Raw genomic sequence first — 72,089 nt, forward strand, 5'->3', positions numbered from 1 at the left:
TCCATTGTTTCAAGATAAAGTGGAAAGATTGCAATCTAGGATGGATTTGTTATGGTCTACATTTGAGCACTTTCAGGAGTATGTTCGTCCGGACCATTCTTTTTTTGTCCACTATCAGTTGCAGAAGTTGGCCTTCTATATGAAGCTTTCAATGATGGATCTCCCTCTTCTAGAGGATGGTTGGAGTGGGGCTTGGTCTCCTGATTTGCTGACAGAAGTGGTCCGTATGGTTTTTGAAGATTCCTTAACGACGGATAGCATGCTGCTGTCTTACATGTATCTACAAGGTGATCTGTTGATTTCAGATGATGTAGATCTGGCCTAGTATGTGGGGGATGTGGTTTTGGAAGCTGTCTTATATGTCAACTATTTGGAGTTGAGGATAGATGACATGTTCCAGTGTTATTCTTCAAAAGTGGCTACTTACCTTGACACTTCATGGCATTCAATGATTGATTCTGTGGTCTTGAATCAATGTCAGAATATAGCTTCTACTTATGTACAGAGCACCAACCAACTGAGGGTGGATCTCCTAGCTTATCTTTCCAAGAGCCATCCATTTGATTCATCCTTCTTTGATGCCTATCAGAGACAATCTGTCTTAGGTCCCTCTGTTCCTAGCCTATTGTACTACCAACAAATGGCCCATCGCTATGATACTTATCTTTCCCTTTATAAAACCAACTCAGTAGCTATCTTACCTCTTCTTTTCCAACCTCAGGGTTTTCATCAAATTCCTATATTTACCTATTGTTCTTTCATCCAAGATCGAGTCTTTTCCCCTTCTCCACCATGCCCTTCTCCATCTATCCATATGCCTTCTACTTTTCCTGCTTATCAATTGACACCTTTTCTAACTGATTCACTTAAATTTTCAGCCACTCCTTCTTTAGCTTATTACTCCTTTTATGATTTTGCCTACCCATCTCTTCATTCTCTTTTACTTATTCCACTTCCATCTCCTGCCACTTCTATTTCTCAATCCCCTCAGTTGGTTAGTGGGTACGATGGATTTGATCAGCAGATTCCAAGAAGAAGAGGATGGAGCTCAACTGATTCTCTCACGGGACCATAGATTAACTGGCCATTAATTCCAAGGGATTGGACCACTGTTAGTCAAGCATACCAGAATTACCTTAATTTTGCTCACCAATATTCATAATCTCTAGATCCTTCAGTGAGATTGACAGCTCATATTGCTTGGTATCTAGCATATAAGCATAGGCATTCCCATAACGATCAAAAGGCCATTCCAAATCTTTGTATGAATGTTGATGTGAACATTATTTCCCAATAGTTGGATGTCCTATATTTTCATTCCCTATGTCTACCTAGCAGATACCTTGTTTTGCTAGAAAGGATGTGATGTCTTCAATCCTTTCAAAATCCTCCCAAGACATTTGTGAACGAGTCCTTCTCCATGGATCATTTTTGAAATCATCAAGCCTTCAAAAGGGATCACCTTCATTGATGCCTTTGCAATGTATTTTGGATGATTCTCAATGATATATATCTCTCTTTTTGGAGGTGTCATTCAGATGGTTGTGTTAGTGTTTGTGTGTGTGTTGTAATAATTGTATGTGATGAGTTCGTGTTGGTTGAATAATTTGTTCCAGAGATCTTTTCAAACTGTTGATGATTGATGGAAAGCCTATGGTGGAAAGCTAATGGAGGACCTCTTATATCCTTTACAAATTTGTTATGACTTTTTATTGATTAATCAGATGTGTTAATGAATAACGACGTTTTCCTTTAGAAGTATTCTTTTCTAGAGATACAGGTGATAAGTTGGGGTCGTGGTGGAGTGATTACTGAAGATTCTAAATACGATCAAAATTGAGCTCTTTAGTGAACTTATATTCTTCTTTTCCTTAGCTCGTAAGGACACTTCCTTTCTAAGTGTGGGGATATGTTAAGAGTGGAAAAAGACTAAATTTTTGACTAATTTTTGTTGTTTTTGAGGACTGAATGATTGATTTTTGATGGATTTAGAGTGATGCATGGTTGTTAATGGAAGTGTTTGAGAGTGTTTTGGATGATCTTGATTATGTTTTGGAAGCTCATGATGATTCTCAGTAGAGATATGAAGCTTTGTGATGTTCTGTTGAGGTTCTGTGATTGGTTCTGTAAAGCTTCTGTTTTGTTCAGATTTTCTTCTATATATATGAAGCATGGATTGATGATTGATGAAGGTTGGAATCTTTTGGAAGCTTATTGAATAGTTTTTGATAGTTTGGAATGGTTTTGGTATGAGTTATGAGGTTCTGATGACCTTCTGTACCCTCTGTAAACTTTCTGTAGAGCCTCTTTCTCTGCTCTGTATCTGTTTTGTATCTGCTTTGGTCATGTACTGTACTATTTTGTAGATCTTCTGTAAGTGTTCTATAGAAATTATGTGTGAAATTTGGAAAAGTTTTTTAACTTTTGGAAAGGATGAATTTAAGTTCAAAAGAGCTAAAACAAATGGAAGAAGCAACTGTTGAAGACTGAAGAGAATACTAGAGTGACAGTGATAGTAGTGAGCTATGAAGAGACACTGTAGTGGCTCTGGTACCTCTTCACATCAAACATACCTCTTGGGATGTGTATCCACGACCTAAGAAGGATTATTGAGAGTCATTATGAGAGTATTGTAGTGAGGAGATGATGTACTATTGAGAGAGAAAGAGAGAGAGCCAAAGATAGTCAATTCTATCAAAAACAATGTAACTGTATATGAGAGATTGAGAGAGAAAACTAGGAAGACATTGAAGATGAATACTATGTGATTGATTTCCATTCAAAAATGGTGTATTCTTTTGTGTTCCTTGTTCTATTGATGGATTTTATGAAGATGTTGAAGATTATGGTTGATTTTATCAAATCCGTGGGAGATATCTACTATGATGCTGCGTGAAGATTTGCTGTTTTCTTTGTTTTGGTCATCAAAAGAATGAAATAAAAGCTTGTTGCTGTTACAAGATAGATTTTCTTGCAGTAGAATCCTCTTTTCCTTGGTGTCTCTCTTGGGGCTCCAGGTTAGTTAAACTCAAGCTTTAGCACATAACAAACAATTCAGAAATTAGATACTTTATTTCACCATCACTCCGCAGAGTGGTACAAAACCGTCTTTCTGTAGAAAGACACTGTCCAGCCTAGGATCTTCCAATCCCTTAGGATTGGGCTATATGTGATCGCACTCCATTTGTGGTCAAAATGGAATTTACTGGCTCAGAGGCCCTCTAAGCTTTCTTGAGCCTCCGGAGCCGTCCTACATAATAGGGGCACTTACCACTCGGCCCTTTGCCCTCTCAGGTGCTCGAGTGATCAAAAACCAAAACACCTACCTCCCTCGGGAGTATAGGACCCCCGCGCACATGTGAGCTTTTCCACACTTTGCAGAGTGTTAAGGAGCATTGGATTGGGGATCCCAACGTTTTCACATTTTGTCTGTCTGTGCTGCAAGCATGAAATCATAAGAGCCATGATTCATCATTCACAAATCCAAAAGCAGTCATAACCACCATAAGACATTTTTAACACACTTTTCAACGTATGCGATGCATGGAATCTATCCCCTCCATGAATTCCTGTGTTTCTTTTGAAAAAGCAATTGATAATACTAACATGTTTTTATAAGTTTAAGTACGCTCTAATTGATCGTAATCTATATAATGGACTAGCTCATCCCTCATTAGGAAATTGTAGAGTTAATAGCTTAAAAAATAATCATTTTCTTATATACTAAACCTGATTATCTCCGTTCGGCCATTCATCATATTATGTGTTATGGCTGCAACCAACCTCGATTTGTTTTGCGATGGCTGGTTCTTCAGTTTAAAAGGGTTCAGGGTACTTCCGCTTGTGCTCAACATCATATTGAGTTCCCTTATTAGCACAGTGACCACTTCCTTGTGTGTTGGAGAGCTCTCTGAGCATGACCTCTCTCAACATCTCGACATCTCGCCATGGAAGAAGCTGATGGATTCGAGCATCGCTTCTGTGTAGATGTAGAGAGAGAGGGAGAGATTCGGCTTATTACAACAGAGAGACTTTTGCATGGGTCATTGTTGTTTTTTATCTGACGCTCTACCCTTGTTTATATAGTAATGGGAAGGGAGGGGGTAAATAGAGGATGCTTGCTTTTTAGTGTTTTCCATGATGTCATTGATGATAAAGAGAGAACGCTTTCTTTGAGCACTTTTGATGAGCTTCGTCTGGTGTACGACTAAGACGGCGACCAAGCTGTAGACCTTGGCATACTTGGCAATGGGCTACGAAGGCTTCGTTGGCACCATTGGCTGTGTATGAGAAGCTCCCACTAGCTTGTAGGGAAAATCTTCCTAGGAGGTCACCCATCCCGGCAGTGTTGTCACGCAAGTGCACTTAATTACCAAGTGACTATCCACTAGGCTAGTTCTTTTTGTTGTTCTATACTACAAACATAGTTTTAATAAGCTAGTCTTAGGAGGATTTCCCAAGTCTTTCTTCCATGAACTAGCATATAATACGTCATTAATAACAACAATTATCTTCATAAGTAGAGCCAGTTTCATAAATTAGGACTAGTTTTTAAAAATGTGCAACATAAATCAAATTTCTTTGGAATGTATATGCACATTGTTTATCAAAATAAACTAAGTAATGGGGATATTACAAAGAGAGACATCCACAAGGTTGCACCACCATACAAGGTAAGAATATATCTTGTGGTTGACTTTCTATAGTAAATATTTCCTACATTGTATTTTTTTGTGCATAGTCTATGTGTGTATATCTAAGTACATCACTACTACTTCTCCCAAAGCATATTCATGTATCTTTTGTATACCTCAAGATACCTTTCATTGTTTCCCAATGCTTCTTGCTAGGATTTGACATATACTTGCTCACTGCTCCCACTGCAAAGGCTATGTCCAAGTGAGAGCAATTATAGCATACATGAGACTATCCACATATGATGAGTATGGAACCTTACCCATTTCAACTCTCTCCTAATTAGATTTGGGATAATCATCAGTACTAAGCTTCACATATGGAGGCAATGGAGTACTAAATTGCTTCCTTCCCTCCATATTAAAATGCTACACCACTTTGTCAACATAATCCTTTTGGAAGGATAGATAAAGCAATCTCTTTGCCCTACCCTTGATTATGCATATGTCAAGAATTTAATTTTCTTGTCCCAAAGATTTAATTTCAAAGGTTTCCATTAACCTTGTCTTTATAGCTTCAATCTCATACTTGTTTTTCCTAGCTATCAAGGATCAACACTATCAAGCTACCATCTTTAGCCTTTCTAGTGTATAAGTAGTGGTTTGTCTCACTTCTCTTATAGCCATGAGATTGCATAAAGGCATAAAAAATATTGTATCATTCTTGTGGGGGACTATTTTACTCCATAGAGACTCTTTTTTAGCTTGTAAAAGAGATTCTCTTTGCCATGTCAAGAATCACATGGTGGGGGGACTTGCTCAAGATGCTGCGTCGAACACACATAGAATGCACAAGGAGAAGCCCACTCAAGAGACAAGAAGAGAGATGGAGGCCAAAACGTTTTCTTGCTGATTTCTTCTTCTTGTTTCACACTCTTTACAATGTACACAAAGTATAGATAAGATACAACATAAAGGAAAGTGACTTACTAGGTCAAACAATGCATAACCGACTACACTAGTCGACTGGCGTTATAACTATGCCAGCTGTAAATAGGTGTAACAACCTGAATATAATAAGTAATGAGTCAGTGGCTATGTGAGAGTCATAATGACCACTGACGTGCTAAGTGTAGACGTGTGGACCCATCTAATCAGGCGGTCCATCATCAATGTCCGCATGTGTTGAGCTTGTCATCTCAACACTCCCCCTCAAGCTCAACTGCATCTCTGCAACTCCAAGTAAGCTTTGAAACTTTTGAAGCTCCTCTGTACCCAATGCCTTCGTGAAGATGTCGGCTATCTAATCCTATGTGCTGACATGCACCAAGTCAATCTCACCTGCTAGTACCTTCTCTCTCACAAAGTGGTAGTGTACTTCAATATGTTTTGTCCTGGCATGGAACACAGGGTTCCTAGCCAACTGTATACTGCTCATGTTGTCACAATAAATGACAACTGGACCTTCCACCTGCACATCCAAATTAGCCAATAACTTTTGTAGCCATACTACCTCACATGCTGTAATAGCAGCACCTCTATACTCAGCCTCTGTACTCAACAAAGCAACTGTAGATTGCTTTTTGCTACTCCAAGCAACTACTGCACTACCAAGAGAGAACATGTATCCGGTGGTAGATCTTCTATTAGATATACTACCAGCCCAATCTGCATCCGTGTATCCAAACACTTGTACATCTGTACCTACCTCATAGAGAAGTCCATAATGTAATGTGGACTTAACATATCTCAATATGCGTTTGACTGCATCCAAATGTGTCTTTCTAGGTACTTGCATAAACTGACTCACAAGACCAACAACGTAGCTCAAGTCTGGCCTTGTAATGGTCATGTAGATCAAACTCCCCACTATTCTCCTAAACATAGTAGGGTCTTCTATCTCATCCCCAACATCAGCACTCAACTTTATATTTTTCTCCAATGGGACTGAAAGTGGTTTGCATGCTGTCATACCATACTTGGACAACATATCCAAGCCATACTATCTTTGGGACAGCCATATACCATCATCAAATCTGATCACCCCAATGCCAAGGAAGTATCTTAGCTCACCTAAATCCTTCATCTCAAACTTCTTCTTCAAAGAGTCCTTGACTTCAGCAATCCCACTATCACTATCATATGTAATAATCAAGTCATCCACATAGATGACTATGATGACCAAACCTGCATCTCCCTTTCTCACATAAAGTGAGTGATCAGCATCAGAAATATAAAAGCCAATATTGACAAGATACTCTTTGATCTTGTCAGACCATGCTCTAGGTGCTTGCTTGAGTCCATAGAGTGCCTTCTTCAACCTGCACACATACGTGGGATGCTCTAAATCTTCATAGCCTGCTGGCTGATCCATATACACTTCTTCTTGCAAATCACCATGCAAGAAGGCATTCTTCACATCCATTTGCTGCAACCTCCAACCTTTGGCTGCTGCCAAAGCAATCACACATCTAACAGTTTCCATCCTAGCAACTGGACTGAAGGTTTCATCATAATCTATGCCATATGTCTAGGCATAGCCTTTTGCAACCAGCCTAGCTTTGTACCTACTAATAGAACCATCTGCATTGTGCTTAATCTTATAAACCCACTTACATCCAATAGATTTCTTGCCTTTCAACAATGATACTAGATCCCAAGTCTTATTGGCCTCTAATGCAGCCATCTCCTCATCCATTGCTGCATCCCAATGAGTATGACCAACAACATCCTCAAAAAAAGTGAGCTCAACATCCTCAACTAGTTTCACCATATAAACATAATGGTGAGCTGCATAACCTTCAAAACCAAATCTTTTAATAGGGTATTTGACCCTACTAGATCTGCGTACCACCGGATCACTCAATGGAGCCTTTACATTACTATGAGCTCTTTGTATACATGGTGTCCTCACTGAAGGAATGCCAAGCTCATCATCCAAGCTCTCTGAGCCACTAGAGTCTCCATCAAGAACTGCATCAATGCCTTCTGACACTTTACTCTTTCCTTTGTCTTTACTTGTAGTGCTACTAGATGCACCTGAAGATATAGAGCTACTCCTTAGTCTCCCAGACCAAGGACTACCAGATGATGTCTCTGGTCCACTAAGAGTCTGTGATTCTTGCTTTTTAGCCTGCACATGAATGTCATGATCATCATCGTCATCTAATGCATCACCACTAGATGCATACCAACTGCTCATTTCATCAAAGATGACATCCCTGCTCACTCTGAACTTACATGTGACAGGGTTATAACAGCAATACCCTTTCTGCTCTAAAGAGTATTCAATAAAGACACACTTTTCAACCTTTGGATCCAGTTTCTTTCGCAACTCATCTGGCACATGAACATACACAATGCATCCAAACACTTTCAAGTGTGATACATCAGGCTTCTTGCTAGTAAAGCATTCTTCAGGAGTCATACCATGAACTGCAGCTGTGGGAGTTCTATTCATAATATAAACAACAGTATGAACAGCCTCAGACAAAAAATGCTTAGGCATATTCTTTTCAGCCATCAAGGTGCGTGCAACTTCTGCAATAAGCCTGTTTTTCCTTTCTGCAACTCCATTTTGCTGTGGGGTATATCTACATGTGAATTGTCTCTTTATCCCATGAGACCTCAGAAAATCACTGAACTCATTCGAGAGGTACTCTCCCCCTCCATCTGACCTCAAGCACTTTACTTTCAAGCCTGTCTCTCTTTCAACTCCAGCCTGAATAGTGACTATTTGGCACTATTTTTGATATTGTTTGAGTGGTTGATATTGTGAATGATTGGGTTTGAGTGTGATTGATTATATATTGAATGATTTTTTATGAGTGTGAATGGTTTTGATTAAAGCTATGAGGTTTTATGGTATATTGTTGACCATCTACAGTATTTTGCTAAGTTTCTATACATCTCTGTAATCCTTTGTATGTGATCTGTTTGTTGGATGTGTTTTTAGCTTATTATGTGCTCTTATCTTTATAAGGGAATATTATAAGCTTGAAATTAGCTAGCTCCAATGAAGAAATAGTTGATGAAGATTGGAGTAAAGAGTTGCAAAGTGAAGTGACAGTGTTGAGCTCTCAAGAGTCTTTGTAGTGGCTTTGGTGCCTTTTCGGATCAGGCATGCCTTTTGAAGCGAAAATTCACAATCAAGATAGGATCTTAGTGTTTCATTCTAATATATTTTAAGTGACTAGTGATTGAGAGAGAAAGATAGCCATTTTAGAGGTTAAAACTATATATTTATGAGAGGAAGTGTGAGAGATTGAAAGATGAAGACAATGAGTCATAAATAATGAAATCTATGTAATTGATTCTATTAAATATTGAGTATATCTTTGTGCTCTTATGATTTTTGATATATAATAGTGAAGATATATTGAAGATTTGATGAACATAAATCCGTGGGAGGAAATGTTTATGATGTCACGTAGAGTTATTCTTGTTGTTTGTATTGTTTCTCTTGTTTGGTAATATGAAGTGATGAAGATGTTGTTTGTTGATGCTATAAGATATACTTTCTCACAATATTTTTTCTGTTTCCTTAGTATTCTTCAATGAGCTCCATTTTTTATTGCATAACCAGGGAATGAATGATCAACAAGCACCCAATAGAGGAGGTTGAAAATGAAAGAAATGACATTGTTAAAGAGAAAGAGAAGCAAGGAATATTGTAAAATTCCAAGAACTACAAAGGAATTAAAAGAATTCATAGGAAAATCCACTTTCTTCAAGAGATTGATTCCCCAATGGCGGAAGCACAATAGTATCTTGATGCATGCCTTGTATGATGGACTGTTCCCCCTATTTGTAGAAGCAACACAGACTTGTATTTTGGTGTTAACTTATTTTGGAGAAAACTAAAAAGCAAAGCAAAAATAGAGAGAATGATCATCAATGGAAGACTTGCCTTTCATCAGATAGTTTCTAGACATTATCAAGTGGGAGATTGTGAAGAAGCTACAATAATCATGGTCAGTTGAGAGGTTCACAAGAATAAGAAGGAAAAGAGTTGGCACCTATTCATGGATGAACATTAGCAAGACACATGGGATGCCTAGTGCACTGACAAAATTCTCTTTATTCAATTGACAATCCATTGGAAGCTAGTAGATAGAGTGTTCTTCACAATCTATGCCATTGAAACCTTTCAAAGTTGGTACTATCAAAATGATGGCATTATGGCAATTCCCAAAAGAATGAATCTTGATACCTTCAAAACAAAATATCTTCTATAGTGGCATGAAAGCTAAATTCAAAGGCCGTGAGAAGAAAGAAGAAGAAGCAACGTTGGCAAGAGATTCTTTTAAAGACTAAAGCCCCTCTATATCCCTTCTATCAGAGCACCAATAAACTGTGTAGAACCAACTCCATGATAAATGATGCGATAAAGAGGCAAGCATTAGAATGAATCAAGAGGTATGTGAGAAGCTCTATCAGCAAATAAGCCATATGTAACTAAGTTGGGTTAAAAGGAACAATTAAATGCCAAATCATAACAATAGGATAAAATAAGCTTCTCCTTGAATTCATGCGCATGCCAAAGCGATATAACCTATGTCTCAATGAATAGAGAAGATGGAAATTAGTACATGGATATTTGGAGATGAATTATCCATATCCAACATTGTATTCGCATTAAAGGTAATGACTTGACCAGTGCCTCCATTGTTGGACGTGGGATTACCATTGGTGCGTGTCTCCCTTCGTTTTGGGGCCATACTTTCAGCTTATAAATCTCTCTCTTTCTCTCTCGTCGCAGAGATAGCGTGTGGGGCTGATTCTCTTCTATTGAGAAGGGGGGTTAAGCTTGCGGATAAGAAGGGAAGGGAAGAGTGCATGTGGACACCCTTTCAGGTAGGGAAAAGAGGAAAACCTTTTGGAAGGTTCTCTCTCTCTCTCTCTCTCTCTCTCTCTCTCTCTCTCTCTCTCTCTCTCTCTCTCTCTCTCTCTCTCTCTCTCTCTCTCTCTTTGTGTGCCATGTAGCATCCTAGCCTCCCTCTTTTCCTTACGATGGGGGGGTGCGGGGGGTTTATAGTGGTGGGAGGTGGAGCGGTGGTGTCCATCACCTGTCGCCATCCACATGGTGGCGAGGCTTCTTAGCCCCTCCAAGTGGTTGTGGGACTAGATATGCCCAAGGGGGAGTGGTAGGCCACATGGCCTCCCCTCGTCATCATCATTATCGGCATCTTCTCCTTCATCAACGTCATTATCTTCGTCAGCTCCGCCTCATCAACTTCTACTTCTTCCTCCTCCCTTTGCCACCTATTCGGCAACGACATTTACAAGCACAAACCATGGTGCAGGCAAGTGCTTGGGACATCTGCTAAGGTGGAGTCCCTATTTTTGATGCTTAGCATTTGTCCTTCTTACCTTGGCGGCAATTCCCATATCCTTTGAGGGATAGGGAATACCTTTTTTCCGACCCCATTCCTATGAGCAATTATGCAATTGGATCTATATCTGATTGTTCTTGGATAGTAGCTGTCCTAGCTTGCTAGCGTTTAGTCCAAGGTTCTTCTCTTGGAAAAATGACACTCGAGTTTTCTTGTATTAACATTGAGTTGTGTCATGGTTAAAGGTGATATCTTCAAGGTTGTTCTAGTTTATGTAGGATAGAGACTAATGAGTGTTTTACTTGTCTCAAGGTCCTCCTATGAATGTAACAATAGTTTGACTCATTTACTTTTAAACCCTAAATAAGTCAAGTTAAGCCCTATTCTTACATATATAGGATTCATCTTATTGAACTGCCTGGAGGAATAAAGTTTAGGACCTTATATGCGCATCTTATAATTATCTTTAAGATGAATCCCTAGTAGTGCAACTGAAACTGACCATAATGCCATGCAATCTAGATGTGAATCTTTCCTAAGACGATGATGCAATGTGGAGCTTCCACTTTTGGGAATTTATTTCAGTGCACCTATGCAAAACATAAATAGTCCTTCCACTGGATGAGGTACTCCTTGAGGATTCTACTCCTCAATCTCTTTTCTTGAGTGTCAAGGATTCTATCTGGCTAGAGCTCAAGGACTCCTTGGCTTGGCATCACAACTTGTTGATCGTTGAGTACATGGCTAGGATTGGATACATATTTCTTTAGTAGGTTAACATGAAATACATTGTGAATCTTTAGGTTCTCAGGGAGTTGGAGTTTGTAGGCATTGGGCCCTAGGAGCTTGAGGATCTTGTAGGGTCGGCAATACCTTGGACTCAATTTTTTAAAATCTCCCAATGATAAGGAACTCTTCTTGGATCGTATACACGAATAAAAACCATGTCTCCCTCATTGAAGAGTCACTCTTGTCTATTTAGATTTGCATAGGCTTTCTGCCTATCCTTGGCAGCTCTAATGTCTTATCTGATGCCCTTAACCTGCTCATCCATTTTCTCTAGCATTTCCTTAGAAGCTTCTACCCTTAAATTAGAATTTGAAAAGTTCAATGGAGTACGGCAATCATGCCCATACAATGCTTGAAAAGGTGTCATTTGAATGCTTTGTTGGTAGGAAGCATTGTAGGAAAACTCTACCAATGGTAGATATTGGATCCATTTCTTAGGTTCATGACAACAATAAGCTCTAAGGATATCTTCAATGACTTGGTTGACCCTCTCCATTTGGCCATCAGCTTGAGGGTGATAGGCTATATTGAAATAGAGTTGAGTCCCAATGGCTTTGAATATCCCTCTCTAGAAGTGAGATGTGAAGAGGGAGTTGTGGTCATTAATGATCCTTCTAGGCAACCCATGGAGTTTGAATATTTCTTTGATGAATAATTTGGCAATATCTGAAGATTTATAGTTTTTGTCTTGACTGGAATGAGGTGTGCAACCTTGGTGAGCATGTCTACTATAACCATGATTGAATTGTAGCCTCCTTGCACTGAAGGTAACCCAACAACAAATTCCATGCTGATGAATTCCCACTTCATTTGGGGGATGTCAAGAGGTTGTAGCTTCCCAGGCATCTTGACATGTTTTGCCTTAATGTGCTGGCAAGACAAACATTTTGTGATATATTTGAGCACGTCTCCCTTAAGCCTTCCACAATGGTAGCTCTTTCTGACCGTGTTGAGGGTCTTTACATATCCAAGATGGCTTGAAAAGGGGGAGTCATGTGCTTCCCAAAGTATTATTTGTTTGAGTTTCTTGGTTGAGGGTATGCATAATCTTGTTCTAAAATAGACAAGCCCCTCATTGATAGAGAATTCTTGATATTTGACCTTAAGTTTGGGGTTTGGTCCTTTTCCAAAATTTCCTTTATCTTCTCTAGATATTTAGGGTCATGGCTAGCTTCTTCCTTAGCTAGTTCAAGGGTAGGGTTGCTAGGCATTGACACCATAGTTGCCAATGATTCCACCATTGAGGGTTCCTCCATGATAAGAGAGTTGAGGAATGCCTTGCGACTTAGGGTGTCAGCGACCACATTCTCTTTGCCGGGTTGATACCTGATCTCCAAATAATACTCCTACAGAACTTCTATCCAATGACCTTGCCTCATGTTGAGGTCGGTCTGGGTGAAGATCCATTTAAGGCTCTTATGGTCCGTGTGACCAAAGAAAACTTGTTACCAAGAAAGTAATGTTGCCAAAGTTTGAGGGCATGAATCATTGCTAGTAGGTCATGGGTGGCATAATTCCTTTCATGGGTTTTAGCTTCCACAAGGAATAAGCTATAGGATGACCTTCTTGCATTAGAACACAGCCCAGTGCAAGTGAGCTAGCATCCGTGACAACTTCAAATTGCTTGCTTAAGTCAGCGAGCTTCAAAATTGGTGCAGTCACCAAGCTATGCTTGAGTTGATCAAAACTTGCTTGTTCAGAGGGCATCCACTCTATGGCAACTTGCTTTTTTAGAAAATTTGTGAGGGATGCTGCGATTAAAGCATAATCCTTAATGAAGATCATGTACCAACTTGTTAATCCAAGAAAGCTACACACTTCTTTAATAGTAGCCAGTGGAGACCATTATTGGACATCCTTAACCTTTGTAGGGTCTACAAAGATTCCTTCATTTGACACAATAAATCCATGATATTCAACGTGCATTTTGAGGAAGGCGCACTTTTTCTTCTTAGCATAGAGCTTATGAGTCCTCATGGTCTCAAGGACGATGCGAACTTGGGATTCATGATCCTCCTCTTCCTTAGAATAAACCAAGGTGTCATCAAAGAAGACGAGTACAAAATCATCAAGATATGGCCTAAAAATGTATTGTATTAGCCTGTTAAAGGTGGTAGGGGCATTAGTCAATCCAAAAGACATTACTGTGAATTCAAAATGACCATATTTGGTATTGAATGCAATCTTCAGAATATCCTCATCCTTGATGTGGATCTGATAATACCCTGATCTCAAATCAATCTTGGAGAAGATTTTTTCTCCTTGTAGTCGATCGAGTAACTCATCTATCCTCCGAATGGGATATTTATTTTTTATGGTTACTTGGTTCAGGCCTCTATAATTGATGCAAAGGCAAAGTATAACATCCTTCTTCTTTTGGAACAAGACCAGAGCCCCCGAAGGAGAACTGTTGGGATGTATGTATCCTTGGTCCAATAGTTATTTGAGTTGTTCCTTTAACTTAATAGCTTTAGGAATGGACATCTTGTAGGGACTTTTTGCAACAACTGGTGCAGCTCCTGGCATTAGCTTAATCTCATGATCGACTTCCCTAGGCGGTGGTAGTTCAATCAATTCTTATGGGAACACATCCACACATTCTTTTAACCATGATGGTCTTCATTGGTGTCCTCTACCTGATCTGGTTTTTTAGCTTGATTAGGTAGACAGGCAATCCTTTCCTTATTCCTTGAACTAATCGCGTTGCCTTAGCTAGTTGGAACTTTGGTTGACCTACTTCTCCTTGTGTTATAACTAGCTCACCCTTAGGATTCCAAAAGGAGACTTGACCCTTTCCACAGTGAATGTGAGCATCATTGGGGATTAGCCAATCCATCCCGTGTAGGCATTCATGGACTCCTAGATTCATTACCTTGAATTTCCACCAACCATTCTAAGAGTTAGGTCTATTATATTCAATCAACCTTCAAATCTCTTACGCTTCCATTTCAATATATGCAAGACTACAAGCCTAGTTGTATGGCATAGTATCACTCTTGAAAAAAATCCAGGGAGAGAGAGAGAGAGAGAGAGAGAGAGAGAGAGAGAGAGAGAGAGAGAGAGAGAGAGAGAGAGAGAGAGAGAGAGAGAGAGAGAGAGAGAGAGAGAGAGAGAGAGAGAGAGAGAGAGAGAGAGAGAGAGAGAGAGAGAGAGAGAGAATGAAACTGAAAGAAAAAAACAAAGGAGAAAAAATATATACTCATGCATACTAAACTCCACACCTAGAGGTCCTCAAGTTAGGTATGTTCGATGACCTTGGTCAACCACCTATGTCTCTAACTTCCTAGCCCTCTTTACATTTTTTCCCACATTCATTGAGATGGTAAGCTCAAGATGTTTGAAAATTAATGGTGGACCATCTTATTACATGGGTATGCATATCTACACTTAGCATATTACGATCATCATGACCCTCACACATAGCCCCACTAACTCATTATCTATTATATCTATTAAATGCATCTACCCATAGATAGTATAATTCTAGTGATAGCCAATTTTTATAGTTTGTTATACACTATTTGACTTTGTAGACCACTTTTCTTTATGTTGTATCTTATCTATACTTATCATACTTTGTATTAGGTAGAGTAGAAGAAAGAAAAATCAAAAAGAAAATATTTTTTACCTCCATTTTACTTCTTTTATGTTTGTGTGAGCTTCTCCTTGTATTTATTGTGTGTTTGATGCAATAGTTCAAGTCCCTGCACTAGTACAAGTTTTGTCATCATACTAGAGCTACACCATTATTAGAATTTATTTTGGAGGCTAAAGTAAAGATGAAGGATAGAGGATTCAAGCAAGCAAGGGGAATAGGTAATCAATTTTCCCATTCACTCATTATTTACCTTTTGTATTGCCTATAAAGGCTCTAAGGAGGATAGAGCAAAAATCACATACTAATGTGAGATTTGATGAACAAGTAATATGATCTATATACTATAGAAATGCCCTATTTTCTTGGCCGTTTGAGGCTATTTTAGGGCCCATTTTAGCTCTACAAGTTTGAAAACAACAATTGTTGGGTATACTACAATATCTATTATGTTGGCTAGTTTTGGATGCACATGTTATAGATTTCAAATCTATCAATTTTGAGGTGTTTCTTAGGAAAAAAGATAAGATTTATCTACAAACATGTTGCATATTGTATGTATTGTTGAGAAAGCAATGAAAAAGGTTGCATGGATTATGACTATGCACATCTTGTACAAGATTACAAAAGACTTATTGTTTGATAAATTTATAATCATTTCTAAGAATAATGGAAACCACCTTATTGAGAAGTAGACAACAACACATATTCTTTGTGGAAGTTGCATGTGTATAGCCTTCCTCATTAGAAAGGGCATATACGGGTTTGTTATAGATGAAGAAAAGGAGCCAAAGCTGCGACTCCAAAAGAATGAAAGATGTGGAAAGAATGAAATGCAAAGAATAAAAGACTAATGTATTGATTTTCTATAATCATTGATAATAATATACCAAGGCATATTAGAAATTAGAGAGTTTACATATAGCTTAGACCACCTTTAGAAATATGCTTTCAGCAAATATAAAGGTATGCAAGATTTGGCTAAAATAAGATTTGAATACTTTGAAGAAAGGGAAGACTCTACAAATGAGTATGTATGGAAAGTGAGGAGCATTGTACATGCTTTAGTAGCTATTTGTTGATACAATGTATGATGATGATGACTTGGGTTTATCTACTTTGGATGAACTTAACAACGAAAAGGATTGGAAATCCTTTGTTACTTCAATGTATGGGTAGAATTCATTTTCTAACTTTGATGAATTGTGTTGTCTAATGCAAGATGAATCTTCAAAAGAAGAAGTGAACTGGTCTAGATACTTTATTCAAGTTTAGAAAGGTAATAAGTCAAATTCTCTTTAAGAGCTTGTAGTATGGGACGTGCTTGTGGTAACCACCAAAACAATTAAGTCACCAATTTGGTTATTTGCATATTTCAAAAGGCCATGATAACATTAGAATAAGTGGCAGTTCCAAAGGAAGAGTTGGATGGAAAAATAGACATTTTAGTAGTTTTGTCATTTTTTCCATTATTATGAAAGAGCAGGTCATATTATAGCTAAATCTTTTGATAAGAAAGATGGCATTGGAAGTGATAGATTATAGTAAGGAATTATGGATCATCATCAAGGTACAATAATTATGTGTCTATTTTTCATTAAATATAATAAATGCTATTGTGGGAAAATGCACTTCTAATAATCTATGGTATGTTGATTTATTGCAACTAATCATATGGATAATCACGCTTAATGGGTTAGAGAGATGGATGATTTACAAAGCTAGGTTATGCAAAGACAAGTAAATGATTCATACCACCCAATTTTATAAATTGAAAAAGTTCCCTTGTCATTACATGATGGTAAAAAAAAAATGTTTATCTAATGTGTTACATGTATCATCCATTACAAAGAAGTTAGTATATGTTGGTCAAATAATCGAGCAAGGCTTGATCAATGTCAATGGAAAGTGCTACTTTATGGATGACTTGATAGTTAAAACTATAGGTTAATCGCAAAAGGAAGAAAAGTTATCTAAGATTAGTTGTGCAATCAAGGTAGCAATCTTCTCAATCTTCATTGGATCTATTGCTATCCCCAATGCAAAAACAATGTGGCCCCCAACAAATGCCTAAGGAGACTCCAAAGATACATTTGTTAGGATTGAGGGAGATTCCATATTTCAACATTGCTACAAGTGTCCACAATACTTATAAAATATTCTAAAGACACAAACGTCATCTAGGTATACCTCAATAAAATCAAGCAAGTTGTGGAATACATCCATCATGACTCATTAGAAGGTAGATGGTGTGTTACAAAGCCCAAATGGTATCACTCTACAGGCATAGGTGCCCCATTTTGTTGTGAAGGTTATCTTGGACTAGTCTTCTTCTATCATCTATATCTAATAATATCCATTGAATCCATCTAGAAGAGAGTACAGCTCATGCGCTACCACTATATCCAACAATTAATCTATTAAGGAAATAGAGAAATTATCTTTCTTTTTCTTGAAATTCACCTTATGAAAATCCACACAGATTTGCACCTTTCCATTCTTTTTTGGTACTACCACAATGGGCAAAAGCCATTCACCGTTGTGGATAAATGCAATTCCTAAGAGCTTCAAAAACTTTGTCTTCACCAAGGCTGAATAACTAAGATTCATTCTACATTGGCATTGCCTCATGAGCTTGGCATTCAACTCCAGATCAATGTGATGCTGACACACACACTTCGTAGTAGATAAAGGTCTCACAAATTACTTCTATGTGTAGATCTAACTCCTTCAAGGTAGTAGCTCTCCCTCCGGATGATCCACTTAAACAAACTACTTCTGTCTTTGGCTGTAACTCCTCTAATCCTTTTCACCAGGTATTAGGGTTATCTTTGATTTTGTTTTTGTGGAATAATCGCTTTTTGACTTGAGGACTCAACTTCTGAGGATGCATCTAGGAAGGTCACATAACAAGGACTTGTCTAGTTGATTTTCTATCGCGGCACTAGTGCTAGTTGTTGCATGGTGCATTATCATCATCCTTCTATGAAAAGGGTGGATTAGGGTGACAATAACCAAAGTTAAAGAAAATATGCTTTCGCTTGATTCTGTTCATATACATCTTCAACATACTTCATGGACCATTAATCAACTTGGCAAGGGTGGACCATCATCATTCCTTCCACATCGACATGGGATCTTAAGCTTTTGAGGTCTCTGAAACTTGATCTTTACTTGTATCCTCTTCTAATTGGATAGATTCTTCCTTGTCACTATGAGAATCTTGAAATTCACTTTCATAATCTTCCTCTTCTAATTGTATCTCTACTTTTGTAGAAGCTCTGTAAAAGTGAAGAATAGGCTCTATGTTACATCTTTTGCTTCAATCTCTATCTCAGCTGTGGTCATATATTAGGGAGAGCAATACATTCATGCCTCTATCTTCTTATCGGAATTGATTTTAGAAGTCATTCCTAGTTCAAGTAGGAGATACTCACCCATTGGCAATGACTTCGCTTCTTTTGGAAGATCACTTACAATGCCCACTATCATAGATTGTGCCTTAAGTTTCTTTAAAAATATTTTCTTAACAATGTCTTCTTCTACTGATGTCCCATGTGCACCTTTGCTAGAAGAGTCATATGAGACTTATATGGACGTGGGTCCATGTCCTCTCTACAAACCATAGAGATTGTACACCACTTTATTGGATAACCTAGGGTTAGGGTTCCTTTGAACCAATCAGTCCTTACACATCCTTGCTCACGCTTTAGACAGTCATGGTCATCCTATCCAACAAGGGATAATAGATGCCATAAGAGTTTGGCTTCACCACCAGGTACGTCAACCAATAACCTCATTCTACAACCATGGTCTTGACATATGGGAGGAGGCCTAAAGGCTTGATTCTACTATGATGTGCTAGTCTGATGAGCCATCGAGTTGGATGCATGCCTTGCAACCCAAATCATTCATCATCACATTAGTCATTATATTCATTGAAGAGACTCCATCTATCAATGCACTTATGATGAAGCAATCTTCTATCCAAACACCAACCATTAGTAATACTTAGGCCACGTCTTTGTATGAGAATAATTTTAAATGTTATTTTCCAAGTGGGAGATAGCATTAATAGTTATCAAAATGTCAAATTAGGATGAAATGTATCTAAGTCTTTCAACAAATCATACTCTATTTGTAATATCCCCGCCCACTTTGCATAGGAACCCCCTGTAATATTTCCCTCCCCCGCCGTATGACCCCCCCTTAATAAATGAATTTTTAAAAAATAATTAATGTCCCCTCACTCATGCCGCCGGCTGGCGGATGGGGGCGGACTACTGTGGATGACATGACGGCATGGCGGAAGCAGGGGGAGCTACAGGGAGGGCTGACGGCTGTGTGGAGGACGGGTCGTCATGGAGGCAGTGTCTACTCTCTCTTCCCCTCCACCATATGCAGCATGGCAGCGATCCACCTGGCCGCCCTACCAACTGTTAGTAATACTTAGGCCACGCCTTTGTATGAGAATACTTTTAAATGTATTTTTCCAAGTGGGAGATAGCATTAATAGTTATCAAAATGTCAAATTAGGATGAAATGTATCTAAATATTTCAACAAATCATACTCTATTTGTAATATCCCCGCCCGCTTCGCATAGGAACCCCCTGTAATATTTCCCTCCCCCGCCGTATGACCCCCCTTAATTAATGATTTTTTTAAAAATAATTAATGTCCCCTCACTCATGCCGCCAGCTGGCAGATGGGGGGGGACTACTGTGGATGACAGGACGGCATGGTGGAAGCAGGGGGAGCTACAGGGAGGGCCGACGGCTATGTGGAGGATGGGTCGTCATGGAGGCAACGTTTACTCTCTCTTCCCCTCCACCATATGCAGCATGGCAGTGATCCACCTGGCCGCCCTGATGGGGATAAGGGGGGGGCACCATTCCACACTATCCCCCCCCAATACCACTATAAAAGCTCCTTAGCGTAAGAAGGAGGGGCATTGCTATCATTAATCTTCCCTACTGCCAGACGAGAGAGAGAGAGAGAGAGAGAGAGAGAGAGAGAGAGAGAGAGAGAGAGAGAGAGAGAGAGAGAGAGAGAGAGAGAGAGAGAGAGAGAGAGAGAGAGAGAGAGAGAGGGGAAAATATCCCTTGGAGGCTTCCAGCTTTCCCTTTCTTTTCCCCCCTCTTTGAGAGGGTTCTCACGATCGATTTCCTTCCACAAGGAATCAACTCTCTTGTAGCCTAGGTGCACAACCATGAGGAAAAAGTTGAACTATACAATGCATCCCAAGAGAAGTAAGGTCAATCAAACACGATTCCCGCTTCAACCGATGGAGCTAAGGATCAAGGAACTGCAAGACTTGCTAACCAGGTGCATCCCATAAATCCTACTTTGATGGAAACTCTTAAAAATATGGATCAAATTCATTGGGAAGGGAGAAGTATTGTTGCAAAAATTTATGATAACTAACTACCAATTGGGTTGCATTATTCAATCATGTTGGAAATTGTGTTTTATTACACTCTGGCATGTCTTAGAATAAACAAATTGCACAAAAGTTTACACGTTAGTATACTTTGAAATCAAGGACTTCATTGATTGTGTTCATAGTGCATTGGATTTATGCACTAGCATTGGCATGCTTGGGTGGTAAAAGAAATTGGAAAAAATGGGTTATCAGGATGATAAAGCATGGGCATCATTAAGAGGAAATCATACTTTTTGCATCGAAAATTTTGTGAAATTGGAAAGGTAGGAGTAAAGGCTTGAACCAAGTCCATGAGGATCATGAGTTGCTACGATAACGGTTGAGTATGGTGGGGTTGTTGCAATACTAAACTGAGTATTAGGCTCCCGTAAACCTTTAAAGCAAAGTAGCTTGCATGTGCATTAGGCCTGATAACTTCATATCCCCTACACAAAAGAAAAATACAAGTCTCTACTTATGTTTTGCATAAGTGCATTGAAATGATTTCCCAAGAGTGGAAGCTCCGCATTGCATCATCATCTTATGAAAGACTCGCATCTAGATTGCATAGCATCATGGTCAGTTTCAGTTGCACTACTAGGGATTCATCTTAAAGATAGTTATAAGATGCGCATATGAGGTCCTAAACTTTATTGCTCAAGGTAGTTCAATAAGATGAATCCTATATACATAGGGATAGGGCTTAACTTGACTTATTTAGGGTTTAAAAGTTAATGAGTCAAACTATTGTTACATTCATAGACCTTGAGACAAGTAAAACACTCATTGGTCTCTATCCTACATCTGGCTTTGATAAAACTAGAACAACCTTGAAAATATCACCTTTAACCATGACACAACTCGATGTTAATACAAGAAAACTCGAGTGTCATTTTTCCAAGACAAGAACCTTGGACTAAACGCTAGCAAGCTAGGACAGCTACCATCCAAGAACTATCGGATATAAAGATCAAATTGCATAATTGCTCATAGGAGTGGGGTCGGAAAAAAGGTATTTACTATCCCTCAGAGGATATGGGAAATTTCCGCCAAGGTAAGAAGGAAAAACGCTAAGTGTCAAAGATAGGGACTCCACCTTAGTAGATGTCCTGAGCACTCGCCTGCACCATGGTTTGCGCTTATAAATTTAGGAACACCGCTTGTAAAAAGATTGTATGACCCTAAACTCATAAAGGAAATGGGAATAATGAATTAGGTTGAACTTTTGGAGGGCGCCCCAAACCACCCCCAGCTAACCGCCAACCCTAGCTAAGGGGGTTCTAAATAGCCATGATGGGAATGTGGATTGAACCCACCACGAGAGGTCTCTCCGCGGGTTGGTTTGAATGTAGAAGGAAACTTGGATGCCATGGGGCTCTTGCTATAAATTCCCTACCTTTGGGTCTTACTCAAACAATCTGCGTGACTCGAGATAGATTCTCGAGGGCCCTGTTACTAGTGTAAGGGCAAAATCTTGGGAGAAATAAGGTGCATCCTCACGAATCGCAGAAATTGTTCCTTTTTTAACAAGACTTGTATCTCAATTACAATGCTAATACTAAGTTTACTTCCAAGGAACCTATTTGAAATTGTCTTTGTGTCAGTGCCATAAGATTACGTGAACGAACTCTATTCCCTAAAAGTCTTAATTAAGGAAGTTGCTTTTAAATGTTGCATATAAATGTGATATGACTAATTAGATAACTAAAGTACGCCGATTGAGGGAAGCGGGTGGGAAAAATCCCCGACAAGTCTGTCCTCGACAGGGTGGTCCTAGAGAACTGGGAGGCTTCTCATAAGGCTTTACCATCATTTGACCTCTAGGAAGTGTGAGGTTAGAACCTGATTCATGCCATTTTAGGGGATTGGAATGGGATCATGCCCATTGGGCAGAGAGGTTGAGCGACGCATCCCTCTCACTTCTCATTCTCCTTGAACCAAGTGGGGTATGGATCAGCTTCACATTGGGTAACTTTGGGTAAAGTAGAATGTCCAAAACCAAATGCTAGAATGCTATTAGGATAGCTTGACCACTAGGGACTCAAGTTTCATGTCGATCCTAGTGGGTTCGACCGCGAACATTCTGTTGTGAGGTAGACTTGAAAAACCCTAGGCGCAACAAACCTGTGACATTCCATGGGAGTGCTGGATGATGATGCTTAGATTTGTTTCTCAATGGATTGCTAAAATGTGCTTGGATAGTCAATAGGTGGGCACGCCATAGTTGGTATCAGAGCCAACCAACAACTAAAACAATTAGGATAGATTAGGAAGAGTGAAGTGATGTTTCCATCAGAGAATGTTTTCTTTTTACTCACTTGTGGATTGATGCCGCTTCCAGACTAACAAGGCATGGAGCAGGTTCCTCGTATTTCATATCGTGTTCAAGATAGCTATGAACTCTTCAAGCTATCACATACAGTCCAACATGATGGGGATCCTGGATTGGCTCTACAACCCCTCACTGCTGTATGTGGAAAGGCGTTAGACGTGGAGTGCGGGATACTGCTATATAGATGCCAACCGACTCGCTTATCTTCAAAACAATCTAAAGAGGCTAAAGTAGTTGGAGGACTTGAAGATTATCAAGTTATTCATCTTCCATGAGGTCGTGTGAACTTGACCCTACACATCAAATGCCGGCAAGTAGATCAGAACTGCCACATCTACGAAGAGGTGATTAAAATCTTACCAGCACACAGAATTAAAGTAATGGGGCAAAATGAATGTCATGGCTATCAAAAACAGGATTTTCTGAACTTCCCATGACTTATCACTTCCTGAGAATCCATTCTCACAATCCATACTACTATTATGTTCCATGTAGTTGCATCCAATAAGGTATTATTAACCTGTCGTTGATGTATCTTTTGAAAAGAAAATCATCTCAATCAATCTCTGTCTATTCCTGAATAATTATACTTGAGGCTTACGCTTCCCTATGTTTAAATAATAATTTTATGTTCATTTGATTTATTGCATAGTAGTGATGAAAAATATGCACGCATTGATTTAAGTTGTATAAGGATGTGTAAATGCAATCCTAACACGCAAAGTTTAAATTGGTAACCAGATACAACCCCAAGCCTAGAATCACAATCATGTTTCAGCACTAAGCCCGACAAAGGCACAAGAGAAGAATTTCTTCTCAAACAAATTAAACCACCAGAATTTGACGGAAAAGGGAAGGTTGTTGAAGCCGATGCTGAAATATGGATTGAATCCATGGAGGACTATTTCAGTGTGGTCGGAACAGCACCTATAAACCAAGCTATGATTGCCAAGCTCAAGCTCACCGACGAAGCTAGGCTATGGTGGAAGCAATGGTGTAAAGACCAAACAGTCACTAAAAGCACAATAAATTGGGAAAAACTAAAGGAAGTAGTGTAGGGAAGGTATATGCCACCTACGTACAGAACTCAGAAGATGAATGAGTTCTTTAAGTTGAAACAGTTGGGCCTATCTCTAGAGGTGTACTACTCGAAATTTGTCTCCTTACTGAAATACGCCCTGACAATGAGTATCCCTCAACAAATCTTAAAGTTCTATGATGGGCTGAACCCACCAATAAACACTCCTTTGGAATCAATGCATCCTTTGGATTTACAAGATGCATTGATAAGAGCAAGACCTATTGCCCAAGAAGTCCAGCAGCAACCAAAGTCCATAACCTGGTTTTACAAAGACCAGAATATGGGGATGTCGAAAGCTCAAATTAAAAGGGTGCAAGGACAAATTCAAGGCCAATGGAAGAAGCCAAGGACAAATGCAATCAATGACTTTGTCTCCACTCAAAGAAGTGATCAAAGCCTGCGTTGTTTTCATTGCAATGAACGTGGGCACTTCAAAAGGGAATGTCCCAAACTTGGTGGATATTGCCATCAAGGGAAATTTGGTGGACGAAGCCAGGGCTACCCGTGGCTGAGGTCATGCAGCATTGGGAAGGGCAAAAACTTCCAATATTACCACTAAAGGAATCAATGAAGAAGAAGAGCCGTCCATAGAAGCTGAGATTGAGAGGGCAACTGTTCATGCCGCTCTCCATAAAAAGGGGGCCAAATCGCCAATTCTCAGTGATTCAAATACCATCGGACTACCAATCTAAGAAATTCAAAACCTTGATTGATTGTTGCAGCCCTCATTCTTTCATTTCACTAGCCTCTGCAAGAAGATTAGGGGTAATCACTGTAGCTACACCCGCTTTGCTTGTCGAACTAGCAAATGGACGAGAAATCACTTTGCACTAGACAAACTGTTAAGGTGGAATTGCTACTCAGAAATTCAAGTCATACAATGATCTAAGCTACAATAATTGAAGCACAATGACTTGGTATTAATGAAGTTGTTGTAATAAGAATTGTATTATTGATGAAACAAATTGTGACTCCTCTCCTAAGGAAGTAGATGACCATTGTATGTTAAAGTCAAGATATGTCTTGGCTAAAGAAATTGGGTCCTCAATGTTGATGGCTCTATGATATCTTTGACTCTCATTGAGGTTCCAGAATGGTCTCAACTTGATGATTCTATAGCTTGGGATCATAAATTAAAAGCATCTATATTGCTAATGTTGTCTTTAAGTCTTGTTTTCATTAGTTTACTTTCTCACCTTTCGTCACTTGCTATGATCCTATGTTCACTTTGTGAAGCTTTGAGAGTACCATGCTGAAGCTTTTAGTCCAAAAGATTGAAAGAATTGATGGCAACTTAGCTTTTTACCATCATATCTATACTATAGCACTAAGCTCATACCTTGTACCTCCTTGTACAAAATATAGCAATGTTTCAAAAAAGGAGGCATGCTAGATCTTATGGGTGCTAAAATTTGGGCAAGAATAAACATTAGTTATGTACACAAAGCTATCTAGGATTGAGTATGTACAAATATGAGTTCATAGATTTATGAATCCACTAGTTGTAGAACTTTGGATTATAGTAGTTAGATTGCAAAGTAAGGAGGTCTCTACAAAGAAATTAACAATGTATGCTTCCTATTCATTCAAAATTTTATCTCAAAGCAGGTGATGTTGAAACTTTAGTTCGTAAAACTCATAAGTGGAAATAGGGTTGTTAACATTGTGCCACTAATCTCAACTTGATGTGCAAAAAAACTCTTTAAGAAGGAATTTGGGAGTCACATTTTACTTAAGCTCTTTCTTTTTGACTAATATATAGGAGGGTATATGTTAGCATGATTACAATTATATTTTGGAAAAAGTTTTAGAAAATTCCTCCTAAATGGGAATGCTTGTGAAAAAGATGCCCATTCTTCTCCCATGTGGGGTGGCATTGGAAAATAAGCTTGATCATGACATTGTTCTGCAAGATCTAGATCAACCATTGCATATAGTTTAGCAAAGGTTACAAATGTTGAGTCCAATTGGAGGAAGCATTACTTTTCTAGTAGATTAGTTTTCTTAGCGAGGTCTATGACAATTTTGCAAATTTTGTGGAGATGATGTTTGAATCTTAGGCTAGCTAAAGAAGATGGCTTAGAGGTACTAATCTAAAGATGAGTATGAGTGACCTTCTCAAGATTATCCTAGAATTTAGCCTACTTATCTTGGTCTTATATTGGTGGATAGATTGAGTAGTGGTAGTACTAGCAACTAGCTAAGAATTTGGTATTTGATTAAGATTCATTTTGTGTGGCAGCAAAAGTAGAGAAAGGACTAGGCACAATATCAATTACCTTTGGAATAATCCATTCATAGAAAATTGGATTACATTGCAATGAACTAGAGGCATCAAGAAACTATGGCACCTTGGCAATAAAGAATACTCATGCAATCATATTAAGTACTACATGTCCTTGGCTTATCTTAGTAGCAACATGAAGCTCTTTCTCCATGAGGAACTTGTCAAACAAGGGATGTTCTTGGGCTTGTTTAGGTAGCTTGACATTTTGTATAATACTAACAAGTACCAAAGCCACATGGTGTACCAAATCTTATCAAACTTGATTTGTCTCCTTTTTCTTTCCATTCCAATGCTTGCACTTTATCCATGCTTTTCTTACAATGCTCAATGTGGAAAGAAAGAATCAAGTAGCATCAATGGCATTTCTACAAACTTCCCATGCTCTTAGATTGAATTATGAGGTTAGTCTAAATATATATATGAGGAAGAAATGTTATTATAATCTCAAGTGCCTTGTAGCCCTCTATTACTCATATATTCTTTTTTTGAGCCATTTCTTCTTCTATATTCTTGGTGGATCCCTTGGCCACCTTAGGCTTTAAATGCAATGGAGGGTGTGGTTGATGTTGTGACATTGAGCATCCACTTGAAGAAAACCTTGGGGAAATATCTAAATATGTTATGCATCAAATAAGTTGGAAACTTCATTGGAAAAGTTATCTATATGGATCTCTTCCTCATAGTAGTTATGTGATACCTTAAAGAGGTAATAACTCTTAGCATTGCTCTAACACATAAAAGACAATGCTTACACTAGGTGTTTTTTGATGTTGTATGATATGAAGATACACTTGTGGAAATAATATAACTTTAATATAAATGGAAGAGTTATAAGGGTTAGAGGATATAGGTAAAGCTTAGCATTACTCAAGCTACAACTAATTTTAGCCTTGCACATGCTACTAAGGTTTTTGTGATGAGAAGAGGAAAGGAATAAGCCTATTATGGGAAGTGAAAGAGAGAGCTTTATAGGTGGTGCCATGCCAAGAGGTAAAAAGGGTAGACTTTGCACGAAAAAGGAGTCAAGCATGTCAAGAAAGTGTCAAATCTCTAGATGTCAGAAAAAAATTTCTTAAAGCCATGGCCACTTCCTCAGCACATGGGTTTTCTAGCACTCCTTGGCATTTTGAAGACTTTGAGTTAGAGGGAAGGTGGGATTGCTACAACTTAAGGTATGGAATCCATTGATTATCTGAAGCTTGAAGCAACATGAGAGACAAAGAAGTGTAACAATTGTAGCTAAAATTCTAATATTGAGAAAAAGCGACTCAATGTGTGTGATCACCTTGAGGCCTTGCCTTTAGCTTTCCTACTGAATTATGCCATTTCAATTGCATGGATTCTTATCACGTGGGAGAGTGACTATAGATGTTATGGGATTGTTACAACATTGGAAGAGGAGGGTGTGCTACCAATACCTTCAGAGGCCACTACTGTTGATGAAGATTTTGAAGCAGTTTGGCCCCGGTAAGCACTAGAATACTTGCAAGAGGAGACAAGGAGCAGAAACTGTTTGCATAAAAGTACATGTGCACTAGAACTTCATGAAAGGAAGGAATGGGCAGGGAGAAGACGTTTACTTTTAGATACGTCATTTTGTATATAGATTTTAACTTATTGCAAAGCACTCGATATTATATAAATCTTCTCCATTCTTTTGTCCATCTCAAAGAAAAAAACCAAATAAGTTTTGAACTACTATGTCCCAACGAAAAAAAAAATTCTAATATTAAACAAGCTTACCTTTCTACCATCAATATAGAAGTTGAAGCTCTCCGTATGAATGCTTCCGATCAAGAATAGATGCTCTTGCACATTTAGAAGACTTCAATAATCACTCAATGTGATTGACTCAATCGTTCCACCTGGCATATGACTTTGAATATCAAATGCTTGTCCCATGTCTTAAGTGGATGCCAAGGGAATCCATTGGCCTACTCTCTTTATCTAACATTAGTAATAAAAGCACATGTACAATGATGAACGCGCAATCAAGTAATGGAATGTAACACTATAGACCATTACTCTATATGAAAAGATGTCACCTTTGTGCACCCCATCCAGATCATTCCATCCTTCTTCTAAATTGGAATTAAGAAAGCCATGTATTATGTTTTTATAAATGAATATGTAGGGTTATTGATGCACAATATTAGTGCTTTGAAGATATATGTAAAAACATGAGTTGATATAAACTATTAAAGACCCATTGATCTTGAAGCTCTCTCAAATCTCAATGAGCTATGAATGTCATGTATGATCTTCGTTTTTAATGTTTGAAGCATCCACTTATCCAGAATGGGCCATTCCAAAGAATTGAGAGGTGGACAAGGAAGTAATTCAAGAGAACCATACGAATCCACTGATGTAGGAACTATATACATGAACTTATAGAAAAAAATCATGTGATTTAAAAGATATTGTGATGACTTTGCAATCTTCATTGACTCACACACATCTACATAAAGATCTTTGTATGTCCCTATTGACAAGCTTTGAAGGGAGTGAGCCCTGAACTAGAAGCATGGAGGAGCGGCAGAAAGAGCTATAGTAGAAGGAGCAAGAGCAAGAGACAGAGAGGCACAAGATGTGGAAACTACAACAGTCACAATGTGTGACCAACTTTCTCTTTATTCAAATTTCATTGAAAGAATAAAGAATCAAGTGGCAATGATGGGCATCTACCACCTACAATGTACAAGTGTGTGGGTATGCAGGTACTATCAGTGTAACTAATACATAGGTGGCTAGGCACAAGTGCCTTTACCCCCAACAACCTCCCACTTAAAGGTGAATGTGCCCCTAGTGAGAAGAGAACAAAAAAAAGTGACAAGTGCAAATGTACATAACTACAATAGGATGAAGAAAGACGGCATCTCATCCAACGCCCATCCACTTTCTAATGAAGACAAAACACTCCGTTGAGAGAATTTTTGTGAGTAGATCTGTAAGATTTTGGTCAGTTGAGATCTTGAAACACTCAATAGACTTGTCCTAAATGACTTCTCTAATGAAGTGGTAATGCACCTTAATGTGTTTTATCTTCATATGGAACATTGGATTCTTGGCCAACTGAATGGCACTCATAGAATCTAAATGTGGTGTAGGGACCACATCAGAAATGCCAAGGTTTGCCACTAGATGGCCTAACCAGATATCCTCCTTGAAAGCCTTAGTGGACTGTAATATACTCTTCCTCTATAGTAGAAAGGACTGTGCATTTTTGCACCTAAACATCTAAGAAACATCACCTCCAACAAAGGTGAAGACATAACAAGAGGTGGATGTTCTACTATCTACATGTCTTGCATGATCAGAGTTAGTGTATCCCATGACTCCTATATTCTAGACACCATAATATATACACATAGTTACAATGCCCTTTAGGTACCTCATGGTACCCCTGATGGCATCCAAATGCCATTTGCTACCAAGTGTAGCCATATAGCATGCCATAACTCCTACTACAAATGCTATGCTAGGACGTGTGGCTATTGTGGCATACATCAAACTGTCCAAGATGGATGAATAAGGGTTCTTGGCCATCTTGGCCTTCTACTCATCAGATTGCGAACAATCGGCCTGAGTAACTTTCATGTGAGAAGGTAAAGGACAACCAATAGGCTTAATATCCTGCAGTAGATGAAACCACTCAAGGACCTTCTAGATATACTCCTTCAATGACAAGTAGAGGAGCCCCTTAGAGTGATCACACGTAATGCACATCCCAAGAATATGTGAGTTATGTCTCATGTCCTTAATCTCAAAGCTCTTATTTAGTTGACCTTTCAAGGTATCTAGCTCATCATGAGCACTTCCAATAATCAATATACCATCCACATAGAGGATCAAAATCATTAGGCTACTATCAAGAGCCTTCTTCATGCATAAATACACATCCATAACACTATGGAAATATCCCTATGAATGCATAAAGGCATCAAACTTGTGATACCATTCTCTAGGTACATGTTTAAGGTCTTTAAATCTCTTTTTCAATCTGTACACCAAGTCTTCTCTACCATGTTCTGCAAAGCCTTCAGGCTATGTCATGTAAATCTCATCATCATATAAGTCTCCATGAAGAAAAGCCGTCTTGATATCGATTTGATAAATATCCAAGCCTAAGGAGTTTATTCATGAATATATGTATGTATCACGTGGGTTTAATATAAGGGATTTTAAAAATACAAAATTTACATATTTTTTACATACAAAAGGATCCCATATGAAGGGGTTAGTTACAGATTGAATAGAAAAGGGTTATGTTTTATTAATGAAAAATTCACTGATAAGGATATTTACAAACAGGCCTTAAACGCATGTTATATAGAGGATATGCATACAATGAATTCCCTAGGGATCCAAATCAAGCTGAGAAACCACAGCCAATACAAAGCGTAGGGTAGTCATCTTCACAACCAGAGAAAAGACTTCATTGAAGTCCACACCATGTTCATACTTGAAGCCCTTAGTAACCAATCTAGCCCTGTATCCTAGCTTGGGGTACTTGGCTTAGGGTATCTGACTTGAGGTATCCACCAAGGGTACTTTCAACTTGTACATCCACTTACACGGCAAAGCATGCTTGCCACTAGGCAAAGGAACCAAATCCCACATATGATTTTTTTGTAGTGAGTCATACTTTGACTATATGGCTCTTTGCCAAGAGTGACTATCACCTCTATACACGGCCTTATCATAAAGGCTCACTAGCATCTGTCACCATAATATAATCCATAGAGGTCTCAAACCGCGTAGGCTATCATTTATCTCTAGTAGATTAGCAAAGATGATTATGGGGTCTATACATCCTTTGAAGCATTAGAGGGACATGGGCCATAGGGGGCATCAGCCTGCTACTGCATGCTATCTAGTGAGTTGCATAATAATAGGAGGCTCCTCTTGAAACATCACCCTGCATACCTCAATGATATGCTCATGTTGCTTATGCATTTTTCCCTAATGAAAAACAACATTATGGTTGTGGATAACCTTCTGAGCCTACAGATTCCATAGGTGATAGCCCATCTCACTTCCATCTCCATAACCAATGAATATGTATTTCCTAGACTTAGGATCTAGCTTATTGCACTTTTCCTTAGGCACATGGTAGAAAGCCTCACAATCAAAGACATACAAATGAGCATATGAGGGAGGTTTTCTAGGCTATACCTCCTCTACAACATGATAGTCAAGAGCAATGCATGGAGACTAATTTATCAAGTATACAGTAGAAGTAAATATTTTAGTCCAAAAATGGTGTGGTAAGCTTGCCTAGCTAAGCATACTATGCCATATCATTCTAGGTGGGATGTACAAGGCGATCAAAAGGAGTGGTTGCATATATTAAAATATGACACAAATGTATTGGACATGCAAATGTACAAATGTTGAAATTAACGCAGTCCAAAGGGTTAGTTACAAGGTTTCCTACTTTTGGAGTTGTAGAATTTCATAAAGCGTGTGAAGCATGTCACTTTGGTAAGCAGGCAAGACAACCTTTTTTGTATGATAGAGATATAAGTAGGAATATAGTTGATGTTGTATATACAAATGTTTGGGGACCTACACACAGAACATATCACTTGGTGATAGTAAAAAATTTATCACATTAATTGATGATCGTTCAAGAAAGAGGTGGGTGTATTTAATAAAGGAAAAGAGTGATGTGTTTGAGCACTTCAAAACTTTGAAGGATGTTGCTGAAACAAAAATAATCTTGAAAGTTAAGTGCTTGAGGTTAGATGGAGGGGGAGAGTGTCTCTTTAATGAGTTCAGTGAAAAGGGACATATTACAGAAGTTGCACAAGCATTGCTGGCTAAAAATAATATGCCAAAATATTTTTTATCTGAATCTATTTACACTATTGTCCATATTATGAATATAACTCCCACAACTCTAGTTCATGGAATGACTCCCGAAGAATACTTTATATGCAAGAAGCCCAATGTGTCACAGTTGAATGCGTTTGATTGTATTACATATGTTCATGTGCCAGATAAGCTACAAAAGAAGCTTGATATAAAGGTTGAAAAATGTATTTTCATTGGATACTCTTTAGAGCAGAAAGGGTATCATTGTTATAACCTTGTCATAGATGAGTTCATAGTGAGCAAGGATATTATTTTTAATGAGCTGAGTAGTTGATATGGATCTAGTGGTGATGCATTGGATGATGATAATGATCATGATAGTTATGTGTAGTAGGAAAAGTAAGAATCACAGAGCCTTAGTGGACTAGAAATATCATTTGGTACTACATCTATATTTAGCCCTAAGGAGTAGTTCCGCATCTTCATGTGCATCTACTAGTGTTGTAGGTAAAGACAAAGGGGTGAAGAAAGTGTCAAATGGTAATGATGTATTTGTTAGTCCTTTGGGACTTTTTGGAGATTCTAGTGGTTCAAGAGTTTGGATGATGAGCTTGGTATTCCTTTAGTCAGCAAGGCACCAAGTGTACATGGAGTACATGGTAATGTAAAGGCTCTATTAAGTGATCTATTGGTATGTAGGTCTAGTAGGATCAAATACCCTATTATTAAAAGATTTGGTTTTGAAGGTTATACAACTCACCATTATGCTTACATAGTAAAGGTAGTTGAGGATATTAAGTACACCTGTTTTGAGGATGTTGTTGGTTATGCTCATTGAGATGCATGAATGAATAAGGAGATGGTTGCATTAGAGGCCAATAAGACTTGGGATCTGGTACCATTACCTAAGGGTAAGAAAGTCATTGTCTATAAGTAAGTATATAAAATCAATCATAATGCAAATGTTTCTGTTAGCAAGTATAAGACTAGGCTGGTTGTAAAATTTTAAGGCTATAATCAAACATATGGCATAGATTATGAAGAGACATTTAGTTCAGTTGCTAGGATGGCAATTATTAGATGTGTGATTGCTTTGACAACAACAACCAAAGGTTTGATTTTGTAGGAAATGGATATCAAGAATTTCTTTTTGCATGGTGAATTGAAATAAGAGATGTATATGGAGTAGTTAGCAAGTTATGAGGATTTAGAGCATCCCATATATGTGTGCATGTTAAAGAATGTGCTCTATGGACTAAAGCAAGCACTTAGAGTATGGTCTGATAAGATTAGAGAGTATCTTGTCGACATTTTCTTTTATGTTTTGGATGTTTATTACTCACTTTATGTGAGAAAGGGAGATGAAGGTTTTGTTATCATAGTTATCTATGTGGACGACTCGATTATTATGCGTGACAGTGACAGTGGGATTGCTAAAGTTAAGGATCTCTGGGTGAGGTAATATACTTTCTTGGTATTGAGGTAATCAAATGTGATGATGGTATATGGTTGTCCCAAAGGTAGTATGGCTTTGATATGCTATCTAAGTATGGTATGACAACGTGTAAGCCTCTTTCAGTGCCATTTTAGAGCAAAATGTAAAGTTGAGTGCTGATGTCGAGGATGAGATAAAAGACCCTACTATGTTCACGAGGATAGTAGGGAGTCTAATTTACATGACTATCACAAGGCTAGATATGTGTTATGATGTTGGCCTTATCAATCAGTTTATGCAAATGCCTAGAAAACCTCATTTGGATGCAATTAAATGCATATTGAGGTATGTAATGTCCACTTTGCATGATGGAATTCTTTATGAGGTAGGCAAGGATATATAGGTATTTGGATACATAGATGTAGATTGGGTTGGTAGCATGTTTAACAGAATATCTACTAGCGGATTCATGTTTTCCCTTGGTAGTGCAATAGTTACATGGAGTAGCAAAAGTAGTCTACTATTACTTTATTGAGTACATAGGCTAAGTACAGTGGCATTGCTATGCTAGTATGTAAGGTAGTATGACTACAAAAGTTATTGGGTGATTTGGATCTGTAGGAAGATGGTCCTGTTGCCATTCATTGTGACAACATGAGCAACATACAATTAGCTAGGACCCTAGTATTCTATCTTAAGACAGAACACATTGAGATGCATTACCACTTTGTGTGAGAGAAGATACTTGCAAAAGAGGTTGACTTAGTATATAGGATTAGATAGTTGATATTTTCACAAAGGTATTGTGTGCTAAGAAGCTTCAAAAATTTAAAGCTTACTTGGAGTTGCTGAGATATAGTTAAGGCTTGAGGGGGAGTGTTGAGATGGCAGGATCAACATGTGTAGACATTGATGATGACCACCTGGTGTTAGATGGATCCATATGTCTATACTTAGCACATTAGTTATCATTACGATCTTCACATGGCCATTGACTTATCACACCTACCTATAGGTAGCATAGATATAATATTAGTTGATTAATATAGTTATTTATGCACTGCTTGACTTAGTAGGCCACTTTTCTTTATGTTGTCTCTTATCGATACTTTGTGTACATTGTATTGTGTGAAAGAAGAATAATAAACTAGCAAGAAAATTTTTTGGTCTCCATCTCTCTTCTTATATTCTTGAGCGAGCTTCCTCTTGTGTGTATGGTGTGTGTTTAATGCACTAGCTCAAGCAAGTCTCTCCACCATGCGATTCTTGACAAAAAAAATTGAAAAGATATTGAATAATTATATCTATTATCATCTCATGACATTAAGTCACCATTCAGGTATCGAAATCAGATAGTGCTATTAAGAATTCCACTTAAGGATATTGAAATTTGATAGTGCTATTAAGAATCGCAGTTGAGGGTATGAGGAGAAAAGGACTTCGAAGAGCTAATATTAAGCAAAAAGTTCTATCCTGCACATTCTTTGAAGCATCTTACATACACGAGATCCTCTCAGTCTTGAAGTGGATATGATGCACAATGCCACTAAACTTTAATCTATTGCTAGGTTAATTTTTTAAATATTTTAATAGACTAAAGATTGAAAAATGAATATTAAAAATAGAGGAGATTTACTAGTAGTAGCAAGATTGTATTTTTGTCTCTTGGAAATCAAAGTACTTCCTTTCTTCTAATCATAATATGGTAGCCTTGTCTTATCCATCAGTGCTTTGCTAAAAAGTTGACATTATAATATATTGCAATGAAGATCTTCTATTTTTAATTGCCAAGATTAAGGTAAGATTTTTTGCTTTCTATTCTATTAGCTTGAGGTTCATCCTTAGTATATCTAGCTCTACTAATTTGTGTCAACACCGTGAGTCTCTTTAAACCATTTTCTTATGAAACAAATTGAAGAGATGGAAGAAAAAGCTTGGATTGGTTGAAACATACTCTTACCAAAAGGATGACTTTGGGGATGAAGTCAAGATATGGCTTGGACATCCTGACCTGGTTAAGTTTGTCGAAAATTGATGAGTTGATCTCATTTTAGGTCCATGAAGGCCCATATCTTTGTAGCTAAGTTGACAAATAGTGTTGGCAGTACATGCCTAGGTTAAAAACAAGTGAGCCATGTAGTGTTAGTGCATGAGGGTCCCCTAACCCTAAATTTTGTAGAGGTGTGAGGTGTCCGCTAGTCCCAATCCACGGCACACCTTTTAGTAGTCCATCAGTAGGTCTTTCCATAAATGATGCCGCCCGGTGTTCCCTTGGAACATCACGGGATTGTCACTTAGGCCCTACCGAGTCTACTTCGCAACGGGAGAATTCTGGCCGAACCCACTAGGATCGACCTGAAGACTTGGGTTCCTAAAATCGGATGGGTCTCCTAGCAGCCAGCTAGCGTCAGTAATTTCGAGTTCCACTTTTTAGAGGATTACTCAATCTGAAGCGGACTTGCCATTGCACTTGGTTCAAAGAGAATGGGAGACGAAGGGGAGTGTGGTACGTCAACCCTCCTGCCCATAAGGCAAAATCCCATTCCGGTCCCCTAAAACAATGCAAGTCGGTTCTACCTAATGACTACTTGGTCAATTTATCGTCTTCCTATTTCTATATCTGATGTAGAAAAGCTCCCAGCTAACCGGGACCACCCTACCATTGGACGGACCCGTCGGGGGTTACGCCCACCCGCTTTCCTATGATGATGGGTCATCTTTAGTTTTTTTAATTACCTACAACACATTTATTGGAACATATACAATCAGCTTCCTTAATTAGTCCATTTAGTCACACGTTCCTTTACATAATTTATCTCACTAACACACATACAATTCGAACAGTAAAGCAAACTTCTTTATTATATCGGAAGTCTATTACAATTTCCATCATTTCGTCCCAGCGGAAGATACACAGAATTCCATAAGGACATTCTGTCCACCAAGATTCCACCCTCATAACTAGTATTTAGGGTTCCAAGATCCCATCCTGGGTCACGAAGGGGCTCGTCAGATTCTTGGAACAATGCAGGATTTACAGCCAGAGCCCCCTCTGGCACCTACAATTCCTACTGCCCGAGACTATCCCTACTGACAGACCTTTCGCCTACGGAGCCGATCCAAGCCTCTCGTAGCGATAATCATGACCCCCTTGGAGTAGGGTCTCGCCGTTAGCTTGGGGGTAGCCTAGCGCTATCCTTCCTTTTATTCTGTTGGCAATAATTTCAATCAAAAATCTAGATTCTAGCAAACACAAACAATCCTTTCAAATATGTATCAAATAGTGCAATGACAATCATCCCAACATGTAAATCACAGTTTCACATAGCCAAGGTAGACCTTATCCTAAGGCAACCTTTCATTCTAATGAGGATTCTTCTCCCCATAAAGAAGTGTTGAGTACACCTCTTTAAACACATTAAGCAGGGCATGAGTTTTCCATTTGGATTCACTTATCTAACATAAGCAAAATCCCTTAAGGAAATATATTGTGTCAATAAACTCAACAAGATGATCTTTAGGATTCCTAAATAGATAACCAGTTTCTATAACCTTCACTAATCAGTTCTTAACCTTGTCGCATTTTGATCATAACTCTATTGAATACGCATAAAGACATATGTACAATAACCTTTGACAATTAATTCTATCTTGATTCTATGCCTTAGTATCCCAACTATTCTAGCTAGAAATCATAGTGATTAATCGTTTTATGCTTGAACTAATATGTCTTTCTAGATGAGTTATCAGATTAATGTGTAAGCAAAGAATATGAAAGCTAATATCCTATATAATTTATCTTATATTATAAAATTGATAATCTAGTAATGAATAACCTGGTTTGGCGGCATGACGACATTAGGAACTTCATCTTTACTCGCACTCGCATTAGCCACACCCGATGTTCCAATTGTGGTGGCAATTTCCGCAACCTCGGGCACTCCCGTATCATTGGCAATACTCGTTGCTTGACCGGTTGCGTTGATTTCCATGGTTTTTCCACTTCGTCGCTTTGGAGCCATCGTCCACGAGGAGTTTGAGAGATAGGGAAGGTGGGATAGATTTTAGATGAGAGAGGGTAGAGAATATGGCTTAGTTAAAGATCGAGACAAGGGATTTGAGCTAACTCTCTTCCTCTTTCTCTTTCTCTCTTTCTCTCTCTCTCTAGCTTCTCGTAGCCTCTTGAAGGAGTATTCTTCCTTCTCTCTTCTTCTCTCTCGCAGCCTCTCGGGGTCTCCTTCTGTCCCTTATGCCTCTCCCATGCCTCGTATTTATAGTGAATTGGGGAAGAGGGCTTGTGGTTGAGAAGTGGAGCTCTTTGTGGAGGGGGATCTTGGAAAGATCAGTGATCTGATGCTCAGATCATAAATCTGATGGTTCCATTGGCTCCGAAAGGGGGGTAAAACCCCAAGACACTTGGTTAGAAAGCTCTCAGTTCACTCCTTCTTCTTTTCTCTGTTCGAAGTGCTGTCTACTGCCTGTAAACTGCGATCGCCGCGTGCGCGATTTTGCCAGTCACTTTCCTTTATTTTTCTTTTTGTAAAATCTTCAAACTAACTAACACATCACTTGTTTTTTTTCTTTTAAACGACATCTAGTTCTAGAAATCTCCATATCTCTTTAAAAAAAAAAAAATTAAGATAATCTCTAAAATATCTAAAATATTCTAGTCTTGTCCAAAAGTCTAATATTTTTAGACCATCCAAACTATACACATTATCCTAGTGATTAATATAACTCATAAGTTTCGTTCACGTTGTAATTTACGTGAAGGATGGCCACAGTCCTTGCCAATTCGAAAAAAATATCGAATTTACGACTCTTGATTTTTCTAAATAAAATATTTTAAATTAAATAAAAATTATTAATAATTAATGTTAGTTAGTTTTTACCTTAGTTAGTCTTTAGTTAGTAATCTTACTAACTTATTAATTAACTAACTAACTTTTGAACTAACCAACTAACTTTTATTGTGTGGAAATATTACATCCTTCTCCCCTTAGAGAAATCGAGATGTCCTCATCTTGAGAGAAACTGTGGGTATTGTTGATGAAGAGCATCCTCATCTATCCATGAAGCATCTTCTTCAAGGTAATCCTTCCATTGGACAAGGTATTCTCTAAGGGTTCTACTCCTCAATTTTCTCTCCCTTACATCAATTACTCTGTCAGGTTGTAGCTCAAGGACTCCTTGGCTAGGTATTACAACTTGTTCATCATCAAGGATATGGTTAGGGTTAGCTACGTATGCTTTCAATAAGCTAACATGAAATACATTGTGGATTTTTATATTCTCAGGGAGTTGTATCTTGTAAGCGCTTGGTCCTAGGCACTTGAGAATCTTATAGGGTCCACAATATCTTGGACTTAGCTTCTTAAACTCTCCTAAAGACAAAGAACTCTTCTTTGGATGGACACGGATGAAGACCATGTCTCCCTCTTTGAAGATTCGTTCTTGCCTTTTTAGATCAGCATACGCCTTTTGTCGATCCTTGGCAGCTTGAATATCCTGTCTGATGATCTTGATTTGATCATCCATTTCTTCTAACATTTTTCTCGAGGCTTCTACCCTTAGAGTAGGATCGGAAAAATTAAGTGGCATACGACAATCTTGACCATATAGTGCCTGAAATGGAGTCATCTGAATACTTCGATGATAGGAGGCATTATAGGCAAATTTCACTAAGGATAGATATTGAATCCACCTTTTAGGTTCCTTGCTGCAATATGCACGCAGAATATCCTCAATTACTTGATTAACTCGTTCTGTCTGCCCATCAGTTTGTGGATGATAAGCAGTACTGAAACAAAGTTGGGTTTCAATGGCTTCAAATAAACTCTTCCAGAAGTGTGATGTGAAAAGAGAATCACGATCACTGATGATCCTTTTAGGTAACCCATGTAACCTAAAAATCTCTTTTACAAAAATTCTAGCAATATCTGAAGCCTTGTAATTGGTTTTTGTTGGGAGAAGATGAGCGACCTTTGTTAGCATGTCTACTATTACCATTATTGAGTTATATCCTCCTTGTACAGAAGGTAACCCAACTACAAAGTCCATGCTAATAAATTCCCATTTCATCTGGGGAATGTCAAGTGGCTGGAGTTTTCCTGGTAACTTGACACGTTCAGATTTTACCCTTTGGCAATTTAGACATTCAGTGACATACTTAAGTACATCACCCTTGAGTTTTTGCCAATAATAACTTTTCCTGACAGCGTTAAGAGTTTTTGCATATCCTGGGTGTCCTGAAAAAGGAGAATCATGTGCTTCCCAAAGTATCCTTCTCTTGAGAGTCTGACTTGAAGGAATGCATAGTCTCATTCTGAAATAAACAAGTCCTTCATCTTCGTCTATAGAGAATTTCTGATACTTAGTCTTGAGTTTGGGATCTTGCTCCTTATTCTGAACTTCCCAAAACAATTGTTGATAGTCTGGGTCCTTATTTGCTTCATCCTTGGTCAACTCGATGATAGGATTAGTCGGCATCGATACCATTGTAGCTAGAGTTTCTGACCTAGATGGTTCTTCAGTGATAAGAGCATTAAGGAAGGCTTTACGGCTAAGGGCATCTGCTACTACATTTTCTTTACCGGGTCTGAACTTAATTTCAAAGTCATATTCCTGTAGAACCTCGATCCAACGTCGTTGCCTCATATTAAGATCAAGTTGAGTAAAAATCCACTTAAGACTTTTATGATCTGTGACTAAGGAAAACTTATTTCCAAGCAAGTAATGTCTCCATAATTTGAGAGCATGAATCACAGCTAATAACTCCAGGTCATGAGTAGCATATTTCTGCTCATGGATTTTCAACTTTCTTGAAGAGTAAGCTATAGGATGTCCTTCCTGCATTAGTACACATCCCAATGCAAGAGAGCTGGCATCTGTGACAACTTCAAATTCCTTGCTCAAGTCAGGTAGCCTTAAGATAGGAGCAGTTACCAGACTATGCTTTAGTTGCTCAAAGCTAGACTGTTCGATTGGCGTCCAATTAATGGCAACTTGCTTCTTAAGTAAATTTGTAAGAGGTGCTGCAATTTGAGCATAGTTTCTGATGAATACCCTATACCATCCTGTTAGGCCAAGGAAACTTCTCACTTCCTTGATAGTGGTTGGGGGTGGCCAATCTTGAACATCCTTGACCTTGGCAGGATCTACTGATATACCCTCAATAGACACTATGAATCCCAAGTATTCAATCTTTCTTTTGAAGAATGCACACTTCTTCTTCTTGGCATACAACTTGTGTGTTCTCATTGTCTCTAGGACAATGCGAAGATGTGGTTCATGATCCTCTTCCTCCTTAGAATAAGTTAGGACGTCATCGAAGAATACAAGGACAAAGTCATCAAGGTGGGGTCTAAAAATGTCCTGCATTAACCTGTTGAAGGTAGCTGGAGCATTTGTCAATCCAAATGACATCACAATGAATTCGAAATGGCCGTATCTTGTGTTGAAGGTGGTCTTTGGAATATCTTCATTCTTGACTCTAATCTGGTAATATCCTGACCAAAGATCAATCTTAGAAAAGATCTTTGCTCCTTGTAGACAATCAAGAAGCTCATCAATCCTTGGGATTGGGTACTTATTCTTTACTGTCACCTGGTTTAGCCCTCGGTAGTCGATACAAAGACGGAGAGTTCCATCTTTCTTCTTTTGGAATAATACTGGGGCTCCCCATGGTGAATTACTTGGCCGGATATACCCTTGTTCTAGCAGTTGCTTGAGTTGCTCTTTTAGTTCGATGGCTTCAGGAATAGACATTTTGTAAGGTCTTTTTGCCACTGGAGCGGCTCCTGGAATAAGTTTGATCTCATGATCAACTTCTCTTTCTGGAGGTAACTCAATTAGCTCTTCAGGAAATATGTCAGCATACTCTTCTAACCAGGATGGTTCTTCTTCTGCATGATCATCTTGATTTACCTTGTTAAGCTTGATCAAGTAAACAGGTAATCCTTTCTTCAAGCCTTTCACAATTCGAGAAGCTTTTGCCAATTGAACTTTAGGTTTCCCTGTTTCACCTTGTGTAGTTGCTATTTCACCGTTCAAATCCTGAAATGTGACTTGACCTTTTCCACAATGGATATGAGCATCATTGGGAATCAGCCAATCCATTCCTAGTAAACATTCATAGGCTCCTAGGTTCATTACCCTGAACCTCATACTTGAAAGGTTTTCCCCTAGGTTAAACTCTACCTTGGCAGTTTGCTGTGTAGAAAGTACTTCCTTTCCATTTGCTAATTCCACAAGTAGCTTTGATACATTTACAGTATCTATACCTATCTTCTTAGCACACTTGGGTGAAATAAATGAGTGTGTACTTCCACAGTCAATCAAAACTTTAAATGATTTACCTTGGTGACTAGCCGGTGTCTGTATTACCGAATATTGACGATTTGGTCCCTTCCTGTGGAATGTAGCATGAACAGTTGCTCTTTCAATATCTTCTTCCATAGTAGGGTCTTCCTCCTTATTAGTCTCTTTTAGGGTAATATTTGACGTTCTTCCTCTTGCCATAGCTACATGACCACGACCTTGGGCAGCTCTGCCTTGACCTCGAAATTGGCCTTGGTGATGGTTTCTACCAAGCTTTGGACAATCTCTCCTGAAATGTTCCGTCTCATTACAGTGGAAGCACCTAAGACCATCCCTGTTTCCTTGGGTAGGAATAAAACTTCCAACTACATTGGATTTTGCCTTCTTCTTTTGTCCTTGGAAAAATTGTCCCTGGGTTCTTTTTGCTCGACCTTTGAATCCTCCTTTGTTCTGGTTATTGTAGCTCCAGAACTTATTGTGATTAGGCTTTGATTGTACTTCCCGCACAATAGGAGCAGCTCGAATCAAAGCATCCTAGAGGTCTATGGGGCGCATTGATTCTAAACGAGTGTTCAGAGGATAATTTAGCCCATTGCAAAACTTGGACACTTGTTGAACAGTATCCATGGGGGGTGCATATTTAAGAAGAGAAACAAACTTGGAGTACTATGCTTCCAAGGTCAGTCCCATTTACCTCAAATTGAAGAACTCGTTCATCTTTTGGGTGCGATAAGCTGGAGGTAAATACCTTCCTCTTACAGCTTCTTTCAGCAAGTCCCAAGTAATGGTATTTTCAGGGACACCTTGATCTCGGCACCATTGCTTCCACCAACGTCGAGCTTCGCCAATTAGTTTTAGCTTAGCTATCATGGCTTGATTGGCTGGGATAGTTCCAGCATCAGTAAAATAATCTTCCATCGATTCGATCCAAATTTCTGCATCAGCTTCCACATTTTCGCCTTTCCCATTAAACTCTGGAGGTTTGACTTGCTTCAATAAATTCCTTTTCTCTTGAGCTTCGTTGGGAATTATTGTGGGTGCGAGATTCTGGGAAATTTTTAGAAATTCGTAAGTTAAATTTTACAACTCTATGTAGCGTCAATAATAGAGTTCAGTACTCAAAATATCTCTCGCTTAGTTTACTGAAACAACTCTCAAATCAACTTTCTTCCCATAAAATTAAATTGCAATTTCAGAGGTTTCAAGACAAAAATAATAAAATAGGATTGCATTATTTCTTTGATTGATGAAGTATCAATCAATCTTTTATTACAATGGATATACAAGGTAATCAGATGGAAGGAAATACATTATTCAGATGGCTCGCAGGCTCATCTTATTTTCTCTCAGGAAAGGATTCCCTACTACAATCTAAGTATGACACTCTGATACATCCTTTATGAAGTAACTTGGATTCGGAGAGTAAATATCTAGGAATCTATATTTTTGAGAGAGTTCAGGAAATCCCTCTTTTTTGTAGTTGCGGCGGCTAGAGCGACCTATGACTTTTATTCTGTCAGCCGGAAGGATCTTCGTAACTTCCCCATAGATATATTGGTTTAGTTTGATCTTCTTGCCTCTAGTATACAGGGTTGAGTTTACAGTGGCCTCATGAAATAGATAGATCTTAACAACTTTAAGATCTTCCATCCATTTTACCATTTTCAGATTATTTTGAAGATAAGCTAGACGACTTGCATCAATATAGCAATATCCTCCACTAATCATCCACCGTCTTTCACGGTATAGAGGCGATGGGTTGTACAACTGATCTAGTACTCGCATCATCTGAATTCTCTAGGAAAAACTGGATGAATGCATAGCTGACATAAACATTACTTGAAAGATCAAGAATCGCTTCCAAGATTCATTACTCTGCCATAATTCAAAAAACATACGTTAATAAAGGGAAGAAAACATGTCCTAGGCTATGCTTAGAAAAAAAATAATATTTTTCTTAAGCTTACATCGTAATCTATACTAACGTGCGCTCTGATACCAACTGTGAGGTGTCCGCTAGTCCCAATCCACGGCACACCTTTTAGTAGTCCATCAGTAGGTCTTTCCATAAATGATGCCGCCCGGTGTTCCCTTGGAACATCACGGGATTGTCACTTAGGCCCTACCGAGTCTACTTCGCAACGGGAGAATTCTGGCCGAACCCACTAGGATCGACCTAAAGACTTGGGTTCCTAAAATCGGATGGGTCTCCTAGCAGCCAGCTAGCGTCAGTAATTTCGAGTTCCACTTTTTAGAGGATTACTCAATCTGAAGCGGACTTGCCATTGCACTTGGTTCAAAGAGAATGGGAGACGGAGGGGAGTGTGGTACGTCAACCCTCCTGCCCATAAGGCAAAATCCCATTCCGGTTCCCTAAAACAATGCAAGTCGGTTCTACCTAATGACTACTTGGTCAATTTATCGTCTTCCTATTTCTATATCTGATGTAGAAAAGCTCCCAGCTAACCGGGACCACCCTACCATTGGACGGACCCGTCGGGGGTTACGCCCACCCGCTTTCCTATGATGATGGGTCATCTTTAGTTTTTTTAATTACCTACAACACATTTATTGGAACATATACAATCAGCTTCCTTAATTAGTCCATTTAGTCACACGTTCCTTCACATAATTTATCTCACTAACACGCATACAATTCGAACAGTAAAGCAAACTTCTTTATTATATTAGAAGTCTATTACAATTTCCATCATTCCGTCCCAGCGGAAGATACATAGAATTCCATAAGGACATTCTGTCCACCAAGATTCCACCCTCATAACTAGTATTTAGGGTTCCAGGATCCCATCCTGGGTCACGAAGGGGCTCGTCAGATTCTTGGAACAATGCAGGATTTACAGCCAGAGCCCCCTCTGGCACCTACAATTCCTACTGCCCAAGACTATCCCTACTGACAGACCTTTCGCCTACGGAGCCGGTCCAAGCCTCTCGTAGCGATAATCATGACCCCCTTGGAGTAGGGTCTCGCCGCTAGCTTGGGGGTAGCCTAGCGCGATCCTTCCTTTTATTTTGTTGGCAATAATTTCAATAAAAAATCTAGATTCTAGCAAACACAAACAATCCTTTCAAATATGTATCAAATAGTGCAATGACAATCATCCCAACATGTAAATCACAGTTTCACATAGCCAAGGTAGACCTTATCCTAAGGCAACCTTTCATTCTAATGAGGATTCTTCTCCCCATAAAGAAGTGTTGAGTACACCTCTTTAAACACATTAAGCAGGGCATGAGTTTTCCATTTGGATTCACTTATCTAACATAAGCAAAATCCCTTAAGGAAATATATTGTGTCAATAAACTCAACAAGATGATCTTTAGGATTCCTAAATAGATAACCAGTTTCTATAACCTTCACTAATCAGTTCTTAACCTTGTTGCATTTTGATCATAACTCTATTGAATACGCATAAAGACATATGTACAATAACCTGACAATTAATTCTATCTTGATTCTATGCCTTAGTATCCCAACTATTCTAGCTAGAAATCATAGTGATTAATCGTTTTATGCTTGAACTAATATGTCTTTCTAGATGAGTTATCAGATTAATGTGTAAGCGAAGAATATGAAAGCTAATATCCTATATAATTTATCTTATATTATAAAATTGATAATCTAGTAATGAATAACCTGGTTTGGCTGCATGACGACATTAGGAACTTCATCTTTACTCGCACTCGCATTAGCCACACCCGATGTTCCAATTGTGGTGGCAATTCCCGCAACCTCGGGCACTCCCGTATCATTGGAAATACCCGTTGCTTGACCGGTTGCGTTGATTTCCATGGTTTTTCCACTTCGTCGCTTTGGAGCCATCGTCCACGAGGAGTTTGAGAGATAGGGAAGGTGGGATAGATTTTAGATGAGAGAGGGTAGAGAATATGGCTTAGTTAAAGATCGAGACAAGGGATTTGAGCTAACTCTCTTCCTCTTTCTCTTTCTCTCTTTCTCTCTCTCTCTAGCTTCTCGCAGCCTCTTGAAGGAGTATTCTTCCTTCTCTCTTCTTCTCTCTCGCAGCCTCTCGGGGTCTCCTTCTGTCCCTTATGCCTCTCCCATGCCTCGTATTTATAGTGAATTGGGGAAGAGGGCTTGTGGTTGAGAAGTGGAGCTCTTTGTGGAGGGAGATCTTGGAAAGATCAGTGATCTGATGCTCAGATCATAAATCTGATGGTTCCATTGGCTCCGAAAGGGGGGTAAAACGCCAAGACACTTGGTTAGAAAGCTCTCAGTTCACTCCTTCTTCTTTTCTCTGTTCGAAGTGCTGTCTACTGCCTGTAAACTGCGATTGCGGCACGCGCGATTTCGCCAGTCACTTTCCTTTATTTTTCGTTTTGTAAAATCTTCAAACTAACTAACACATCACTTGTTTTTTTTCTTTTAAATGACATCTAGTTCTAGAAATCTCCATATCTCTTTTTTTAAAAAAGAATTAAGATAATCTCTAAAATATCTAAAATATTCTAGTCTTGTCCAAAAGTCTAATATTTTTAGACCATCCAAACTATACACATTATCCTAGTGATTAATATAACTCATAAGTTTCGTTCACGTTGTAATTTACGTGAAGGATGGCCACGGTCCTTGCCAATTCGAAAAAAATATCGAATTTACGACTCTTGATTTTTCTAAATAAAATATTTTAAATTAAATAAAAATTATTAATAATTAATGTTAGTTAGTTTTTACCTTAGTTAGTCTTTAGTTAGTAATCTTACTAACTTATTAATTAACTAACTAACTTTTGAACTAACCAACTAACTTTTATTGTGTGGAAATATTACAAGAGGTGCCTCTTAGTTGATGCACACAGAATTAGAAATAACATAGAGTTAGAAGTAGCCCACACCCACTGCATTGTCAGATGGCACCTTGCGTGAAGAGCGAGTGTCCATCACTGGATGGGTTAGTTCCTTGATCTAGCACGTCAAGGGAGCAAGGGTGATCGAGCAAGCCTAAAGTAGGAGCAAGACAATAGTAGATGCACTAGGTACAAGAGATCATAGGTGATTCAAGGAGGTCAAGAAAGCATGAGTGTGAGGCACACTCTAAACCATAAACTATTTGCACATATATGCTCAATGGTCACATTACATATTTGAGATTTTTTCTCCCATGGCGATGGTCCTTGCACCAAGGTTTCACTTGGTGGATGGTCTTTCAAGGACACCACCAAGCAATCAATAGTAAAACTGATTGGCATGGGCTACCTCCCGGGGTTATAGTGGTGACCCTCCTTGTTATTGACTTTGATGGTCCCCATCAACAAGCGGTGCGTAGCCAACCATTGTTAGTAGAAGAAGCCTCCCTCTCTTGGTGGTGGCCCATGTTCTGTGTCTTCGGTGTCGCCACCAATCTATTCTTGGCCACAATCCATGTGGGAAAGCCTATGTGGCATAGTGGTGGTCCTTGTCTCCTTGCACTTTCAAAGATTGGTTTGTGAAATCTATGAGGAATGTTCCTTACCTTGATCACTAATAAGCTCAATAGAACATCCCAATGAGCCATTATGTTAGAGTACAAAAAGTGAGCAACACTTCTAGTAATATTGTCTTTTAGGGCCTTTCCTTCAACCCACTCTTTTATCTTTTAGGTTGAACTTTGCTCACCACTTTAATCTTTTAGGGATCAATAGCCATTCCCTCTTTAGAAATAATGTGACCAAGAAATACTTAGTGATTGACTGCAAAAACTAATTTGGAAGGATTCAAGGATAACCCATACAACTGACACCTTTCAAAACACAACCTAAGATGATGTAGGTGCTCCTCCACCTTCCCAAATATACCGAAAATTATCTAAAAATATCTTCATAAAGGAGGTCAAATAAGGATCAAGAGTCCACTATGTGGCTCCTTTAAACTTTGCGGGACCATTCTTCAAACTGAAATTCATAACTATACTGAGAAAAGCACCCCATTTAATTTTAAAAGCTATTTTGTCCATGTTATCAAGATGCATGCTGATTTGATTATAACCAAAAATCCCATCAATGAAACTATACATTTGGTGACCCACTACATCATCAGGTAAAGAATCAGTAAAAGAAAGTAGAAATGGATGAGCAACAATAGATGCATTTAACTTCTTGTAATCCACACAGACCCAAACTTTTTTGTTCCTCTTCAAAAGTACAACAATAGGTGACAACCAATTGACTTGATTAACAAGCTTGATAAATCCTACATTCAAGAAATTTTCAAGTTCCTATTTCACTTGCTTTTCATGATTCGGATTCATCCTATAACGCCATCATTGAACAACAAGTTTACCTCAATCCACTTCTTCTACTTCATCCTCTATTACACGAGCAGAATGCCACATTGTATGCTCAAATTTCTCATCTACTTCAATTATTTCTTTTTGAGTCATTTCCTCCTTTTCCATAATAACTTGGAGCATATCTTCAAATAGCATGGGGGTATGTGCCCTTGTAAATTTGAACTTTGCAATTAAAAAATAGACTCTTGAATGTTTGATATTGCATATAAATCTTGCACTTTTGCAATAGTAAAATATTTTTGCACAATTTTCTTTGCATCAATTTTCAAAAACAAGGACCACTATAGGATTGGCTTGAAGAAATAGATCCTAGAAGATTTATGGTGAGACTTTTTTACCTCTTGTTTTCTTTCTAGCACTTCTTCTTTCTTTTCTACATGCCTTCATCATCAAAATATTCTAAATCTTTATCATGGTCCGAATCTGAATATCAATTTCATTTCTTGAATCTTCATCATCTTCAAAATAACTCTCCATATCACTTGCAAAATCATATCCTACATCTCCTTCTCTATAGAAATGATCAAAGCCAAGCCTTCTTTCCACCATACAATAGCTTCAATTGGAGTATCCAAGGTTTGTTGTGCTCCTATTTCCAAATTTGTAATTAGCTTCTGAATCTTATTATTTAATCCCTTTAGAAAATAATAAGTTTGCATATCCAAATATAATTTATTGTTCTAATCTAACCTCTTTAACAAAATTTTAAATTACTGCAAATAATCTTCCACCAATATCTATTTTTTGCTTTACTATTTTGATTTTATTCAACACATCACATGGAGTTTGATCCTTATGAAACCTAAAAAATAAAGCACTCGTTAGGCCATTATAAGTAGGAAACATGGCTGATCCACAGGTGAGGAAACAATCCATCACCTTACCATGCAAAGTAGCAACAAACTAAATCATCTTGATCTGATTATTCTATGATGATGCATCATGACCACTTGCAATCTAGTAGGTTTCAAATTGGCTACATGTCAATTTAGATCTTGATATTTCCCATTGTAGAACTTAGTCTGCTTAACTACATGCCTAGGGTGGAGGCAAGCTATAGTAGGAGGTTTCTTAGGTAGTTTAGGTGGCAAGGAATTAAAATATAATTGTCTCCTAGTCTGAGCAATTGGATTGAGAATGTGACTCCCTAAAACAAGATGTTGCAATCGCAAAACATCAGGTGTGGCATTTTCACAAAAGAATTTATAGTTGTACCACAGTATAAAGCTTGCCTTGACAAACTCGTAGTTTGTGCCTAAGGATCATGTTGCCAACAATGACCCCTTTGGATAGTGTCAGATCTGCACATGTGCTAGAGATCATCCCATCTCCTACCAACCTAGGTTTGCTTATGTATGGCCCTAGAACATGTAAGGATTACATTGGCCATCAATGGAAACTACTCCATCATGCATACACTACAGGCGTACAACACCATAATATGTCACTGCCATAACCATCAATGCAAGGTGGGTGTTATACTATTCATCCTGCAACTACATTACACTACATATTTTGGATAGCAATATCCACATCTAGCATGCATCTTTTCAATGGGATAAAGAAAGGCAAAATCTCCAAGTGTTTTTTGGCCGTGCTATATAGATGTACAAACAACAAAGGCCCTAACTCACAACAAAACAAAGAACACCTACACATTGCAATAAATAGATAATAGACTAGAAGTAATCAAGAGTCACAAAACAAAACACATGAATATGGCGTACATTGAGCTCTTCTTCCATCACATTCATCATTGCAAGAATGAAAGATATAATTGATATAACTGATGCATGCACGTATATAAAAAGATACCTACACATGAAAAGTAAATGATACTTCATATAGAAAATGCAAACATACAGAACATTAGGAAATAAATGAACTCACAAATACATGTAAGGTTTCTTAAAATGAGAACCTAGGTGAGGGTGAGGTTGGATCATGTATTAGTAGATTATTGAAGGAAAGTACATTGGAAAACTCTTTGAGCAATCCTAAGTTTAAGGCTGTGAAGGAAAAGGTAATTGAGTGCACATTAAAATATGTGTGAAATGAGTTCTCAACCGTGGATGCACAATCCATTTGTGACAAGGCCGATATTAGCACAACGATTTACTCAAAGATATTCAAAGGTGTGAAGGCTGGCTTTGGTCATGTGCTGAAGAGAAATAGAATCGTGCATCTTCCTCAACCTTCAAAGTTAATAGAGGCCCAACGGCAACTTAATACAAAGGTTTTGGAGCTGATAGGAGATCCCATGCATGTTTAATGCGTGGAAACACTAAAGGTTGGGACAAAAAATGCATATGAGGTGAAGTTCATTGAACTCAACAATTACTATTTAGATTTGTACAAGGTCCAGTCAGCAATGGTAATGTACTACAATATGTCTGTTGAGGAATGTAATGGTAAAGTGCAGTTTGTTATAAAATTAGATGAAAGTGAGGTCGTCAAAGGAGTGAAGCTTGAAAGAGCTAGTGTAACTCTGATGAATAGAGCTTTACAATTTGATAAGAAAATCCCATGAACTTTAGTGTTCAATTCGAGCACCATGTGTGGTGGCTTGCTGCATTTGAAGCTCTTGGAACATTTGAGGTGTTGTAGTTATTCTTTATGCACACAAGAATTCCAAGCATCATCGATAATTAGGAATATGGTGAGATGCTCTCAGTTGAAGGGTATGGCCAATACTTGGTTGAATGGCATCTTGCAAGAGACTTGAGAACTTTAAAATTCATGTGTGGAATCTCCAATGGTGCAAATACAAAGAATCCATGCCTATATTTCTTGACAGAAAGGGTGGAAGGAAAGCATGGAAAGAAGAACTAGCAAGGGGTGATAAGTGCTGTACCAACGCGCAATAGAGAAGATCCCACTTGGAATCCCATCTTCAACATTCCATTGGATCGTATTCACATTTGTTCATTGTATGAATACATTTGCTTTGCTTATAGGATGCAACTAGAAAAAGAAGCCACTGGAACGTATAGGAATGTGGAGCAAGTGCTATCATAAATTGGGCTACATAAGCATCAAGTGATGATTGAAAAAGATAAGAAGAGATTAGGAAAATTTGGTAACTTGTCAAAAAAGCCGCTTTGGAGGAGCAAAGGCTAGGAAGTTTCTCTTAGCAGCCATCAATGAGGAAGGGAATGTCATGGTTTGTAGGCCGCATGACTATGATGGGTGAAAAAAGTTACATTTTGTAGTTCTGATCGAAGTAATGGAGGAAAAACAAGGTTGGCCAAAGCTAAGGTTTGGATAATTCTTAACAAATTGGCTCCCTTACTTTGCAAGATGGTGTTTAACAATGAAGATAAGCAAGAATTTATCGATGATGTGCATAGCTTCTATGAAAACATGGTGGAAGCATGGGGCAAAAGCTGTATCACACATTACATGGTGTAGACTAAGTTAACATTTTAAAATTGTATACTTTGTATAAAATATTGAGAATAGTTTTACTCATGTATGATATGTGTCTTTGTAACATATCCTTGAGGCACATGTGCCATACTTTGTAGAAAAGAGAAGCATCAGAGTTTGGTCCACACAAGGGATGGAAAATTCATAATGGATAGCGCATGGTGCATACCAAAGAAAAACCGATCATGGTGGAGGGGTGAATGATAGTAATCCAATGATCCAATTGCTATCTTGGTGGTATAGGATTATAGTAGCAGATGAAGCTAAAATCTCGCAAAAGAGAGTAAATGAAAGTTTTGATGAATTGGTTGCAAACATGATGGAATCACATCATATCACTAAAAGAGTGTGTTATGAAGCCTCAAGTGCCAAAGAAAACCATGCAAAGTGGCTAGAAATAAGCAGTAGCAAATGGGTTCAAAGAGAGCTAAGATAGTAAGATGAACAATGTGTTCAGTGTGAATGCAATTCATAGTTTAAGAGAGAAAGAGAGAGTGTGCATCTATGTGAATGAGTCTTACAGTTTAGGGTTATATAAAATAGGATTTCACTTTCTATCTTATTCATTGAGTTCTCACATCTCTTGTGTAGGAAAGATGGCTAGGCCTAAGATAGTTCCACATAAGCTTCCACTGAGAGTCCCATATCATGTTCAACCCCTTGGAGCATCTACTAGCTCAGATGCACCCCCTCCTCAACCTAACCCAAGTTCCTCAAGGTGCCCTCACAAGGGTCCTCCTCAAAATCCCCATAAGAAACGCAAGTGGAAGTTAGGTACAATGGCCCTGAGAGAAATCAGGAGAGGTAGCAACGCTCTTTTGATCTTATCATTCCAAAGGTGAGCTTCTTGAGACTTGGTCGCGAGATTGTGCAAGACCTCTACCACACAAAAAGCGAGAGGTGGTTTTTGGCACAAGGTTAGGATAGACCTAACCGCTTCACAAAAGAATGTCTTCATGCTCTACAATATGTTGCAGAGGCATTTTTAGTTGACTTGATGATTGATGCTTAGCGTTGTGTAATACATGCGAAGCGCATCACTGTAACTTCCAACTTGTAAGAAATTTTCAAGTAGTGAAGGATGCTTTCGTTCCAATGGAATGAACATAGTTTGTAATGTTATCTTTTTTGGAATAGTGTTCTCCTTGTGCATTGGACATATGACTATGTGTCCCAGTGCAAAACTGTTGTACACGCCCTTAAAATATGAATTAATTTTTTACTCAGCTTGTCCTTCGCTCTCAACTTTGACTGTGCATCTTCACTATATTTTCAACTCTTACTTACAATGTTTGCTAGCATGGTCAATTTCAATAGAAAAAACATGAAAAAATTTGTAATTTCTTGTTGTAGACTTTACTCCTGATGCCTCTGTATAGTCTATGTGGTGCGAAGTTTCTAAGGGCCAATAGTCGTGATGTTGATTTCTCGATTATCAATCCATCCATAATTTTGGTATGTGATAATTTTTAAAATACTAAACTATATCGGAATGTGAGGAAACTTCACGCATGCACTTGTTAGGTGGCCAAGAGCCCATTTTTTTTTTTGAAAGAAAAACCTGCAGACCCCTGGTCTAAAGTCTAGCGTCTAGAGCCACTTTCTTTGCTGTCTCTAGATGCCAGACTTTGCACTAGGGGTCTGTAAACTTTTTTTTTTCCAAAAAATGATAATTTGGGCTCTTGGCCACCTAATGAGTGTGCATGTGAAGTTTCATCGCATTCCGATAAAAAGTTATGGATTTATGATCACATGATGGACAGTGCGTATGAAGCTGCATTAATCCGATTTTGAGGTTTAAATGGATTAAAAGTTCATTCTTCTTCTCATTTTCACATCTTGCTTTCTTTGCTTCCTCCATTCTCACACCCCCAACCTCTGTCTCTTCTTCATCTTTCCCTCCTCAAGATTGCATGGCACGCACCAAGCAAGCATGCCACCATTTTGACCATGGGAAGGCCTCACGCCAAGGCCCGCTACCTGGAGCACAAGGTGGAGTATCCTCTAGTGTAGTAGTAGATGTTCCCCATAGAGCACAACAACCACCACAGAAGAAGAGGATATGGAAAATAGGCACTATTGCCCTTCGGGAGATAAGGAGAATCTAGCATGGATACGAGCCTCTCATCCCGAAAAGATATTTTCATAAGGTTGTTCGGGAAGTCATGCAAGACTTGGAGCTCAAAGGGATGGGAAGATTTTGGGTGTGAGTGTGGGATGGCCCACCAGTAGGAAGGTGGACAGCTGCAGCTATGGAGGCCCTGCAAATGGCTGTAGAGGGGTTTCTCATCGACTTGTTCGATGATACATAGCTAGCGGCCATCCATGCAAAGCGCGTCACAATCATAGATAAAGACATGAACTTTATCATTCGGCTTTGACACGGTAAGGGGACTCCTCCATATGTTTAGGGTTTAGGGTTGTAAGGTTTTGTAAAGAGTGTTTTAGTACCATAGCATCTTGGAAGGCCAAATTTTTTTGTATACTTTGCCACATTGGAATATTTATATATATATACATAATATATCATGAGATGTGTACCGAATTCAAATAATTGAGTAAATTTGCTTTGTTTTGTTTCTTGAAATGCACGAATCTTAATTTTTATTTAACGTACGTATGCATCGAAAGTACTAATATGTACATATACGAGTTATGTTATTGCTTATGCACAATCGCAAGTACAGTACTACACATTGACATAATTAAGTTGGATTATGTTAACATATGTAAATGCGTCATTCATGTACCACACATTATCGTCACACTTACACAAACCACACATTTATTCAATAAATATTTATTTGTAGGGACAAAGTAAAATAACTTATATTCATCAAGAAAAATATATGCGATGGTTGATAGTGATGGTAGATACAAATTGCCGATGGCGAACAAGAACTCTCATTCGTCCATTGGATTTTTCATCGGTGGAAAGGAGGGGACAGCTTCCGATGAAAATAGAAGTTCCTTCTTTGCTTCAAAAATGACACGCTCCCCCTTCAGCTCCTTCTCTAAGAGGAGCAAATCTGACACTTTAGCAAGGTCACCTAATGTATCAAGCACACACATTGCTCCACCATGCGTTTGGTCAAACAAGTAAAGAAGCTTTGACCGCTTGATTAACACCATCTTCTCCAAGCTAGATGTCACAGGTATCGCTCAAAAAGGTCCAACTTGGTAAAAGCTTGAATTTTCATGATTGATTCTTGCCCTCGTGGTGAGCACTTATTATGGAAGACCACCAAGTCTATGCAACAAGGTTTCCAATGTACTCATTCTAGAGTTGAATCCTTCTGTCGATCCGCATGCCAAGCTCCTCCTTGCCTTGATGCAAACTCATCTATATACAATATGTCCCGAATGACAAAGTCAAATCAAACAATATATTTAGCAACTAACCTCGAGTTATCAGAAAGCGATGAAACTTGACGATAGGGTGCATCGGGTCCCCTGGAGTCCATTGGTGAAATCTTGGCATAAAATGATGCATGCAACTTCCCTCTAGCCTCTAGGGCCACTTTCTGATCTTGGCAAAAAATGATGCCTACAACTGCCCTGTCCGAAGTCTACCCCTAGATGCCAGACTTCGGACATGGCAGCTGTAGGCATAATTTTTGGCCAAGATTAAAAACTGGCCCCAGATGCCAAACTTTGGACAAGGCAGCTGGAGGCATCATTTTTGGACAAGATTTCACCGATGGACTCTAGGGGACCTGAAGCACCCTATTGCCATGTTTCGTTGCATAAGAATATATGGTAGTTAGAAATCTCACCTTCTGCAGATCATCTTGTATCTTCATTTCCTCGTGTGTCAGCGAGGCACCTCTTTGGGCAGAGGGATCTACAAAGTCCTTGGTAGGAAGCTTGGGCCTTGGTCCGAACAGATCATACTGTAGTGCTTCAAATTTAGCATGCATCATAAGGTTATCTTCTTCAACTGAGATAATATGCTCATGTGTTGCTATGATGGCACTGATCATTGTATCTAAGCTTGTGCCATCATATCTTCCAATCTTTGCCATCGTCGGATGCACATCCATGTAATCATAATCGATCATGTCTTCCATTGAATCCCTGACTAGGATGGAAAACAACTCTTCTTCCTTGATTTCCAAGTATTGTAGCACATTTGATAGAAGCAAGTATTATACAGCTACTTCAATGGACATCAAGGAGGCAAGGTTGGGTTTGTTGACTTGTGGCTGTTTTGAAGAAGATGGCACCATGAGAGCCAACCCTTGCTCTACCACCACCTGATGTTCCTCTTCAACATTTATGAGCTCTTCAATCAGTTCTTCTCCCATGTATGTGATAGCAATAACTTGTGGAGTTGTATCTTCATTGCTCTCCTCCTCTAGAGGTGTATCCAATGTGAGGAGGTAAATTGCCAATGTGTAATCACACTCCACAGATCCAAAGGTGTTGTACCTGGTGCATTGTCCATGGAAACAATGCACACTCTGTGCAAAGGATCCACATGGGCCAAACACCTATTCACCACTTTTTGATGATTCTTCCCTACTTGAAATAGCATGAGTTGTTCCACAGGCACCCAAGTCATGTTGGATCCCTCGATGGAGTATATGCAGGCAGCAATGGTGCTCACAAAGTCTTCCAAAACGTGAAGGGGGTGATCCATCGATGAGAGCATACTTTCAAGGTTGAAGTTCTTAAAGAAAGCCTAAAATATCTTGTCACCCTAGCTAGCAAAGATAGTCTCGTGGATCCACTTGTCAAAGTGTGCGCGAGCATCCATCGTAGCAGGTAGGAGGGATGTGGTAGATATAAAGACATGAAGAGAGAAAGTGTGAATAAAAACAATGAAATAAGAACTAAACTAGTTCTACCTTAAAAACCTTAATTTTTAAACCATTAAGTGTTGTTGGCGTACGATATTTAGTTATGGCTTTACTTAAATCTTTGTAAAGTTTACATGTATATGTAAATGTGTTGATGTGAAAAGTGTATAGAAAGTGTATGATTTTGCATAATTACCATAATTTTTAAATATTGCAAGTTTGCAAGTGAATATTCTATTGGCCAAAGAAATCCAAAAATTTACAAGTGTTGGATATTACAACTTGTGGTGTTGGGATTTTTAGGGAGACTCTACAATTTCTAAAATATGTGGAGCCACACACTTTCCACTGGTAATAGTATCCTCAGCTCGGCTTTAAATTTTCCTACCATTTAGTTTAAAATAGAAGCTAATAGGTGGATTTTGCATTAACATTGTAATTTCTTGGTGCATTATACTTAAGGGCCAATCATCCTCCATTTGCAACACTTGGGACTCGCAGCCCTCACAAATGACAATAATATCCACAACTGCACTTTCATGTGTGTCTTGATCAAGGCACAACCATTTACCCTTGAGCATCCTCCATCTACGATACTTGAACACTAGGCATAAAGTTTGTCGTGTGACAAAGTACCTGTACATGGAAAAGAAAGCCAGCCGATCCATCCCAAAGTAAGATAATAGTCAACTAAGAGAGAAAAATTTTACCTGAAAGCCATGTCCCTTGTTGTGACTCGACACTCCACTATGTCAAGATCGTGAGTCATTTTTAATGTCCAAGTTTTGCCTAGACTCCTTGTTACATAATCCTTCGATGCACTTTTTATGACATATGTGCTTTTGGTACATCTCAAACCCTTACATTCCTTGAACATATGTGTAAAAATTGCAATTGGTATGAACCAGCTTAGATGTACTGCCAGTGCTTAGCTTCATAGAGTTCAATATGTCTGCCTGAAATTTTTGTGCTACACATGTGTAAAATGTCACTACTACACAATGGCCATTCTATGCTATTGAGATTCGATATGTGCATAGACTCAAGGGTTCCATATTCTCAAACCTCCTTGGGCAATATGTACTTGGAGTCATAGAAAAAAACAAGGTCCTTTGCGAGCTACCTTTGTAAATACGAGACAAGTAGTTACATAAATATCATGAAATTTCTCATTCTCAATGAGTTGCAAATACTTATTGTTTACAATGTTTCATTGAAAGGGCATAGTGGGCGCAATATGCATTTATTTTTGCATGAATACATGTTGTATAAATGGCTCCATTACAAGGTGAGAATCAACATTCCTTTGTCTAAGAGCTAAAATTTTACCATTCCAATGCTTTGATACATCTGCAATTGCATATGCTTTCACCCTGAAATCTCCCTTCATACTTGGACTCATATGTATCTAAGATGAGCAATGATACGTATTAGTGATCCAATTCCCTTCTTCATCTTTTCTATTACATACTTCTATTGAGAGAATGCTTGTTCTTCTCTCAGGCATTATAACTTAGGCATTAGATATAAAGAAGTATGTATTAATCCCTAAATAATAAGCATTTTTAGTTTGTCTTAGTAATCACCAATATGCCATACAAATCAACATGGAATTAAGAGATGTTTACACTTTTGTAAACAGACACAAACAATTGTATCAAAACACATGTGGATATGTACATCGATAGAAAGTATAGATTCAATTTCAAGGCATCACTTTAATCATACCATTTACATGAAATATAATGAAAAAAAATAGCATAAGAATACTCAGAGAATTTTTCCAAAATAAATTTATTATAATGAATAGGACTTTGATTTGACTCAATACATTGTATGAAACGTGGGTATTATAGAGTAGTTGTTACAAGGATAGCAGCCACATGGCATGTAAATCTTAATAGGCACATTGGATTGACACTTGAGATATTTTATGACTCAACACATTGTGTGTTATATGGATGATATGATAATGGAGTTTCATGGATCATTGCCAATTGGCATGGAGATCCGAATGGACACATAGAACCAATAAAGCAGAGGATTTTTAAACCATTGACTTCCAGTAGATCCATTCATCCAGCACAAAGGAATCACTCACCACATCAAAATAGTCAATTGAGAATTATGTGCTTCAGCTAAACCCTATACAATACTTGCATGTACAAAAAAATACGTGCACGAATCCCTTTTAACAAAAAATATCTAGATAACTGTATGAATAGAAGCAATACAAAATAGGACCAATTTACTTATAAGATGATCTGCTGAAGATAAGATTGAATCGTTGTTGATCAAAACCCATTGCAAATGATGGAAAAAAAAGAACATCAATCCCATCAAACATAAAGTCACTAATTAAATGAATAAATTTTGGCACCACAAAATTTGGTAGATTTACTCGTAAATTGAGCTACAGAATCTCTACTCTACCTTGTGTTAAGTGCTGCAACAACAATTGATCCTTAAGTTAGAATTAGCATCAAACCCTACTGTAAAGATAGTAGAAAAGGGAAAATTCATAGAGGAAGAAAGATAGAGTGTGTGAGTACGTGAGAGAGAGAAAGACATGAGCATCTATCCAATCTTGCTCAAATTAATCTCTGCAAAAGACAATAGCAAGAGTTAGTATTTACATGAAGATATACTGAAAAAATAGTAGAAAAGAGGAAACATAAAGAGAGAAAGAGAGAGGGAGAGAGAGATGAGCACTTATGCAATGTCACCCAAAATGGTTTCTACAATAAAACAACAACAAGGGTTAGAACTAACATCATGTTGTATTGAAAAGATAGCAGCCAAAAAAAAAAAAGAGAGAGAGATTTACACATTTGTCTCTTGCTCCAAATAAACTCTTCAAGAAAATAACAATTAGAACCAACATTAAATTCTATTGAAAACACAAAATAAAAGAGAAATAACAGAGATATATATATATATATATATATATATATATATATATATATATATATATATATATATATAGAGAGAGAGAGAGAGAGAGAGAGAGAGATGAGTACCTCTACCTCCTGCCCAAAACAACCTCTGCAATAAAATAACAATAACAGTAAGAAACGACATCAAACCCAATTGAAAAAATAGCAAACAAGAGAAAATGCAAAGAGAGATGGGTACCTATGTTTTGCCCAAAATCTGGAGCTACATGGAGAAGAAAGTGTAGAGGTAATCAGAACACTCAAAATCCTAATTACTCTCACCAAGGAGCTTCAATGGAGACGAAAATTCATCAGTATAGAGAAGAGAGGAAAAGTGGTCTGTTGCTCAAATTTTGGTCAAATTGATTTCGTGAGAGGGAAAAAAATCGAAATTGAAAATTCTCCAAAAAAAGGGGGGAATATGAGGTGAGAGAAGCTCAAATTTTGTATACTATTCATTCTCCCTTTTTTAAATCCCCCATTACCCCTTTTTTAAATTAAAAAACCAAGATTTGGAGAGAGAAGATTCATCCTCCATGGATGTCAACATCTAGCCTTCTTATTGGACAATCCAAAAGGCCCACAACTTAAATTATATTATTTTTAAGGGCCCATTTGTGAGTTCATCTTTTTCCTAGTGCATGAGTCTATCATAGCAAAACTAGTAGTCAACAGGTAGTGTGGGGGGTCACCTCCATTTTATCATGTTACCTCTTTCAACATCATCTTTTTCTATGATGGAAATGTACCTAAGGTTTGTACCCTATAGAACATGTAAGATATCACATGAGTTCAAAAGCAAGGGTATTTTAATTGGTACAATTTATAGGATTATATTTACAAAAAGTATTTTTATTACAAATTTTTAAAAATATGTAATATTAGTAAAGTAAAAGGGATCAATTTATGGCTTTATAGCATATAAAGAAAGGGTATTTCTTAATATTCTTTGAATGCAAGTTATATGGATTATTTCTTATAGGTGCAACCCCAGAGGAAATATATATGTGGCAAGTACATACTAGATTACACAAATAAGTATATAGGGAATTGAAAATGAATTTGTAGATTCAGAAAAATTTTGAATGAAGAAAAAAAAATTCAAATGAATTGAGTGTAGTTGGTGAATTTTTTACAAAACATACGAAAGAGGGAATGAGATCAAAGAACCAGAATAGGCACATCTTCTTCTTCTCAATAATAGGAAGGGGATTGAATTGAATATTTTCCCTAATTTCAACTCTAGGTAGCCAATCTTGGATTAAGAACCTTTAATGCTTGTATTCTTGATGCAAAATTGATAAATATCTACTATAGGATAATCTTGTGAGCCAATTATAAAGTATTATTAAAGAATATTTGAGCCTTCAAGAAATTTTCATGGATTCCCCTACCATGATTTAGGACTTTGAAAAAGAAAATTGCTCAAATAAGAGAAATGGAGTCCATAAGAAGGTCCAATAAACTACCCTTTGAAGATAAAAATGCCATAATGGAGAGCTTGATGAAGACAAGAGCTTCAAATCAACTCAATGGGGTGCTGCCTTACTTTCATAAGTCTGTTGCGTTGTTACCTAAGGTTTGTGAAGATGAAGAATTATTCAAAAGAAGAGCTATAGGACATTAATTCATTAGGGCCAAAACACTTCAAAAGTGCACTTGTAAGAAAATAATTAAGTTGGTAATTAACTGATATTCTAGATGAATGAACCCTCCAAATTTGGCCAATCATATGTGATTAATGAGAGAATATATTGTGCATTTAAGACCTTGGCCATTACCTAAGGACCTCAACTCATATCAAGGGTCACTTTTTGCCATTATTTTTTCTTTTTGAATTGTTAAATGGTCTGCTATTACATTTTCCTACCAAAATCACGTTTGTATTTTTCTCTATAGTCATTTGAACCATCCTTCTCTCTTGTTCTCTTTGTTTGTTAGTTCACATACCAAATTTTACTCTATCATAAATCACATCCGTATCTTAGTACCAATAGTCCACTTTGGTCTTCCTTCACCTCCTTTCAGAAACCCTTGATAAGGTGGTCAATAATCAAAAAGTGTATTATGGGACACCACTAAGCAATAGATGCTTCTCCCTAATCTTGAGAGCTTCCACATCACTTGGTTTTGGCCCTCATCATGTACACTAAATGTAGTATGGGTAACCACCAAGCGATGGGGGTTCCTCCCTAGGCTCAACGACCCTTGCATTGCTTGGTGTTGACCATCATGTGCACTTGAATAAGCTGCGAGTCACCACCAAGCAAGGGAGGATTCTACCCATGCTAAAGAGATCCCACATCACTTGGTTTTGATATTGTGTCCACTTAAATGTAGTATGGGCTACCACCAAGCAAGGAAGGCTTCTCCCTAAGATCAAGGGCTCTCGTATCACTTGGTGTTGACCCTTATGAATCGCCACCAAGAAAGGGAGGCTTCTATCTAGGCCAAAGATCTCCCATATTACTTTTGGTTTGATGTAATATTCACTTAAACATAGCATGGGACACCACCAAGTGAGGGAAGCTTCTACCTAAGCTTAAGAGGATCCACATCACTTGATTTTAACCATCATATACATTGAAAGCACTATGGGGGCACTACCAAGTGAGGGGGTCTACTCACTAGGTCAATGAGCAAAGGGCGTTGCTTAGTGTTGACTCTCCTTGGTACTAAACACAGTTTTTGGGTCACCACCAAGCAAATGAGAGTATCCACATCACTTGGTGGTGACCCTCGCATGCACTAAATTCCATATGGGTTACCACCGAGCAAGGGGCCCCCTCACTGGGGTAGTGGGGGCAAAGAGCATCGCTTGGTGTTGATCATCATGTATACTTGTACACATTGTGAGTCACAACCAAGAAACGGAGGCTATGATCTAGGCCAAAGAGCTTCCACATTGCTTGGTTATGACATAATGTTCACTTGAATGTAGCATGAGACACCACCAAGCGAGGAAGGAACCTCACTACTGTGGAGGATCCTAACTAACACTTGAACACATTGTGGGTTACCACTAAGAAAATGAGGCTTCTTCCTAGGCTTAAGAGGACCCAAATTGCTTGATTTTGATCTTTTTATGCATTGAAAGTAGTATGGGACACCATTAAAAAAGAGGGGCCCCTCACCTTGTTGATTGGTAAAGAGCGCTGCTTGGTGTTGACTCTCATTGGCACTGAATGCAGTATGGGTCACCTCTAGGAAAATGAAACTTCTCCCTAGACCACCTGAGAGGATCCACATCACTTTTGGTGGTGACCCTTTCATACATTGAATGCCATATGGGTCACCACCAAGCAAGAGAGTCTCCTCGCTAGGCGGCGGACAAAATGGATCGCTATCCTAATATGCACTTGAATGCAATGTGGGTCCCCCACCAACAAGTGAAGAATACCTCATTTAAAGTAGTTTTTTTGGCTTGGAGAATCATTTTTTACTTTTGGATTTTTTGTTGGGCACATCAAACAATAAGATCGATCTTGTATTTGAGGATGACATGGAGGAGACCCTAGATGACGAAAAGCTATATATATTCCTCTACAATGTTGGTGCTCACTCCCATGCTCCCAAGTTGTTATGCATGTTCAACTCACCACTTCGTATTAAGAAAGTATTGGACTCCTTTGGAAAAATGCTGGCTAAGAAAATGGAGGAATTTCAAATAATCACATCATCTAGCACAATGATTGTTGATACAAATGAATATATTCACCCAAATAGCTTCACGACCAACAAAGTTGCCAAGAGAAAGTTAGCCACAGGGTGCTAGAAAAATTACCTACCAGTGCACAAAGGGACATAAAGGACTGCCCAATACACTCAAAGAGGTATAATCTATTGCATTCTTCCTTTGCATTCCTTTGCTACTTACATCTACTAGATGGGAACAACTTGCAAGAGACTTCACAAGCACTACACATTGGCAAAAATAGGAGATCACCTACTATTACTAATAGAGAGATTGATGACGCAGACGAGATTGTCGCCTTTGATGTAAAGTAGGAGGTGGCAAGGTTTGCTCAACAAAGGCAAAGTTTTGATAGAACCCTAGTTATTGTCCCTATGGGCCTATGTGCTACCATTGGATTCAGAGGTTGAGGAGGAGGCATGCCTATCTTTTGCCTACCTACATTTACAATGTTGAATGACCAATATTATGTGTTGCTTGTCAATATTATGAGTTTACTAGATATCCATGAGGATTGTGGTCTCACTACCTTGGCCTAGTTTAGTGAGGTTGACTCAAAGTGGGCAGTGGTTGATGATGTAGATCTACATGTCTTGGCTGATGCTGCAATAATGGACGTCAAGTGAGGAGATCCTCATAAGGCTTGAACTGGAGGCCAAGGCCTACTGAAGAGAAAAGATGGGCAATAATGCAAAGGCTCCACATAATGAACATGGGACAACATGAAATGTCAATGCCACAAGAATCCAAGGGTGGCACAATCCCTTTGTGGACATTGTGGTTGGTTGAAAGCAATGAAAAGTAACTCATTTTTAGTCTATGTGCTCTTCTTATTCTTAGTCTACAATGGTTCATGGCTTCTTTTCTAATAATATTTATTTGCAAGTAAGTGCTAGTTGATAGGTAGGACGACTTCCTTATGCAAGCAAGGGGCTCAAGGACATCAGCTAACAACTCCAAGATAATAGGCCACAAAAAATATGCAACTCTATTATAATACATTGGCAAATTGGATCATTCAAAGGTACATACATGTAAAAAAACTATCAAAAGTGATGTATTACAGAGAAAGATCATGTATTGATCTGAATAAATCATATTGTTGTTACAAATTATAATTTTACTTAGTGAATATTCTCTGGACAATGTAAGGCTCCCGATTTTTTGCACTCAAAGTGCTAACCAGGTTTTGTGGAGGAGATGTGCTTCTTTTGACAAACATAGATAAAATAATTCTGGTAAAGAAGTGGCATGCATTGTGGGTGTTTGGCATTGGATATTGATATGGATGTCAAACTTTGAGGGCCCTTTACTACGTATCATTTTCCACTCATGCCATTGCAGCAAGGGTCCAAGAAGTAGGCGACTTACACTCTTACACAAAATGAAAATTCTTGAGGTGGAAAAAGTGTAGGGTTCCTATAGAGCCTGTCCATCTAGGAATGTTGGCTATAGATTCATTGCCTCTAGTGGAGCTAGCACCACTTATAAAACTACCAACCTTGGGTGGTGAGAATGAGGAGATGCCAGCAAAGAAGATGAAACCGTCCCGTTTCGAGCCTATGTAGCAAAGAATGAATGCCTACTTATCCACTTCCTCAGCCCAATCTTTGGCCTTGTCTCTCCCTAAAGGCCAGGCATTGTAAAGATTTTTCATGTGCACATGAGTTATTGTATGGTTGTCTATATTTTTTGATCTTTTTAATGAAGAGTGATATTTGAGTCTTAAGATGTCCTTTTTGCTTCTTCTAACCTCGTTTTTATGCCTAAATTATTTGGTTCTTGCTTGGTAATGAGACTTTTCCATTCCTTGGGTGGACCGAATTGACAAAGTCCCATACTGCCTTGCAAATCAAGGGCCGCCGTGGCTGTAAATAATATGTTGTGTATTATTAGAAAAGAGATGAAATTAATTAAGTACTAAGTAGTCAGTTATAGGAAGGGTCACTACCAACAAGTGAAAAAAGCACCACCCTCAAAGAGGAAGGGCCCCATATCACTTGGTAGTGACCCTTTTACAAGTGTCACTAAAGCCTCATATTTTCTTTCCCTTTTACCTTGAATTTTTTTCCAAGTCGAAGGAAATTCATTTCCATGTAGTGCGTGAAAATTTTTTCTCCCTCAGCATCCTTCATAGAGATTTTAAACTTGTTGAGGGTCTTTTTGAAGATTGGGAGGTCCTCAATGGACCAAGGTGTTTTATCACAATATAGGAACACTGTGTCCAATGCCTCCCAGACTTTGGCCTTCTTGTTCCTTGCTCTTCCATAATCCCCATGGTCTTTGACTACATTGTGTAGTGCTTCCATTGGTTATGATGAATGTGAGAATAATATTTTCTAAGCTTGCTACCATGGAAGCCCAAAAACCTTTTGGCATTAAACCCACCTATTGAGGGTTTCCTAGGAATACTATTTCCATTTTTGGATCTCTGAGAATGTGCCTCAATCACAACATCCCCCCTATGGAGATCAATGTCTAACAAAACTCTCTTAATAGCCCTGATAGCACTATCCTTGGCCTTATGAGGTTGCAATTTCCATGCAAATCCAATGTACAGATACATAATTTTCTCAACTATTCTACACAATGCATGCAATGTGCACATGTGGATGTTTGTTAAGGGGATATCTAGAATGGCCCGAAAGTTTGGATCTTTGGTATGTCTATCTGGCACCTTATTCTAACAAGCAGAATTACACTCCTTGGCCATGACCACATAGTAAATGTAAGGACTTTTAGCACTAGTATATTTTGACATATTATACATGCACTTTAGTGTCTTTAAATTATTGGCCATATGCCACTCCACTTTATATTGTCCAAACCCTTCGACACTTAGTTGCTCCCTTGATTATTGAGCACTTATCATTGAGATGGCAAGCTCAACACGTGCGGACATTGATGATGGACCGCCTAGCTAGATGGATCCGCATGTCTACACTTAGCACATTGGTGGTTATTATGACACTCACATGGCCATTGACTTATCAAGTTTGTTACGCCTACCTACAGCTGGCAAAGATATATCACTAGTCAATTAGTGTAATTGGCTATGTAGTGTTTGACTTAGAAGGCCACTTTCCTTTATGTTGTATCTTATCTATACTTTGTGTACATTGTATAGTGTGTGGAAGAAGAAGAAAAATAAACAAGAAAATGTTTTGGCCTCCATCTCTCTTCTTGTGTTCTTGAGTGAGCTTCCTCTTGTGTATACAGTGTGTGTTTGGCATAGCAGCCCAAGCAACTCCCCCCACCATGCAATTCTTGACATGGTATCAAAGTTGATCCACTTTGAGAGGTTGATTTTGAAGGCTGAAGTGAAGGAGAAGAAGCAAGGTTTGAGCAAGCAAGCAATGGGTAAGAAGCTCTCCCATTCTTCCACTCTCTCTCTTGGATAGTGCCTGTGGAGGCACCGAAAGTAGGGTAGAGCTAAAATCTCATATTGTTGTGAGATTTGGTGTGCAAGAAGAGCCGTTTTAGAGCACCAAATCTGATTTAGTGTCAGATTGTTGTGAGATTTTGGGCGTTTCAGGCCGTTTCAGGCCTCGTTTTAGAGCCTCAAGGTTGTAGAGAGCAGTTTCAGGATACACTGTGGTTTCGGCTGTATTGAATGAAAGTGGGCACACATGCTAAAAATTTTGAATTTGTAATTTTTGAGGTGTCTACAAGAAACAAAGATAAGGTTTATGTGCAAACAGGTTGTAGATTACATGTACTATTGAGCAATCAGTGAAAAATGTTGCTTTGTGTATTGTTGTGCACATGTTGTGAAAGATTGCAGAAGACTAGCTTGCTGTGATGTATCCTTGTTTGTGATAATGGCAGAGAACATTGGAAATCCCATTATTGAGAAGCTCGACAAGAACAACTACCCTTCATGGAAGTTCCGTGTGACGAACTTCCTCATTGGAAATGGCCTTTATGAGTTTATTTCAAGTGAAGAAAAGGAGCCAATGTTGGATATCCCTCAGACTATAGATGAATTAAAAGCATGGAAAGAATGGAATGTGAAAGACAAAAAGGTGATGTACTGGTTATTTGTTGTCATTGATAATACAATGTTGGGACATATCAGGAATGCAGAAACTTCACATGCAGCTTGGACAATTTTTCAGAACATGTTTTCACTAAATACAAAGGCACGAAAGATTTAACTCAAGTAAGAGTTGAATGCCTTGAAGAAAGGAAAAATGTCTGTCAATGAGTATGTGTTGAAGGTGAGGAGCATTGCAGATGCTTTAGCAGCGATTGATGCAATGCATGATGATGAAGATTTGGTTTCATCTACTTTGAGTGGCCTTAATAATGAGAAGGCATGTAAATCATTTGTTACTTCAGTATACGTATGGAAGCCATTTCCAAATTTTGATGAGTTGATCTCTCTCATGATTACTGAAGAGATCAATATGTAGGGTGACTCATCGGAGAAAAATGGTGAACAGGTTCAAGCATTTTACTCAAGTTCAGGATGGGGATGTGGTAGATCCTCTTCAAGATGCCGTGGTATGGGACGTGGTGGCGATAACCAGCAAAACAGATTCAATCAGCAATTTTGTAAAATGCAGGTTTCAGGAGGCCGATGAGACTTTAGAGGTAGGGGGAGCTCTAGAGGAAGAGGCGGATGGTAGAATAGAGGTTTTGAAAATTCTACTATTATTTGCCATTATTGTGGCAAAATAGGTCATATTGTAGCCAATTGTTATGCTAAGAAGGATGATATTCGCAGTGGTAAATTGCAGCAAGGAAACTATGCATCGTCTTCACGACAAAATGAAGATAAAAATGAGCATTTGTTTGTTATGCAGCATATGATGAATGCAGTTATAGGAAAGGGGACACATAATGATGTATGGTATGTCGATTCATATGACCAGTCATGTTGAATGGTTTGGAGAGATGCAGGATTTACAAAATCCAGGTTATGTGCAGATGGGTGATGATTCATGCCAGCTAATTTCACACATTGGAAAGGTTCCCTTGTCCTTGTATGATGGCCAAACAAAGAGGCTAACAGATGTATTACATGTGCCATCAATCACAAAGAATCTAGTGTCTATTGGCCAAATAGTAGAGTAGGGGTTGAAGGTCCAATTCAATGGAAAAAGTTGTTTTGTAGAAGACTTTAATAATAAGTGTAAGTTTGTCGCAAAAGAAAGTAGAGTTGGCTGAATGTTCACTTTAGATGCTGGAATTCCTACAATGGATGCTGCTATGTATGCTAAAGGAAAGGGAGTAGTTGCAGATATTGAAAAATGGCATAAACGTATTGGACATGCAAATATGCAAAGGCTGAAATTAATGTAGTCCAGAGGATTGGTTACAGGGTTTCCTTCTTTTAGAGTTGCAAAATTGCATAAAGTATGTGAAGCATGCCAATTTGCTAAGCAAGAAAGACAACCCTTCTTGCATGACAGAGAAGTGAGTAGAAAAATACTTGATGTAGTGCATACAAATGTTTGGGGGCCTGCACAGAATGTATCTCTTGGTGGCAGCAAGAGAAGTGAGTAGAAAAATACTTGATGTAGTGCATACAAATGTTTGGGGACCTGCACAGAATGTATCTCTTGGTGGCAGCAAATACCTTGTCACATTTATTGATGACTGTTCAAGGAAGTTATGGGTATACTTCATGAAGGAAAATAGTGATGTATTTGAGCACTTCAAATCTTTTAAGACAGCTGTTGAAATAGAAACATGCTTAAAAGTGAAGTCCTTGAGATTAGATGGAGGGGGAGAGTACCTCTCTAATGAGTTTACTGGCTTCTTGAGGACTCATGGGATAAAGAGACAATTTACTTGTAGGTATACCCCACAGCAAAATGGGGTTGCAGAAATAAAAAATAGGCATATTGCAGAAGTCACATGGGCATTAATGGTTGAAAAGAATATGCCCAAATATTTTTGGTATGAGGCTGTCCATACTGCTATCTACATTATGAACAGAACTCCCACACCTGCAGTTCATGGGATGACTCTTGAAGAGTGCTTTACTGGCAAGAAGCCCAATGTATCACACTTGAAGGTATTTGGATGTGTTGCATATGTTCATGTGCCAGATGAGCTATAGAAGAAGCTTGATCCAAAGGCAAAAAAATGTATTTTTATTGGATACTCTTTAGAGCAGAAAGGGTATCGTTGTTATAACCCTGTCATAGGTGAGTTTAGAGTGAGCATAGATGTTATCTTTGATTAGATGGGAAGCTAGTATGTACTTGATGGTGATGTATTAGATGATGATAATGATCAAGATAGCTATGTGCAGAAAGAAAAACAAAAATCATAGAGTCTTAGTGGACCAGAAACATCATCTGGTACTATACCTACAGTGAGCCCTTGGTCTGGGAGACTAAGGAGTAGCCCCACATCTTCAAGTGGATCTATAAGTGTTGCAAGGAAGGACAAAGGAAAGAAGAAAGTGCTGGATGGTAATGATGCATCTACTAGTCATTTGGGATTTGACAGAGATTCTAGTGGTTCACAGAGTTTGGATGATGAGCTTGGTATTCCTTCAGTCAGGACACTAGGTGTACAAAGAGCTCATAGTAATGTAAAGGCTCCATTGAGTGATCGGTGGTATGCAAATCTAGCATGGTCAGATATCATGTTAAAAGATTTGGTTTTGAAGGTTATGCAGCTCACCACTATGCCTATATGGTGAAACTAGTTGAGGATGTTGAGCCCACTTGTTTTGAGTATGTTGTTGGTCATGCTCATTGGGATGCAACAATGGATGAGGAGATGGCTACATTAGAAGCCAATAAGACTTGGGATTTGGTACCCTTATCTAAGGGTAAGAAAGCTATTGGCTGTAATTGGATTTACAAAGTCAAGCATAATGCAGATGGTTCAGTTAGCAAGTATAAAGCTAGGCTGGTTGCAAAAGGCTTTGCTCAAACATATGGCATAGATTATGAAGAGACATTCTGTCCAGTTGCTAGGATGGCAACTGTTAGATATGTGATTGCCTTGGTAGTAGCCAAAGGTTGGAGTTTGCAGCAAATGGATGTTAAGAATGCCTTCTTGCATGGCAAATTGCAAGAAGAAGTGTATATGGAGCAGCTAGCAAGTTATGAGGATTTAGAGCATCCCACATATGTGTGCAGGTTAAAGGTGGCGCTCTATGGGCTAAAGCAAGCACCTAGAGCATGGTCTGACAAGATTGAAGAGTATCTTTTCAATATTGGATTTTGTATTTCTGATGCTGATCACTCACTTTATGTGAGAAAGGGAGATATAGGTTTGGTCATCATAGTCATCTATGTGGATGACTTGATTATTACAGGTGACAGTGACAATGGGATTGTTGAAGTTAAGGACTTCTTGAAGAAGAAGTTTGAGATGAAAGATTTGGGTGAGCTGAGATACTTTCTTGGTATTGAGGTGATCAGATGTGATGATGGTATATGGCTATCCCAAAGGCAGTATGGATTGGATATGTTATCCAAGTATGGTATGATAGCATGTAAGCCTCTTTCAGTACCATTGGAGAAAAATGTGAAGTTGAGTGCCAACTTTGGGGATGAGATAGAAGACCCTACTACATTCAGGAGGATAGTAGGGAGTTTGATTTACATGACTATCAGAAGGCCAGACTTGAGCTATGTTGTTGGCCTTGTCAATCAGTTTATGTAGATGCCTAGAAAGCCTCATTTGGATGCAGTTAGACGTATATTGAGGTATGTGAAGTCCACTTTACATTATGGACTTTTTTATGAGACAAGTAAGGATGTACAGGTCTTTGGATACACATATGCAGATTGGATTGGTAGCATGTCAAATAGAAGATCTACTAGTGGATTCATGTTTTCCCTTGGTAGTGCAACAGTTACATGGAGCAGCAAAAAGCAACCTACAGTTTCTTTATCGAGTACAGAGGCTGAGTATAAAGGTGCTGCTATGGCAGCATGTGAGGTGGTATGGCTGCAAAAGTTATTAGGTGATTTGGATGTGCAGGGAGATGGTCCAATTGTCATTCATTGTGATAACATGAGTAGCATACAATTAGCTAGGAATCCAATGTTCCATGCTAGGAAAAAACACATTGAGGTACACTACCACTTTGTGAGAGAGAAGGTACTTGTAGGAGAGATTGACTTGGTATATGTCAGCACACAAGATCAAATAGCTGACATTTTGTAATGTGTCCCCCTTGTCCACTCGTGGGACACGTCTTAAGAGCCCATTGGGAAGGGACTCTAGAAAGCACCGCCCGACACTCACAAGGAATGTCACGAGGTTTGCGATCAAGGTCTTCCCAAGTCTGTCACAAAGCGGAAGCAACAACTGGCCGTTGCCACTTAGGATTGAACTATATCAAGGTTTTCCTAATAGTCAAGTTCCTAGAAGTAGCTAGCGTCGGGCCCCAAATGAACCACTTTGCGCAAAAACATCAGGGGCCGAAGCGGATATATACTGCACTTGGTTCAATGAGAATGGGAAACGAGAAGGATGCGAAGCTCGACCTCTTTGCCCGTAAGGCATAGTCCCATTCTGTTCCCCTAAAACATCACAAATCGGGACTCTAGCTCTAAAGAATCTAGGTCATTGTTACCTTATTGTCAATTCCTTTGAGAAAAGTTCTCGACCACATTTAGTTTGACAAGCAAAAACAGCTTCCTTAATTAACCCATTAATCACTGGTTTCTTCACGTAACTTAGGCACCGACACAGAAAAACAATGTCAAGCAAGTTCCTTTTTCAACATTTGATCTTTATTTATCATTCTTTGGAATACATCAAATAAACTTCTCGAAGGCTATTCCAGCAATCCTTAGGGATCGCTATTCCAAGTTCCGCCCGTTGACTAGTATGCGGGCCTCGAGATCCCATCTCGAGTCACGTCGGCCTCTTGTGCAGGATCCAAAGGCAAGGAAT

This window comes from Lygodium microphyllum, chromosome 16, assembly GCF_053477565.2.
Source record: "Lygodium microphyllum isolate KBCC chromosome 16, Lygodium_microphyllum_v1.1.10, whole genome shotgun sequence".
NCBI lineage: Eukaryota > Viridiplantae > Streptophyta > Polypodiopsida > Schizaeales > Lygodiaceae > Lygodium > Lygodium microphyllum.